This window comes from Narcine bancroftii, chromosome 3 (assembly GCF_036971445.1).
Source record: "Narcine bancroftii isolate sNarBan1 chromosome 3, sNarBan1.hap1, whole genome shotgun sequence".
NCBI lineage: Eukaryota > Metazoa > Chordata > Chondrichthyes > Torpediniformes > Narcinidae > Narcine > Narcine bancroftii.
Window position 1 is genome coordinate 233,224,291 of NC_091471.1, and position 70,182 is coordinate 233,294,472.

Sequence of the window (70,182 nt, forward strand, 5' to 3'; positions counted from 1 at the left end):
GGATGGGGGTGAGAAGTAGGGGAGGGAGGGGCATGTGGGGTGGGGAGAGAGGATGGGGGAGTGGGGTAAGGGGTGAGAGGAGAGGAGAAGGGCAAGGAGAGGAATGGGCAGTGAGGTGGGGGAAAGATATGGAGAATAGGTGAGGAGGGGCAGGTAGGGAGAGAGGGGAGAGGTGGAAGGAAGGGGCAGGGTCAGCGGGAGTGGTGGAGAGGGGAGGTGGAGGGAGGGAGTGGTGATCGGAGAGGAGGAGATGGGGCAGGTGCACATTGAACAGGATGTCACTGACAGTCAGAGCGGCGATGAAATCTCCCTGACACGGAGACAGCGTGCCTCAGTCCTGATCCCACACTAGGACCTGACTGCTCACCCCTCCCCGCCACCCACTCCTTGGGATCCCTCACTCTCCCTCACCTCACCTCGAGGAATGGCCGCCCGTGTCGAGAGAGATGGTGGCAGAATCATCGGAAACCGTGGTGGGGATTGTGTGCAGTAACAGGAAGAGAGATGGCACATGTGTGTGTGGGGGTGGGGGGGGAAGAGAGGAGAGGAGTAGAGAGAGAGGGTGAGGGAGAGAGAGGAAGATGGGCAAGAGAGAGGGGGAGAGGGGTGAAAAAAGGAAAGGGGAAGGGGCGAGAGAGGGCGAGATTAAAAAAAATTATTAAAATATTTCAAATTAGAAAAAAATTACTATAACCCCTCCCCCTCCCTCCTATAACACAAACAAACCACGAGAAATCCTAAAAAAAACCAATCCCCCTCCTCCCAAAAAACTTACAACAAAAATCAATATTCCCTGATTGGAGTGCCAAACTTATTAAAGTTAGTTCATTTCTATAGCCATATATTTCAAATATAATCCCTATATATCAATAAAGAAAGAATAATTGTTTTTCACACTGTATGTTAAATTTTCTAAATACAAACAAGACTGTAATTCATTATGCCATCTTCGTAAATTTAGTTGTACATCATTCTTCCATGTAACAGCTATACACTTTCTTGCTACTGTTACGGCTAACTTTAAGAAAGCTAAATATGGTTTAGCCATTCTTAAATTGACAAATGGGGCCTTATATCCCAACAAACATAACCTTGGATCCAACCGAATATCTATTTTAAACAAATCTCTCAAAAATTTTATAATTCCCTCCCAAAAATATTTAACTTTCTTACACAACCAAACTGAATGTTCAAAAGTACCTATCTGTTCTCTCCATCTAAAACATAAATCTGTTATACTAAATCCATATCTTTTCAATTTCTCAGGAGTTAAATATAATTGATGCAAAAAATTATAGTTAATCATGTTATATCTCACATTAATTAATTTTGTAACACTATCAACACACATTTGTAACCATTCTTCCTCTGCCAATACAATATTTCAATCTTTTTCCCATTTCTCTTTAATTTTATGCATATTTACTTTTTCCATTTTTTCCTGTAACAATCTATACATATCAGAAATAAACCCTTTTTCATTTTTTTATCTTCAATCAGTAATTCAAATTTCGTTTGACTTGGCAAATTTATTTCCTTACCATAACACTTCTTTAAAAATTCTTGGTTGATAAGCAAACAACGAATTTGACGCAATCCCATATTTCTCCTGTAATCTATTAAATCAGGGGTGTCAAACTCAAATTCACGGAGGGCCAAAATTAAAAACTTGGACTAAGTCGAGGGCCGAACTAAATATTTATTGAAAATTTTCAACAACATCTGCATGTTTTCTCTTCTTTCAACATATGTAATGTTAAACTTTTTCTTATTAAAATAAATGTTTAATAATAGTTTTGGATAAACTCTTTCCAGAAGCATTAACAAATGAGAAATAAAATATTCAATAAATAATATTTCTCTATAGAGGATTTGTCAAATGTTGCTCGTGTGCTGTCGAATAGTAAAATCTGAGGGGCTATTGAGAATGTGGGAGAATAACATGATTCCTGAAACAATCAAATGGGCATGAACTCTAGCAGGGTTATTTGCCATGCCCTTTTTCCATTGGTACAGATATCCTTTGATTTACACACTTTTCAAGTTTTATGCCTAATGAGCTTGTATCCAGGTGCAGGACCATTTTTAACCAGGAATATATTTATCACTGTGACATGAAACTATTGGAAGATCGTTTTATCCTGAGATTAAAGTTCATAATACTTACTCAGGCCTGTGTGTGGGAGGGCGGGGTTTGCGGGCGATCGGATTGGACAACGACAGTGCGGGGGCATCGGCTCTCGCTGCAGGGCGGCATCTCGGCGGATCAGCGGCCCCGTCACCGTGAGTCGCGGGTCGGCCTGCGGCAGGGAGGGGGAGTGGGCAACGGTCCTGGCGAGGTCAGGCCCAAGGCCTCCGGTTCCGGGCGCTGGGAAGTGGCCTTGGCTTCCCCTGATACCGGCCAGGCCACGCTGCAGTGGGGGGGGGGGCGGGAGGGACACGACAGTGCAGGGGCATCTCGGCGGATCAGCGGCCCCGTCACTGTGAGTCGCGGGTCGGCCTGTGGCAGGGAGGGGGAGTGGGCAACGGTCCTGGCGAGGTCAGGCCCGAGGCCTCCGGTTTCGGGCACTGGGAAGCAGCCTTGGCTTCCCCTGACACCGGCCAGGCCCCAAAACCAGAGTTCACGGTGAGACCCTGCAACGTAAACAGAGGAGGTGGGGGCGATTAGCAGGCTGACGCCAATGCATTCTGGGATTTATAGAATTAGCTGTGCATGCGCTATACTGGCGCGGCGGCCAGCGGGCCAGCTCTAATACATTTTTGAAATGATCTTGCGGGCCAAATATAATTATATTGGCCCGCGGGCCAGAGTTTGACATGTGTGTATTAAATGAACAAAACTTCCTTGCTTCAAAACAATCTATAACAGTTACTATTCCTTTATTTTTCCAATCCTTTAAATAAAGACTATTCAATGAAAAAAGGGGAAGGGAGAGGGAGATTGAGGGGGAAAGAGGGGGTACATACAGGGGAGAGAATGGGGGATGGGGAGCGAGAGAGAGGACAGATAGAGTGGTGTAGAGAAATGAAGGTAGAGAGAGAAAGGAGGAAAATGAGAAGGAGAAGAGTGGAGAGAGAGGGGTGAAAGAAATGGGAGAGGGGAGGAGGAGAGGAGGGAGGAAGAGAGGAGGGAGGAAGAGAGGTGGGAGGAAGTGGAAGGAGAGGAGAGAGGGAGGGGGAGAGAGAGGTGTAAGGTGAGGCAAGGAAAGTTTAGGGGTACTTTTTTCAGAGTGGAGGGTGCCTGGAATGCATTGCCGGGTGTGGCGGTGGTGGAGGCTGGTGCAGTAGGGACAGTTAAAAGAATCTTCGACAGGCATGTGGATGTACGGAAAATGGAGGGCTCTGGGTGTGAGGGTTGATGGGGGCTGTTTCACAGAATGAGAGTCCATGGAATTGCAGGAAGGATACTAACATAGGTTGAGAATTGGCTGATCCGCAGGGAGTGGGAATAAAGGCGTCCTCTTCTGGTTGGCTACCGGTTATACCAGGCAGCAATTTTTTAAAAATAGGTTCGCTTCCTGAAAAAACAATGGGGATTATGATAGACAACTTCAAGCTGGACACAAAGATAATTTCAGATTTGCTGTGTCACATAGGAAGTTGGAAAAACATGAACGTTTATTGAATTTACCCTCTTTAATCGCAAAATGACACTGACGCATTGAATTTTTTTTTTAAGAAGTTACCAGGAAAATTGATGAGGGTAAGGTGGTGGATGTTGTCTATGTGGACCTCAGTAAGGCCTTTGACAAGGTTAGTTATGAAGGTTCAATGGTTAGGTGTGAATATGGAAGTAGTAAAATGGATTCAGCAGTGGCTGGATGGGAGATGCCAAAGAGTGGTGGTGGAGAACTGTTTGTCGGTTTCGAGGCTGGTGGCTCATGGTGTGCCACAAGGATCTGTACTGGGTCTATTGTTGTCTGTAATATACATTTGAAGTCGCGCGCTTCTCGAAAAATAATTTCCCCGCATCTCCATCTTAAATCAACTCCCCTGAATCTTGAGGCCATGTCCTCTGGTTCTGGGTCTCACATTCCAGTGAAAACCATTTTCCTGCCTCTATCTTATCCATCCCTTTCATAATTTTATATATTTCTATAAGATCTCCTTTCGTTCTTCTGAATTTGAGTGAGGATAATCCCAGGTGATTGAGTCTCTCCTCATAGGTCAACCCCCTCATCTCTGGGATCAACCTGGTGACCCTCCTTTGGACTGCCTCCAAGGCCAGGCTATTCCTTCCCTAAGGACGGAGACCAGAACTCAGAACTGCACCCAGTTCTCCAGGCCTCACCGTGATGTGGTGCAGTTGCAGCAGGACCTCCCCGCTCTTGAATTCGATTCCTTTTGCAATGAAGGCTAACATTCTGGCCTCTTCAACCACCCGTGGCAATGCATTCCATATATTCACAACCCCTCTGTTCTGAGCGGGCACCCTTCAATCCTGAAGTTGTGCCCTCTTGTCCCAGACTCTCCCACCATGGGGAACAACCTGTCCATGCCTTTCAACAATTGAAATGTTTCAATGAGATCCCTCCCTGCCCTCCCATTCTCCTAAATTGCAATGAATACAGGCCAAGACTTGTCAAACGCTCCTCGTCCTTCATTCCCGGAACCATCCTGGTTTGGGCTCCTCTGAACCCTCTCCAACGTCAGCACACCCTCCCTTCAGAGAGGAGCCCAAAACTGCTCACAATGCTCCAAGTGAGGTTTCACCAGGGTTTTATAAAGCCTCAACCACTTTTGTAAGGTGGTTTATAGAAACGTTTGCACTGAGATGCTGCCAAATATGATGAATTTTGTGATTTGTTCATGACAATAAATCAGAGTACAGACATGACATCACCTACAACCCTGAGATTCCTTTTTCCTGCGGGCATGGCAGAATTCCCACTAATTCATCATCATCATGGCCCATCCCTTCGCAAGCGAAGATGAACACAGTGCCTTGTAGCTCTTCTGCCCTCACAGAACTTTCTATAGTTATTGGCACATTGTGATGTGCCGCTACAAATCACGGAACGTCACGCGGTGCGATATTTTTGTGAGGCCCTCCCAGTTAGTACAATTGATGTGGAGTAACTGGAGATCACGCTTGATTGCGTCTTTGTAGCGAAAACGTGGGCAGCCTACATGGTAGCCTGACATAGAGGACATCTTTGGGCAATCAGCCATCCTCCATACGGACAATGTGGCCAGCCCTCCGCAGGCAGAAAGCACGGATGATTGAGTAGAGATCCATACTTCCAGTCTTCTCCAGACCTTGGACGTTTGTGTCTCTGTCGCACCATGAGTAGTCTAGGATGGATCTGAGGCAGTGGAAATGGAATGCGTTAAGGCGGTGTTCTTGCTTTCTGTATGTGACCCAGGATTCACAGCCGTAGAGAAGAGTTCTCAGCACGCAGGCCTTGTAGACTCGGATCTTCAACTTGGTGGAGAGGTGGCAGTTATCCCACACATGGGCATGGAGCTGTCTGAAAGTAGTGGATGCTTTTCCCAGGCGCGTGTCCAGTTCTGCGTTGAATGAGTTCATTGTTGTCACGGTGGAGCCCAAGTAGCAGAATTTCTCTACGTTGGCGAGCACTGACCCATTGATGGTAATTGATGGAATGTCATGGGTTTATTGGCTAAAGACGACTTTCTTGCCCAGGCTAATTTTCAGACCAAATTCAGAGCAGGCAGATGCAAATACTTCACATAATGCTTGCAGCTCTGGCTGGGAGTGAGCCACGAAGGCAGCATCATCTGCATAGAGCAGTTCTCGAATCATAACTCTTCTGATTTTGGTCTTGGCCTGGAGCCATGACAGATTAAAAAGTTTTCTGGAGCTCCTTGGTGCAGGGCTAATATGTCACCACTAATTAGTAGTGCAAAAAATAAACGGTACACAGTGTAGACACGTGGACAAATAAAGAACTGTAAACAGATAACAAATGCAAACAAACTGACTGTGCAATACAGAGAGAACAAAAAGAAAATCAATAAAGTGCACAAGTCAGGGCCTTAAATAAGTGGTTCTCAACCTTTTCCTTCCCACTGACAGACCACTTTGAGTAATCCTGATGCCATTGGTGCTCTGTGGTCAGTAAGGAATTTCCCACCAAACCTCTCCAAACACCTGAGAAAGTAGAGGTGCTGACGTACTTTCTTCGTGATGCCATTGGTGTGTTGGGTCCAGGAAAGATCCTCTGAGATAGTGACTCCCATGAACCCAAATGTGCTCACCCTCCCCACCTCTGATGATCACTGGATTGTTCACCTCTGGCTTTCCCTTCCTGAAATCAACCATCAGCTCCTTGATTTTGGTGACATTGCGTGCAAGGTGGTTGTTGGTGCCAAATTCTGATTCTGATCAAAGTTTATGGGGAGAAGGCTGGGCAGTGGGTCTGAGTGGGAGAATGGATCATTCATGATGGAATGGCAGAACAGACTTCATGGGCTGAATGGCCTATTTCTGCTCCTATATGTTATGGTATTATAAGCAGACATTCAGGCCAATTCACTTATTTTTGGACTGCGATCGTTGTAAAATTTACATAAAATTTATGTATTTATTGTCTCCAATTTAATTCGATTATTTTGGAAAATGGAACATAGGCCCTTTAGCCCACAATGGTGTACTAGCCCATGCTACCTCGAAACTGGAGATATGCATTAGCGCCGCCCGATTGTTCCGCTCTCTTGATTGGCTGCTTCAGTTTTTCGCCGTCACTCCATTGGTTCAAAGTTTCCCAGCCCCAAGCGCGATTGGCTGACGAAGCAGTCACTCACACGGGATCCGACCCATCAGCTGCCGTGGCCGTCGGAGGAAGTGTGGACCTCCTTTAATTGGCGGAGTGATGGGTGGGCAGGGACAAAGAAAGGTACGGTGGCGTTCTATTAGACAACGCGACTGTCCGTCAGGTCGGAGGCGCTCGCGGAGCCCACCGGCACCCCCCCCATCCGAAGCTGAGATCACGTGAGAAGCGGTCGCGTGATTGGGGGTGCTGGCTGTCGATCAGAAGCGAGAGGCTCTGCGATTAGCTGGATGGGGGGGGGGGGCGGACGAGCGTGCGTCGTGCCGACAATATGCCGTTCAACTGGCGAGCGTTGGACAACGTGCCGCTCCTCTTCTATGTCCTGGCCGCTAAGACGCTACTACTGTGCCTGGCGTTCGCCGCGGTAAAGCATTACCAGGCCAAGCGGCTGGAGGCGCGGCAGCGGCGCCAACGAGACGAGGCGGTCGACAAGAAGGAACAGTAGGCAAGGGTGAGGGGAGTGACAAGGGCTCAGCCAGTGGGGAGTGTGGATTCCGAGATTGACTGGCGCGGCGGTCAATCGGGGCTAACGGACAGGCGCTTGCTCGAATCAGGGCGAGGGACGGCACGAGTGCTCGGCCAATGGAGAGTAGCGAGAGTCTGGGCCAATGAAGGAGGGAGGTGGTTTGACTAATTGGGAAGTGGAGTCTGGACCAAAGGGGGAAGGAGATTCTAGCCCAATGAGAGAAGGGGATATTGGGCCAATGGGTAAGAGGGGTCTGACCAATGGGGAAGGGAGGTCTGGGCCAATGGGGAAGGGAAGTCTGGACCAATGGGGGAAGGAGATTCGAGACCATTGAGGGAAGGAGGATCTGGGCCAATGGGGAAGGGGAGTCTGGACCAATGGGGGAAGGGGGGGTTTGGACCGATGGTAGAAGAGGGTATCCTGGGTCAATGGGGAGGGGAATGGGGAGTCTGGACAATGGTATGGTTAGCCAATGTGGGGTGGGCTAGTTAAGGGATTTGTTCCCTCTATCCCTGACCTCTACATCTCCTCTCTCCCCACAACAGCCCCATGTTGCTGATCCACGTGGCCGAGGGCCGGGCTTTGGTGTGGGACGCGGAGGGGGCCCGTCTTCTGCGGGAGCTCCATGGCATCTGTGGCTCGCCAATTGGCTCACTGACCCGCCAGCCCCGCCAGAACCACCGCCTGGGCCTCCCCCTCAGCCTGCTGCCTGAGGAGGCCCGGCTCCTGGCGGAAGGGGGCCTGGCCCAGCTGGTGGGGCCTCCAGCAGGCCCCGACATGCTGGCGACAGAGACTCCCCTTGAAGACACCCATGCCAGGCAGAGGTGCCTGGCCCTGGAGCGCAGGAGGCAGCAGCTCCAGGCGCTGGTCGTCCACATCCGGACGGAGCAGAGGAAGAAGGGACAGGCAGATGAGGAGACAGGTGGGTTGGTCGTTCAGGAGTTCTCCACTTCTTCCCTTCCCCCCTCCCCCATCGAGTCTCTCCCTCCCCCTCGATGAAATTGCACCCTTTCGTCTTAGACTCCCCTCCCACGGAAATATCCTTGCCAAATCTACTCTGTCAGCATTCGAAATACCCCCCTCATCCTTCTGTACTCCTAACAAGTGTAGTCCAAGATATGACAAACATTCCTCTAATGCCAGCATGTCTTTTCTCAATTAAGGTGCTCAAAACTGTTCACAGTACTCCAATTGTGGTCTCACCAGTGCTTTATAGTTTCAATATTACAACCCTGCTATCCCTCTAGAATTAATTTTTTTTTAGACATACAGCAGAGTAACAGGCCCACAAGCCAATGCTGTCCAATTACACCCTGTTAACCTACAACCCCCGGTACGTTTTTTTTTGATCCAAACCAAGGCTTTTATTAATTAAAAGACTGGAGCATATCACAAGTAGGTCGACCAGTCCAGAATGACCTGGTCTGGCTAGGAGCAATCCTTTAAGACCTGCCAGTAGGTGTGGCTACACTCTCAGCCAATCACAGTCATCCTACACTACCATCTGTACATATGGACATATACACATTGGTGATAGAACCTGTACTATCACATTTCTTTTTTTTCCCAATTCTTTTTTTTTTAAATTTTTTATTTTTCACACTATAAACCACATTGATCAAGATACATACATTTTCCCTCTTAAACATATACAGTGTCGTTTTCTCCCCCCCTCCTCCCCTCCCATTCATTTAAAGTTCAGAAAATAGGGATACATTAAATCCTTCAAACAATGTTGTCACTCAATAAAAACAAACAAGAAATTCCACTGAGTCAGTTCTTTTCATTCTCTTCTCCTTCTGTAATTTTAGGTGGTAGATGTCCCCGGTAGGTTTTCTCCATTATGTTTCATGTATGTCTCCCATATTTGTTCGAATATTGTAATATTATTTCTTAAATTATGTTATTTTTTATAATGGAATACATTTATTCATTTCTATATACCATTGTTGTATTCTCAAGTTATCTTCTAATTTCCAGGATGACATAATACATTTTTTTGCTACAGCTAGGGCTATCCTAACAAATCTTTTTTGTGCACCATCCAAATCAAGTCCAAATCCTTTGTTTTTTATGTTACTTAGGAGGAAGGTCTCTGGGTTTTTTGGTATATTGCTTTTTGTTATTATATTTAATATCTGGTTTAGATCTTCCCAAAACTTTTTCACTTTCTCACATGTCCATATTGCATGAATTGTTGTTCCCATTTCCTTTTTACAGCTAAAACATCTGTCAGATACTGTTGGGTCCCATTTATTTAACTTTTGAGGTGTAATATATAGCCTGTGTATCCAGTTATATTGTATCATACGTAACCTCGTGTTAATTGTATTTCTCATAGTTCCTGAGCATAACTTCTCCCATGTTTCCTTCTTTATCTTTGTTTAGATCTTGTTCCCATTTTTGTTTAGTTTTACTATTTGTTTCCTCATTCTCCTTTTCTTGTAGTTTAATAGACATGTTTGTTACAAATTTTTTGATTATCATTGCGTCTGTAATCACATATTTAAAATTACTTCCCTCTGGTAACCTCAGACTGCTTCCCATTTTGTCCTTCAAGTAGGATTTCAGTTGGTAGTATGCCAACACTGTATCGTGAGTTATATTATATTTATCCTTCATTTGTTCAAAGGATAATAATTTATTTCCCGAAAAGCAATTTTCTATTTTTTGATCCCTTTTTTCTCCCATTCTCTAAAGGAAAGGTTATCTATTGTAAAAGGGAGTAACTTATTTTGCGTCAGTATTAGTTTTGGTAGTTGGTAATTTGTTTTATTCCTTTCTACATGAATCTTCTTCCAAATATTGAGCAGATGATGTAATACTGGAGAATTCCTACGTTGTACCAATTTTTCATCCCATTTATATAATATATGTTCGGGTATCTTCTCCCCTATTTTATCTAGTTCTAATCTAGTCCAATCTGGCTTTTTCCTTGTTTGATAAAAATCTGATAGGTATCTTAATTTTGCGGCTCTATAATAATTTTTGAAGTTTGGCAGTTGTAAGCCTCCTTGTTTATACCATTCTGTTAATTTATCTAGTGTTATCCTCGGTTTCCCCCCTTTCCATAAAAATTTCCTTATTATTTTCTTTAACTCCTTGAAGAATTTCTCTGTCAAGTGTATTGGCAATGCCTGAAATAGGTATTGTATCCTTGGGAAAATGTTCATTTTAATACAGTTTATCCTTCCTATGTTAGTGTTAGTGGTAAGTCTTTCCAATGCTCTAAGTTGTCCTGTAATTTTTTCATTAGTGGATAATAATTGAGTTTATATAGATGGCCGAGGTTTTTATTTATTTGTATACCTAGGTATCGCATTGCTTGCATTTGCCATCTGAATGGTGATTCTTTTTTAAATTTTGAGAAATCCGCATTATTCATTGGCATTGCTTCACTTTTATTTACGTTAATCTTGTAACCCGACACTTCTCCATATTCCTTCAATTTCTTATGTAATTCTTTTATTGATATTTCTGGTTCTGTTAAGTAAACTATAACGTCATCTGCAAATAAACTGATTTTATATTCCTTGTCTTTTATTTTTATCCCTTTTATTTTATTTTCTGTTCTTATCAGTTCTGCTAGTGGTTCTATGGCTAACGCGAATAATAATAAGGGCGATAATGGGCATCCCTGCCTTGTTGATCTGCTTAAGTTAAATTGTTTTGATACATATCCATTTACTGTCACTTTCACAATGGCCCCTTATATAATGCTTTAATCCAATTAATATATTTCTCTGGTAAGCTGAATTTTTGTAGTACTTTGAATAAATAATTCCATTCTACTATGTCAAAGGCCTTCTCTGCGTCTAAAGCAACCGCTATTGTTGGAGCTTTATTTCCTTCTACTGCATGAATTAAGTTAATAAATTTACAAATATTGTCTGTTGTGTGTCTTTTTTTAATAAATCCAGTTTGGTCTAGATTTACCATTTTCGGTACATAATCTGCTAATCTGTTTGCTAATAGTTTAGCTATTATCTTATAATCTGTGTTAAGTAAAGATATTGGTCTATATGACACTGGTGCGAGTGGATCTTTCCCTGTCTTTGGTATTACTGTAATTATTGCTGTTTTGCATGAATTTGGTAAGCTTTGTGTTTTATCAATCTGGTTGATTACTTCCTGGAGGGGAGGAATTAATAAATCTTTAAATGTTTGATAGAATTCTATTGGGAATCCATCCTCTCCTGGTGTTTTATTATTCGGTAGTTTTTTTATTATCTCTTTTATTTCTACTATTTCAAATGGTTCTGTTAATTTATTTTGTTCCTCTGTTTGTAATTTCGGTAGTTCAATTTTAGTTAAAAATTTGTCTATTCTGTCTTCTTTCCCTTAGTTTTCAGTTTGGTATAATTGTAGTATTCTCTGAAGTTTTCATTAATCTCCGTTGGATTATATGTGATTTGTTTGTTTTTTTTTACTTGATGCCAATACCATTCTCTTAGTTTGTTCTGTCTTAAGCTGCCACGCAAGAATTTTGTGCGTTTTTTCTCCTAGTTCTGTTTTGTCTTCATTATGTTCTTCTCCACCTTGTATGTTTGTAGTGTTTCATATTTTTTTATCTGCCAATTCTCTTCTTTTAGTTGTCTTCCTTCATTGCTAATTCTTTTTCTATATTTGCTATTTCCCTTTCCAACTGCTCTGTTTCCTGATTGTAGACCTTCTTCATCTTGGTTACATAACTTATTATTTGCCCTCTGATGAACGCTTTCATTGCGTCCCATAGTATAAACTTATTTTTCACTGATTCCGTATTTATTTCAAAGTACATTTTAATTTGTCGTTCAATTAATTCTCTAAAATCCTGCCTTTTAAGTAGCATGGAGTTTAATCTCCATCTATACATTCTTGGAGGGATGTCCTCTAACTCTATTGTCAATATCAAGGTTGAATGGTCCGATAATATTCTAGCTTTATATTCTGTTTTTCTTACTCTATCTTGCATACGAGCTGATAACAAAATAGGTCTATTCTTGAGTATGTTTTATGTCTACCCAAATAATATGAATATTCCTTTTCCAAAAGTTGCATTTCTTGCATTGATTTAATTATAAATTTGGTTACTTTGTTCTTTCTGTTAATTTTTTTCCCAGTTTTATCCATGTTTGCATCCAAATTAAGGTTGAAATCCCCTCCTATTAGTATGTTCCCTTGCGTGTCTGCTATCTTCAAAAAAATATCTTGCATAAATTTTTGATCTTCTTCGTTAGGTGAATATACATTGAGTAAATTCCAAAACTCCGAATATATCTGACATTTTATCATTACATATCTCCCTGCTGGATCTATTATTTTCTCTTCTATTTTAATTGGTACATTTTTACTGATTAATATAGCTACTCCTCTAGCTTTTGAATTATATGACGCTGCTGTTACATGTCCTATCCAATCTCTCTTCAATTTCTTGTGCTCCACTTCAGTTAAGTGTGTTTCTTGCACGAATGCTATATCAATTATTTCTTTTTTCAGTAAATTTAGCAGTTTCTTCCTTTTGATTTGGTTATGTATTCCATTAATATTTAAAGTCATATAGTTCAGCGTTGTTTATCTTCCCTTTCCGTTTCTCCATCATTACCTTTCCTTCTTATCCATTTCTGCTTTCTTGTTTTGAACACTTTATAAGACAACATTTCTAAAACATCAAACATTTTCCCTATTCCCTAAAAAATCTTCAGTACCGCAGAATACCTGAATGTTGCCTTATGTCTTTTTTTTCCACAACCGTTCTTTCACAGAATTAAATTCGTGTCGTTGAAACATAATTTCTTGACTCAAATCTTGATAGAAGAAAACAGGATTATTCTGAACCATCAAAGGAGATCTATTTTGCTGGGCATTTCTAATAAGCCGTACGTAAAATTGTCTCTCTGTCACAATAGTTTAAACAACGGATCAAAACAGATCTTGGATTCTGTCCTGAAAAAGATTTTCTTCTTAAAACTCTATAAGCACGTTCCAGTATTAAACCTTCAGGGAATTTATCCTATCCTAACACTCGTGGAATCCATTCAGTAAAAAATTTTCTTGGATCTGGTCCTTCTATGCCTTCTGGCAAACCAACAATTTTCACGTTGTTCCGTCTAGATTGATTCTCCAAATAATCAACATTTTTTGCTAAATTTTTATTTTGGATCTGCAATGTTTCAATTATTCTATTTTCATCTTGCAGTTGATCCTGTGCATCGACTAAACCTTGATCACACATTTCAAATCTTTCAATGGTTTCAAGCTTAAAAGCTCCATTAATGACTTCCGCCATCGCATGAATCTTGGAAATAAACAGGTTCACAAAATTAGCTAAGTGACTCGATACAGAATATATCTTATCTTCAAGATCCTTAACAGACATTTCAACAGAAGTAGATTCAGGCATAATGGGGTCTTGCTGTTCCTTAGAGACCACGGGATCTTCTGTCCCTTCCCTTAATTTAGTATCTTTTCTAGCAGTTTGACTTCGTATAAAAATTCCTCTCAAAGTCCCCCCAGCAATGCCAGGAGACTGAAGATCAGGGTTATCTTTAAGCCAAATCTCTTTAATCATCTTCACTGAATCGATGTCTGGAAAAACCGTTGTAATTGAAGATGCATTTTGTTGTAGCAGTCGAATGACAGCTCTTTAACTCTCCAGCTGGTGGCGTCCCAGCTGATTCAACTGTCAAAGCCTCAGGAACAGCACCCACAGTGGCCGCTGTGCGAAACACTGGCACCCGTCCAGCCCCTTGTTCTGAAAGCTGTTGAGTGCGACCTTCAGAGAGCCTCACTGGCTTAAAACGGAGCTTCAATGCTAAACTCTGCACGTCCTCCTCTGGATCCATTCTACGATGAGTCCTGGTTCAAAACTTATGTCTGGATAGAAAAAAATTTTTTGACCTTTGTATTCCAGTGGTTTTTTTGTCTTCTCTTATTTTCTTCATTGCTTTCTCCAATATATGTTCTCTTGTTGTATATCTTAGGAATTTTACTAGAATGGATCTTGGTTTTTGTTGTGGTTGTGGTTTAGGGGCTAATGTTCTGTGTGCCCTTTCTATTTCCATTTCTTCCTGTAGTTCTGGTCTTCCTAGGACCCTGGGGATCCATTCTTTTATAAATTCTCTCATATTCTTGCCTTCTTAATCTTCCTTAAGGCCCACTATCTTTATATTGTTTCTTCTACTATAATTTTCCATTATATCTATCTTCTGAGCTAACAACTCTTGTGTCTCTTTAACTTTTTTATCAGATTCTTCTAATTTCTTTTTTAAGTCCTCTACTTCCATTTCTATGGCTGTTTCTTGTTCTTCCACCTTGTCCACTCTTTTTCCTATATCTGACATGACCATCTCTAATCTATTCATTTTTTCTTCTGTACTTTTTACTCTTCTTTTTATTTCACTGAATTCGTGTGACTGCCATTCTTTTACTGATTCCATATATTCTTTAATAAAAAATATCCATTGTCTTGCCCTTCCCTTCATCTTCCATTTTTCTGTGTTCTTCCTCTTCTTCTGAGTCCATTCCAGGATCTGTGTCCTTTACCTCTGTCTCTTCTGGTTTTCTTGTTGGTTTGTTTGTTTTATTTTGTTGGGTATTTTTGGTCTTCTTATTTTTATTAGAAGTGTCTTGCTGCTGGTCTTCCTCTGGGTTGGTCATCTGTTTCTTTGATTTCTTTTTACTCTCTTCTTTCTTGCTCTCGTTATTTTCTGTGTCTTCCTCTTGCTGTTTTGTTGTGGCTGTCATTCTCAGCTGTGGAGATCGACTCCTCAGCTGGTCCCCCCTCCCGTCAGTGTTATTTTTATCTTGCGCATCGCGCATGCGCGAGGAGTAGCGCATGCGCTGTTGCGCACTTTTGCTTGGCTCCGTGAGCCATTTTTGTAATCCCGAGTTCGGGACTTCAGCTGACCTTAGGGAGCAGGCTTCTCTCTCCGCGTCTGGCCTCCTCGGACAGGTAAGGCCTTCACCTTCTTCTTCCGACGTCCTTTCTTCTTCTCTTCTTCCCGTTGCTTTTGACTTTTCTTTTTTCGCTGCCTTTTTCTCCACACCTTTATTTTCACTTTATTTTGGTTTTTGTGTTTGTGCCTTTGTTTTTTCACTGTCTTTATTTTACTTTTCTGGAGAGGGCTGGAGTTCCCTGACCGGCCACTACTCCATCACGTGACTCCTCCCAACCCCCGGTACGTTTTGAACAGTAGAAGGAAACTGGATCTCCCGGGGAAAACCCCGCAGACAAGGGGAGAACGTACAAACTCCTTACTGACAGTGTGGGATTTGATCCCCACTCCTGATCGCTGGCGCTCTAAAGGCATGGCACAAACCACGAATGAAGGCTAACATTACATTTTCCTTCTTCACCTCCGACTGAACTAGAGGTCAACCTTTAGGATGTCCGGCACGAGGACTCCCAAGTTCCTTTGCACCTCCAAATTTTGAATTTTCTCCTCATTGAAATAATCATCTGCCCATCCAGTCCTCCCATCAAAGTGCACTTTCCAACATTGTATTTCATCTGCCACTTGGTTGCCCAGTCTCCTAATCTATCCAAGTCTTTCCGCAACCTTTTGGTGTCCTTAGCACCACCTCCCCTACCACCTATTGATGTCATCTATTCCCTAAAGCAAATATATATCATTTCTAGAGCAATAGCATAACGTTTATGGTCAACATCAGCAAAACCAAGAAGATGATTGTGGAGTTCAGGAGGGAGTCAGGGGAACATAATCCAGTCCTTATCGAGGGCTCAGTAGGGGAGAGTGTCAAGAACTTTAAATTCCTGGGCATCACATCTCCGAGGATCAGTCCTGGAGCCTCCACGTCAATGCAAACACAAAGAAGGCTCGCCAGTGGATATACTTTGTGAGGTGCTGGAGGAGGTTTGATATGTCACCGAAGACTCTTGTAAACTTCTACAGGTGTACCGTGGAGAGCTTTCTGGCCAGTTGCATCACCGCCTGGTACAGAGAGGCCAACTCTCAGGACAAGAATAAAGTCCAGAGGGTCGTTCACTTGGCTTGCGACATCACAGGCGCCAGACTTCACTTCATTGAGGACATCGACATGAGGTGCTGTTTTTAGAAAGCAGCCTCAATCCTCAAAGATCCTCCACCACCCAGGCCATGCCCTCTTCACTCTGCTACCATTGGGGAGAAGGTCCAGGAGCCTGAAGACGAACACTCAGTGGCACAAGGACAGCTTGTTCCCTCTGCCATCGGATTCCTGAATGATGAATGAACCAAACTCCTTGCCTTACTTTTTGTGCACTTTAAAAAAGTTTTTGTGGTAAGATGGTTATAATATGAATGCTTGCACTACGCTGCTGCCACAAAACACTGAATTTCTTGACTCGCTCGTGACAATAAATCCTGATTCTATAAAGCACTGGTGAGGCCTCACTTGGAGAACTGCATACAGTTTTGGGTGTCTTATTTGAGAAAGGACATGAGGTGGTTAAAAATATAAATGTACGCACTCTGATGCTGCCACAAAGCAACTCATTTCATGACACATGACTAAATTCTGATTCGGAGAAGATTTACCAGAAAGATAGCAGGGATGAAAGGGTTAGCATATGAGGAACGAGTGCCGGCTCTTGGACCATACTCGTTGAGAGTACAGAAGGATGATGGGGGGGGGGGGAACCTCAAACAGGCACTTTGAAAGTTGAATGGCCTGGACAGAGTAGACATGGCATGGACGTTTTCCGGAGGTAGGGGAGTCTAGGTCAAGAAGGCACAATCTCAGAGTAAAAGGGTGTTAATTTAAAACAGATGCGGAGAAATTCCCTTTAGTCTGTGGGACTCGTTGCCATGGAAGCGAGGTCGTTGGGTGTGTTTAAGGAATGAGATTGTCCGGTATTTGATAAGTCAGGGCATCAAAGGTCACGGGTAGAAGGCTGGGGAGTGGGGCTGAGTGGGAGGATGGATCAGCTCGTGATTAGAATGGTGGAGCAGACGCGATGGGGCTCTCAGCCCCAGCTTCACGGGACTCCTCTAACCCTTCTCCCCCCCCCCCTCAAGTTCCCTCAACTTGTGTATAAGGAACGCTTTAAACCCCCCCACCCCCAAATCTATGGGACCTCTCAGTTCTCTCTCCCCTCACACAAGGGATCCACTTAACTTCCCAGTTTTCTCTGCCAGGGCCAAAGAAGCCCTCTCACACCCTGTTTTCTCTCACCAGATGGACAGGACCCCAAGGCAGAGGGGGTGGACTCTCCCCTCGCCCCTCTGAAGGAGCTGGAGGGGTTGGACCGGGATTTCTCGTTCCCCCTAGCCTCCTGCTTGGTGCACCTACCCACCGCCTGCCCCCGGAGCCGGACCCTGCGGTGCCTGGACTGGAGGCATCCATCTCCCCACTGGCCTCACCCCTCAGACCCTACCTATCACCTCCGTTACGCCATCTACAGGGACCTGCGCCGGCGTGGATACTACCTCACAGCCGCCGGCAAATTCGGCGGAGACTTCCTCGTCTATCCAGGTGAGTGTTCTAGGATGTCGATTCAAACCCCAGACACTTCCCTTGGCACTGTCTCCATTAACCCTCCCCGTAACCCCCTTCTTCTAACCCTCCTCCCTGCCTCTGTTGCCCCTCCACTCCCCGTCCCCTTTTGAACCCTTCTCTGTCTTTGTAACCCCCTCCACTCCCTGTCCCCTGTTCAAACACCCCTTCATGTCTCTGTAATCCCTTCTGATCCCCGTCCCCCTGTTCAACCCCCTTCCGTCTCTGTAATCCCTTCCGATCCCCATCCCCCTGTTCAACCCCCTTCTGTCTCTATAACCCCCCCTCCACTCTCCGTCCCTGTCAATCCCCTCATCTCTATAACCCCCTCCACTCCGTCCTCCTGTTCAAAACCCCCTCCTTCTCATTAGCCCCTTCCTCTCCTCCTCCCGTGTTCAAACCCCCCTCCCTGTCTCTCTAGCCCTGTCTGCTTTCTGCTCTCCTGTTCAAACCCCCCCCTCCCTGACTGTGTGACCCCCTCTACCCCAATTCTTTTCCCCAGCCGTCCACAATCCAGGAACAACACTGCCTCACCGCCCCTCTCTCTTCTGGGCAGGTGACCCAATGAGGTTCCACGCCCACTACGTGGCTCTGTGCCTCCCATACAACAGGCAGATCCCGCTGCCAGAGCTGGTGACGGCTGGTCGACTGTGTTCAAGTGTTAAGAAGACGGTGCTGCTGTGCTCAGTAGTGGAGGGGGAGAGGGTGGTCTGCACCTCGATGAGTTGGAGTGGGATACGGTGAGTGGTGGTGTCACCCCCTGGAATAAACCTTGATAAGACTTGGCCCTTGTCTCTGGCTTGTTGATGTTGTAGGGGGGAGGTTGGACGTGGTTTCTGGACCTGTCGCATGTGCATTCTGGGATCCGACAAGGAGTAAAGGTCACCCCGGACCGTCCCAGCACAGATGGAGTGAGGACACTTTCACAGTCCCATCACATATTCGCAGGGTGAGACAGAGTGATGCTCCCTCTCCCCTGTCCCGTCACACACTCTGGGGGTGGGACACAGAGTGAAGCTCCCTCTCCCCATCCTGTCACATACTCCCAGGGTGGGACACAAGAGTGAAGCTCCCTCTTCCCCCATCCCGTCACACTCCTGGAGTGTGGCTAAGTGAAGTCACAGTCTAACACTGGGACAGTAATAATAATAATGGGTTAAAGTATCTGATTGGAAAGGAGGTTTTGTGAGAACAGTGCGGGAGCACTCTGGCAGACATTTCGCGAGTTTACCCCTGCAGCTTCGAACGACGCAGATCGAGGAATGAGCTGGCAGTTTGCATGGGTGGATTTATTCCACTGCAGAACTGCTATCCCTGGTCTAATTTGCATGATAAATTAGTGCTGCAGACTCCACTGCTGGTTCATCACTAATTAGCTGGTTCTTGACAATTATTTGGTGGTGTCCTGAAGGCCTGATAACATCAGCCTCACCTTCAAGGTGTTTGGGAGGGCTTTGGAGGATTTTCAGGCAGCCAGTTCGTGAAGCATCCCAGCGATTTCTGCTGATTATTCTTAGCTCGAAAGGAAGCCCCGCCTACCCCCCTCTGCTCACCCTGCTTCATAAAAGACACGTTCTCCCATCCATCCAACATCCTGGTCAATCTCCCCTCCCCACCTCTCCATAGCCACCACATCCTTTCTGTAATGAGATGACCAGAACCGAACACAAAAGTCCAAATGTGGTGCAACTAGTGGTACAAATTACCTCACGGCTGTTGAACTAAATCCCCTGACAAATGAAGGCAATACATCTTTGTCACTGAAAGACCGGCCGAGTTCCTCGAGCATTTTGGTGTCTTTTTACCCTGACCAATGAGGGCCAGCATACTGCCAGCCTTCCTAACTACCCTGCCAACCTGCATGGCAGCCTCCCAACATCCCTCTGTTCTTCCACACTATGCACTCCACTTGCAAGTTCTAGTTTACAGTGCGTCACCACATTTAACTGGATTGAACCCCACCTGCCATTCCTCTGCCAAACTCTGCATCCTATCCGTTTCCTACAGCATCCTTCGACATCATCTCCAACACCTTAAAACTACGTGTCATCCGCAAACTTCCTGCCCCATACACTTTTTTTCCTGTCCAGGTCTCTGATAAAACTCGCGTAGAGCGAAGTGGGACCCAGAACAGGTGATATGAAGGCTGGAGGTGTTGAGGAAAATTCCGCCCAGTTGCTTCACTGAGGCAGCCACCGCAGGGCAGAGACTTTCCACAGATTTGTCGCAGAAAGCTGCTCCTCCTTTGTGTCCGTCCCAAATTTTGAGGGGCACTGTCATAAGCAGAACTAAACACAGCGGGCAGTGGCTGAGGACATCCCAATGGCCTTAAGAGCAGTGGCCTCACCGTCCAGGAGTTCTGGAGGATTGCCAGGGAGCCTGTTCGCGAAGCACCCCATGGTGGGGTGGGGGGGGGGGGGGGATTTCTGCTCATCACTCTGTCACCTCGTCGGTCAAAAGACTGCCATCTCAGGCTCCCGCTCCGGTGCTCAGAGAGGGATCGAGTCAGAACGACTTCAAACAATGTGAAAACCTTTAATACACCCCATTGACCTACCCCCCCCCCCCCCCCCCACCACTCATTGGGAGGAAACTGGAGCCCCTGGAGAAAATCCACACAGATGCGGGGAGAAACATACAAACTCCTCACAGACTGCACAGGACTCGAACCTCCCAACACGGTCAGGGACCCTTCGGCCCAGCACCGATACCTGGTAACCACTCCAGCCAGTCTCGGGCTGGTCTCCAGGGGACCACCATTGCCAGCAGCCCAGCGCGGGTTCCTTGCCTTGAGTCGCCAAGAGCAGCTGCTGCCTGTGTGTTCTTCAGCCGCAGAGCCCCCACCCCCCGCGGGTCCCCCGCCGTGTCCCATGGGGTCCATCTCCTCAGCTGCTCCCACTCAAATGGGAGGGATGGTCTCCTCATTTTTCTGGCGCCCTGCGCCAGTCCGTTGCTTCCCCTCGAAGGCCACTACCAAACACAGGCGGCTCCATCTTGGACCCAGAGCCCGGCGGTCACAGGGTGTTAAAATAAACCACCAATTAGAGCCTGTAGGGAGCTGACGGCAGCCGGACTAGGCGGAGGAGGCCCACGAGGGAACACTGCGTCTCCTTGCTCTCCTGGTCCACACCAGCACTGCCATTACGGAAATAATTTTTGCAGCTTCCCAGACAAATGACGCTGCAGGCCTTAACCACCCTGTCAACTTATGTGGCAACCTTGAGGGAGCTGTGGATCTGAGAGGACTCTCTTTCCCTTGACTGTAAGGAGCAACATCAGGGGTAAAAGTTGAGGGTGCATGGAACACCTCAAGGCTGAAACATTGAGACACTTAATAGAGGAAAAATAGAGGGTGACGAGGCAGGGAGGGTTTAGAAGTTTTTTTTAAAGGAATATATGGGTTGGCACAACATCAAGGGCCGAAGGGTCTGTACCGTGTGGTCCTGTGTAATTACATGACATCAAAATAGGAGTGGGAGTCAGCCATCCAACCAGTCGAGCCTGCTCTGTCAATCAATGAGATCATGGCTGATCTGACGGGAGGCTCATTTTGAGGCCTGCCTTTTTCCCACATCCCTAAATTTCCAGTGTAAAAATCCATCCAACCTTGTCTCAGTATGCTTACTGAGGTGGCCTCCACTGAATTCTGTAGATCAGTGGTTCTCAACCTTTGTCTTCCCACCCACAGACCACCTGAAGCAACCCCTCACTAATCACAGAGCACCGATGGCATCGGGATTAATGAAAGTGGTCTGTGGGTGGGAAGACAAAGGTTGAGAACCACTGAATTCCTCTGGGAAAAGCAGTTCTTCCTCATCTCCGTCCTGAATCTACTACCCTGAATCTTGCAGTTCGTTCCCCAAGTTATGGTCTCCCTACGCCCACCACCACCACTGGGGACACCTTACCTACCTTTCTCCAATCGGTGCCTTTCATAATTTAAAAACAATTCTATCAGATTTGCACTCATTCTTCTAAATTCTAGTGAGTACAATCCCAGACGACTCAAGTTGCGAGGCCAACCTCTTCATGACAATAAATTTGCTGGACGTGGCCGTCTGCACAGTTGAGATGCCTGTCGTTAACCACCTAATCCAGCCTCAGGTTTAACCTTCCAAAGGGTGTCACTCACACATATCCACATTGAACTCCATCCGCCACTTCTCTGCCAACACCCCATCCCGTCTGTATCCTGTTAACCTCCCACACTGTCCATAATACTCCCGACCTTCCTGTCATCCACTGACCAACCCACTCCACCTCTCTCCCCAACTCCCCATCCCGTCTGTATCCTGTTAACCTCCCACACTGTCCGGACACCCCTGACCTTCCTGTCACCCCACCGACCTCCCCTCCACTTCTCCCCTAACTCCCCATTCTGTCTGTATCCCTTTGTAACCTACCACACTGTCCACAACACCGACCTGCCTGTCACCTCACCGACCTTCACCTCCACTTCTCCCCCAACACCCTATCCCATCTGTATCCAGTTAACCTCCCACACTGTCCACAAAAGCCCCGATCTTCCCGTAACCCCAATGACCACCCCACTTCACCCCCAACTCCTCATCCTGTCTGTATCCCGTTAACTTCCCACTGTCCACAACACCCCTGACCTGCGCGTCACCTCCCAGACCCACCCCTCCACTTCTCCAACTCCCCATCCTGTCTGTATCCCGTTAACTTCCCACACTGTCCGCCACACCCCCGACCTGCCCGTAACCTCCCCGATTCACCCCTCCACTTCTCCACCAACTCCCCATCCCGTCTGTATCCCGTTAACCTCCCACGCTGTCAACAAAACTTGACCTTCCCGTCACCCCACTGACCTCCCCTCCACTTCTCCCCCTAATACCCATCCAGTCTGTATCCCATTAACCTCCTACACTGTCCGCAACACCCCCGACCCAACACTCCATTTCTCCCCCAACTCCCCATCCTGTCTGTATCCTGTTAACCTCTCACACCATCCGCCACACCCCCGACCTGCCCGTAACCTCCCCGATTCACCCCTCCACTTCTCCCCCAAACCCCATCCAGTCTGTATCCCGTTAACCTCCCACGCGGTCCACAAAACCTGACCTTCCCGTCACCCCACTGACCTCCCCTCCACTTCTCCCGCTAATACCCATCCAGTCTGTATCCCATTAACCTCCCACTGTTCACACCCCTGACCATCCCGTCACTCCACTGACCCCCCCCCCGTCCTCTTCTCACCCATCCTGTCTATATCCCATTAACCTGCTACACTGTCCACAACACCCCCGAACTTTCCATCACCTCACTGACCCCCCGCTCCACTTCTCCCCACAACTCCCGATCCTGTCTGTATCCCTTTGTAACCTACCACACTATCCACAACACCATCGAGCTTCCCGTCACCCCACTGACTCATCCCTCCACTTCTCCAACTCCCCATCCTATCTGTATCCCATTAAACTCCCACACTGTCCACCACACCCCCGACCTACCCCTCACCCCACTGACCCACCCCTCCACTTCGCACCCAATTCCCTATCCCGTCAGTATCCCATTAACCTCCACACTGTCCACAACACAACCGACCTTTGCATCACCCCACTGACCCCTCGTCCACTTCCACAACACCCCCGACCTTCCCGTCACCTCAGAGATCCACCACTCCACTTCTCCCTCAACTCCCCATCCTGTCTGTATCCTGTTAACCTCCCACTGTCCACAACACCCCTGACCTTCCTGTAATCTCACCAAGACCCCCCATTTCTCCAACTCCCCATACCGTCAGTATACCGTTAAACTCCCACACTGTCCACAACACCCAAGACCTTACCTTCACGCCACTGACACTCCTCTCTGTCCACCACCCCACAACTCCCCATCCCGTTAACCTCCCACTGTCCACAACACCCCCGACTTTTCCGTCACTTCACTGACCCACCCATCGGCTTATCCTCCAAATCCCCATCCTGTCTGTATCCCATTAATATCCCACACTGTCTGCAACACCCCCGACCTGCCCGTCATCTCCCCGACCCACCCCTCCACTTCTGTCCAAACTCCCCATCCAGTCTGTATCCCGTTAACTTCCCAAACAGTCCACAACACCCCCGACCTTCCCATCACCCCATTGTCCCCCCCCATTTCTCCCCCAATTCCCCATCCTGTCTGTATCCCGTTGAAACATACCACACTGTCCACAACACTATCGAGCTTCCCGTCACCCCACTGACTCACACCTCACACTCTCCACAACACCCCCAAGCTTCCCGTCACCTCACTGACCCACCCCTCCACTTCTCCCTCAACTCCCCATCCCGTCTGTATCCCGTTAACCTCCCACACTATCTACAACACCCCCAACCTTCCCGTCACCTCACTCACCTACCCCTCCACTTCTCCCCCAACTCCCCATCCCGTTTGTATCCTGTTAACCTCCCAAACTGTCCACAACACTCCCGAGCTTCCAGTCACCCCACTGTCCCACCCCTCCACTTCTCCCCCAACTCCGTATCCCGTCTGTATCCCGTTAACTTCCCACACTGTCCACAACACACCCGACCTTCCCGTCACCCCAGTGACCAAGTACTTAAGTCTATGGTCTAACTAGAGCTTTATCGAGCTGGAGCATTACCTCGTTGCTCTTGTACTTGATTCCTCAACATACAAAGGCAGGTCCACCGTAAGCCCTCTCCATCACTGAAGTATCTGTGGAGGTGGCCTCTGAGAACCCCTCCCTGCACTGGTGAAGAACCCTTCATTGAACAGACCACAGCAGTGGGAGAACACTGGTCCTTTTATTGCTGTGTTGTCTGCGAAAGTCTCCAGGACAGAAAAGCTGAACCCTGGTCTCGAGGACCCGTTTGGGAGAAGGGCTGTGCATGTGCAGCAGAGAGCGGCCCTCACTCTCTCAGTGTCCCCCACCCCTCTCACTCTGGGCTACCAGAACCTCATCTCTCTCTCTGACTCAAAGCTGCTGAATAATCCCCCTCTCATCTCCCACTGTCTCCATGTGGGGAGTCTGTCTCCCTCTCTCTCCATCTTCTCATCCTGCTTGCTCTCACCCATCTCCCCATCTCTCTCTGCCCCTTCTCTATCTTCTCTCTCTCCCCCCTTCTCTCTCACCTCCTTTCTCCCACCTCTCCCCCTCCTCTCTCCCTCCCCCCTCACACGCTGATAGTCCGGAACACGTCGAAGCCGGAGTGTGCAGTGCTGACGATCAGGCCGGGACACTGGGGGTGCCAGTGGAGCTCCTTGATGTCATTCTGGCCCTGGTGGATGAAGAGGAGCTGTGGAGGGAACTGGCCGAGACCTTCCTCCCCTTCGCCGCTCCCGTCCCGCTCCACTGCCAGGTCCCACTGGGTCAGCAGGTCGTCGGCTCCGGCTGCTGCCAGGACACTGCCCTCCTGTGGGCACCACTCTATCGTGGTGATGGGGGCTGAGTGCAACTTAAACTGGGCCACGCTTTTCCCCTCCTGTTGGGGAAGTGTGTGGGGGGGAGGGGAGGGAGAGGTGGGGAGAGAGGGGGTAGGGAGGGAGAGGTGGGAATGGAGAGTGGGGGAAAGGCGGAGGGAGTGGGAGAAAATGAACAGTGGATTGTGAGCAAGTTTTGGGAAGTAAAAGCAACAGCTGAACCAGCCCCTCCCCCTTCCTGAGAAACCTCCTCCCTCCTTCCCCAGGCCCCTTCCCCCATCTTCCTCCCCCCCAACTGGAACTGAGAGTCCTCTTCCCCCGAGGCAAGGAAAGATCCTATCTCTCTCTCCCCTGTTCCCCCTCCCCTCTACCTCCTCCCTCTCCCATCTCCACTCCCCCTCACCTGGAACTGACGAAGGTCCCACACCTTCAGGACACCGTCGTCACCCCCCGAAGCGAGGAAGGGTTCCCTCCGGTTCCAGCTCAGTACGTTGACGTCAGACTGGTGGGCTGCCTCCACCCTCAGCATGCAGGCCCGGCTGGGGGCTGCCCTCGTGTCCCAGATTCTGATGGAGGCGTCTGCCGAGCACGAGGCAAAGACCTGTCCCCGGGAGAGGGAGACGTCAGCTTTATGAACGACCCAATGAAATAGTGTTCTCCGGTCCTCGGCGCAAAACACGCAGTCACACAACCAGACAGAACACACACACAGACAAACCATACACAGGCAGGACAAGTATTTATATATACAACAAATTTTGTTCCGCAAATAAGAGTCTCGGACGGTCAGTATGGGCAGTTCCTTTGGTCCTTCAGTGTCCTCTCTGCTGTGGGAAGAAGCTGTTCCTCAGCCTGGTGGGGTTGGCTCTGATACATCTGCATCTCTTCCCCGACAGGAACTGTTGAATGATGCCGTGAGCGGGGGTGGAACGGGCCCTCTTCAGACAACGATCCTGGTAGATAATGTTGATGGAGGGGAAGGACTCTAGTGATCCTCACTGCCCCTCTTATGGTCCTGTGGATTGACCTCTGATCCATTTCTCTGTCAGAACCATACTACACTGTGAAGCAGCCGGCCAGGGCACTCTCAATAGAGCTCCTGGGAGAAAGTGTTTGTCAAGGACGAGAAGGGCCAAGTTGGCCTGTTTCTATGCTGTAATGGTTATATATACTGTATGGCTGATGGTAGCCTTGCCCGCTTCAGTCTTCTCAGGAGGTGTGGTCAATGTTGCACCTTCCTGACAAGTGGAACGTCCACAACAGATCACTGGTTGACTGAACTCCAAGGACTTGGTGCTCTCCACTCTCTCTACTACAGAGTTGTTGATGTGTAGTGGAGGGCGATTGTTCCTGGTCCTCCTGAAGTCCACGATCATCTCCTTTTTTCTTGTCCACGTTGAGACTCTCGCATCATTTCATGGGATTTTCCGCCTCTGTCGTGCGACTCATTGTTGTTGCTGATGGGGCCAACGACCATTGCGTTTTTCTACAAACCTGATGACACTGTTGGAGCTGGATCTGGCGGTGCCATCGTGGGTCAGCGGGATGAGCACACAGGCCCTGAGGTATAGTGGAGGGCGGTCATTCCTGGTCCCCTGAAGACCATGATCATCTCCTTCATCTTGTCCATGTTCAGACTCAGGGCAGGGTCAAGGCCTGTCCATCATGGGGGGGGGGGTTGGGGTCACCAACATGTCAGTCAGAATTTATTCTCATGAACAGCATCATCATAGTGCAAGCATTCATATTATAATCTATTACTATTAAATAATACATTACGATTGAAAAAATTAAAAACAGTGCACAAAAAGTCAGGCAGTGCCTATGGTTCATGGATCATTCAGTTATCTAGTGGTAGCGGGGAAGAAGCCACCCTTGTGCTTGTCTTTAAGCTCCTGGACATTTTCCCCGATGGTAGCAGAGTGAAGAGGGCCTGGCCTGGGTGGTGGGGGTCTTTGAGGATAGAGGCTGCTTTTTTAGACCCCGCCTCATGTCGATGTCCTTGATGGAGTCAAGTCTGGTGCCCGTGATGTCACAGGCCGAGTGAACAACCCTCTGGGGTTTATTATTGTCCTGAGAGTTGGGACCTCTGTACCAGGCAGTGATGGAACCAGTCAGAATGCTTTCCACAGTCCACCTGTTGAGGTTTACGAGCATTTTCAGTGACGACCGATCTCCCCAGACACCTCACAGAGTACAGCCGCTGGCGAACCTTCTTTGTGATTGCTTCAATGTGGAGGCTCCAGGACAGATCCTTGGAGATGTTCACACCCAGGAATTTGAAGTTCTTGACCCTCTGCACTCCTGAGCCCTCGATGAGGGGTTGTGTTCCCCTTACTCCCTCCTGAAGTCCACCATCATCTCCTTGGTTTTGCTGACGTTGAGTGCAAAGGTTGTTGGCATGACACCACTCAAATGGCAGATCTCGAAGAAGCCTCCCCCCGCCCCTCGCCGAACCCCACCCCCCTCACCCTCCACCTCCATCTCACCGTTTTCTCACTTGGCGACCACTGGATGTCCTCCACAGAGCGGCTATGTGCCGAGTAGGGACGCTGGTCCACTCGCCAGGTCCCAGCTGGGCATGGTTCCCAAATGTGGATGTTCCTCTTACTGTCGCCTGAGGCCAGGCGACCTGCGGGGGTGCGGAGAGGGAGGGGCGGGGCAGGCAGGGAAGGGAAACACAAGCTATAAGAGCAGAAGTAGGCCAGCCGGTCCGTCAGATCTGTTCTGCCATTTAAACCATGATCCTATCATTCAACCCCACACGCAACCCTTGATGCCCTGACAAATCAAAATACCTCTCAGTCTCTGCCAACAATCTCGCTTCCACGACTGCCCACAGCAACAAGTTTCACAGACTCTGGCTAGAGAAATTTCTCTGCATCTCTCCTTTAAACTGACGCCCTTTTACCCTGAAGTTGTGCCCTCTTGTCCGAGAATCCCCTGCCATGGGAAACATCCTTGCCTCGTCGACTCTGTCCAGGCCTTTCAGTGATCGAAATGTCTCCATGAGGTTCTCCCCCTCATCCTCTGCACTCCAATGAGTACAGACCAAGAGCTGACAATCGTTCCTCATGTGTCAACCATTTCATTTCTTGTATCATTCCAGTAAAACTCTGAACCCTCTCCAAAGATAGGACATCCTTTCTCAAATATGGTGCCCAAAACTGTACAAGTGAGGACTCACCAGGTTGCTAGAGGCCCTCAATATTACAACCAATCCTCAAGAAATTAATGCCACAAAGGGACGGATGGAGGGAGGGGAGGGGAGCGAGGGAGAGGGAGTATCAGCGAGGGAGAGGAGGGGAAGGGTAGGTGGAGGAGAGAGGAGGCGTGGAAGGGGAGGTGAGGGGGGAGGATGGTTGATTGGGTGCCGGAGGTGGGGGAGAAGGGAGGAGTGAGGGGGAGAGGAGGAACAGGGTTGGGATGGAGGCAGGCGGTGGGAAGAGGGGAGATGAAGGGGACAAGGGGTGTAGGAAGGGAGGAGTGACAGAGTGGGGGTGAGGTGGAGGAGGGGAGAAGAGGATGGGGGTTTGGGAAGGAGTGGGGGAGGTGGGTGAGGGAGGTGGATGAGAGGATGGGGAGGTGGAGGAGGGGGTGGGAGGAGGGGAGGTGAGAGGGAGGAGATAGGCAGGAGATGGAAGGGAGGAGGGGAGAGGGTTTGGGAGGAGGACCAAAGAGAAGTAATGGGAGGGGGGCCAGGGGAGGTGAGAGGAGGAGAGGGGAGGAGGGACAGGTGAGGACAGGAGTGAGAGGGGAGGAGGGACAGGTGAGGACAGGAGTGAAAGGGAGGGGAGCCACAAGGGGGAGTGGGGGTGCAGTGAGGGATAGGGGAAGGGGAGAAGGACTGCAGGAAGGGAGAAGTGAGGGGGAGGCAAGTGGAGGAGGAGGAAGGGAGGAATGAGGGAATGGAAGGGGAAGAGTGAGGGTGTGGAGGGTATGGGAGGAGAGAGGGAAGGAATGTCAGGGGTGGTGAGGGTGTGGGAGGAGGAGGTGGGAGGGGAAGAGAGGGATGGGAGGTGGAGGAGGGGAGAGGGAAGGAAGGTCGGGGGTGAAGTGAGGGTATGGTAAGAGGAGAGGGGATGTGAGGGGATGGGAGAAGGGGAGAGGGAATGAGGGGGTGGGAGGATGGGAGGAGGGGGATGGGAGGAGGAGGAAAGAAATGGGGGTGGGAGGAGGAGGGGATGGGAGGGTGTGGAGAGGGAAGGAATGGGGTGGAGAGGAGAGGGAAGAAAGGTTGGGGTAGAGTGAGGGTGTGGGAAGAGGAGAGGGAATGGGAGGCGGTAGGGGGTGTGAGGGGATGGGAGAAGGGGAGAGGGGTGGGAGGAAGGGGAATGCGAGGAGGGGAGAGGGAAGGAGTGAGGGGCTGGGAGAAGGGGAGAGGGAAGGAGGGGTGGGAGGAAGAGGGGAATGCGAGGAGGGGAGAGGGAAGGAGTGAGGGGGTGGAGAGGAGGGGAGGAGTGAGGGGATGGGAGAGGAGGGGAGAGGGAAGAAAGGTCGGGGGTAGAGTGAGTGTGGGAAGAGGCAAGGTGGAGGGGGATGGTGGGAGATGGGAGGGGGAATCAGGAAGGGGAGGGGAGAGATGGACGAGGATGGAGGGAAGAAGAAATCGGGGAGAGATGTTGAAGACATCGGTGAGGCCAGTTGCCTCATGGTTCTTAAGCCTGACGCCGCAGTTAATGAAGGTCAAATTAGAGGCGTTGTGGACGGCGAGGAAGGTTCTCAAAGCTTGTGGAGAGATCTGAACCTGCTGGAAAAATGGGCTGCAAAACGGCAGGTGAAATTTAATGCAGACACGTGCGTGTGAGGTGCTGGATTTTGGAAGGGCAAACCAAGAAATGGTTGGGCACTGAGGAGTGTGGTAGAACAGAGGGACCTTGGAATACAGAGACATAATTCCCTGAAAGTGGTGTTACAGGTGGACAGGGTTGTAAAGAGAGATTTTGGTACATTAATCAAAGTACAGGTACTTCTCTACTTATGATGGGATGGCGTTGTGACAAGTTGATAAACAATACAGGTATACCTTGTATAACACCGACAGCCCTGTATCAGTCTCCACAGTGATCCCATTGCCTCGCTCTCTCCCCACAGCCCTGTATCAGTCCCCACAGTGATCTCACAGCCCTGCTCTCTCCCCACAGCTCCGTGTTGGTCTCCACACTGATTCCACAGCCCCGCTCTCTCCCCACAGCCCCATGTTGGTCCCCACACTGATCCCACTGCCCCGCTCCCCTCCCACAGCCGTGTATCAGACCCCACACTGATCCCACTGCCCCACTCCTTCCCCACAGCCCTGTATCAGACCCCACACTGATCCCACTGCCCCGCTCCCTTCCCACAGCGCTGTATCAGTCTCCACACTGATCCTACTGCCCTGCTCTCTCCCCACAGCCCCGTATCAGTCCCTGCAAGCTTTCTGACTGAATTAAGTGATTGACCAAGGGGTCACAAAGAACTCACCTTAGAGGAATTATCAACGTTTATTGTAAAAATCAACAATGTTTGTGATGACCTCACTTTAACATATTACATGAAAGTAAATAATGAGGGTCACACAACTGAACCACCGTAACTTGAAAAATCCTAACTCTGACCATCATAGGCAGGGAGCACCTGTACAGGAGTTGGGGTGTTATGGAGAAGATATTGTTGAGGCCAGACTTTGGAGTATTGTGTACAATTTATACATGGAACACTTCAGCACAGTTCAGGCCCTCCCTGTTGTGCTGACCCAGATATTCCTTAAAAATGTTCTAAACCCTCCCTACCCCATAACACTCTATTTCAATTCCATCCATATGTCTGTCTAAGTGTCTCTTAAATGCAACTAATGTTCCAGCCTCCACCACCATCCCTGGAAAGGCATTCCAGGCTCCCACAACTCTTACCCCCAACATCTCCCCTAAACATCCCTCCCTTCACTTTGTATAGATATCCTCTGATGTTTGCTGATCCTGCCCTGGGAAACAGGTGCTGACTGTCCCACCTATCAATCCCTCTCAGAATCTTGTCGACCTCTATCAAGACTCTTCTCATCCTTCAACGATCCAGAGAGAAAAGTCCCAGCTCTGCCAACCTTGCCTCATAAGACTTGTTTCCCAATCCAGGTAATATCCTGGTCAATCTCCTCTGCCCCCTCTCTAGATCTTCCATATCCTTCCTGTAATGAGGTGACCAGAACTGAACACAATACTCCAAGTGGGGTCTCAGCAGAGATTTGTAGAGTTGTAACGTGACCTCTCCACTGAACTCAATTCCCCTATTAAAGAAGCCCAACATTCCATAGGCTTTCTTAATTCTCCTATCAACCTGTGCGGCCACCTTGAGGGATGTATAGATTTGGACCCCAAGGTCCCTCTGTTCATCCACACTCGTAAGTAACCGACCATTAACCCAAGAATTAGCTTTCTGGTTTGTCCATCCAAAATGCATCAACCCACACTAATCCGGATTGATCTCCATCTGCCACTTCTCCACCCAACTCTGCATCCCGTCCATATCCTCTTGTGACCTTCGACAACCTTCAGCTCCATCCACAGCTCCTCCAACCTTCGTGTCATCTGCAAACTTACTGACCTATCCTTCCGCCTCTTTGTAAAGTTCATCCAGAGCAGGGGTCCCAGAACAGATCCCTGCAGAACTTCCCTGGTCACTGAATATTTCCCACCCATGATTACTCTGCTTTCTACAGTTAAATGAATTCTGAATCTACACAGCCAAGGTTTTACAGATTGCATGCCTCATGAGTAACTATATAACCATATAACAATTACAGCATGGAAACAGGCCAATTTGGCCTTTCTGGTCCGCACTGATCCAAGTACCCTCCTCTAATTCCACTTACCAGCACTCTGCCCGTATCCCTCCATCCCCCTCCTACCCATATACTTATCCAACTCTTTCTTAAATGACAAAATTGACCCTACCTCCAACACCTTTCCCGGAAGCCTATTCCACACTCTTTGAGTAAAGAAGTTCCCCCTCATGTTACTCCTAAATCTTTGCCCGTCAACTCTCAACCCATGACCTCTTGTATCCATCTCTCCTACTCTAAATGGGAAAAGCCTTTCCACATCAACTCTATCTATCCCTCTCATTAAGGTAATGAACACCTCTATCAAATCCCCTCTCAGCCTTCTACGTTCCAAGGAATAAAGACCTAATTTGCTCAATCTTTCCTTGTATTCCAGATGCTGAAACCCAGGCAACATTTTGTAAATCTTCTCTGCACCCTATCTTGTTAATATCCTTCCTATAAATCAGTGAGCAGAACTGCACACAGTACTCTAAATTTGGCCTCACCAATGCCTTGTACAGTTTCATCATTGCTTCCCAACTCCTATATTCTATGAACTGATTTATATAGGCAAGCATACTAAAGGCCTTCTTCACCACCTTGTCCACATGCGCTCCTACCTTCAGGGAACAATGCACCATTATTCCTAGATCTTTCTGCTCCACTGCATTCTTCAATGCCCTCCCATTTACCACATGTCTTGCTGTGATTATTCTTTCCAAAATGAAGCACCTCACACTTATCAGCATTAATCTCCATCTGCCATCTTTCTGCCCACTCCTCGAAGCAGTTTAAATCCCTCTGCAATCTTTGAAAATCCTCTTCATCATCCACAATTCCCCCTATTTTAGTATCATCTGCATATTTACTAATCCAATTTACCGCCCCATCCTCCAGATCATTAATATATATGACAAACAAAAATGGTCCCAATACCGAATTCTGAGGTACACCGCTTATCACCGGCCTCCATCCTGACAAACAATTATCTACTCCTACTCTCTGGCACCTTATTTCCAGCCACTGTTGAATCCATTTGACTATCTCCAAATTAATACCCAAGGACTTAGCCTTCCTAACTAATCTCCCATGCGGAACCTTATCAAAGGCATTATTGGTCCATATAGACAACATCCACTCATCAACATTCCTAGTCACTTCTTCAAAAAATTGTAAGATTGGTCAAACATGACCTTCCATGCACAAATCCGTGTTGAGTGTCCCTGATCAGACCCTGTCCCTCCATATGCTTATATATACTATCTCTAAGAACCCTTTCCATCAATTTACCTACCACAGACATCAAACTTACAGGCTGATAATTGCTAGACTTGCTCCTCGAACCCTTTTTAAACAAAGGAACAAAGGAACCACAGTCCTCTGGCACTATACCTGTCTCTAATGACATTTGAAAAATCACTGCCAGAGCCTCTACTAACGACAGGAAGGATATCAATAATATCAAAAAGTGCAGTAGACGATTCACTCAGATGCTACCAGGACTTGGGGAACTGGTTTACAGGGAAACCTGGAACGTAGAAGAATGAGGGGAGATTTGATTGAGGTATTTAAAATGATGAGGGGGACAGACAGAGTCAATGTAGATCAGCTTTTCCCACTGAGGGCGGGTGAGATACAAACCAGAGGACACGGGTTAAGGGTGAAAGGGGATACATTTAAGGGGTACGTCCTCACAGAGAGTGGTGGAAGTTTGGAACAAGCTAAAGTGGTGAATGCAGGCTCAATTTTCATATTTAACGTTACATTAAAACATCACAGCACTGTACAGGTCATTCGGCCCTCCATGTTGTGCCAAACCGTATAAAAGGGCTAAACTCTCCCTACCCTATAACCCTCTCCTTTTGTCCATGTGCCTGCCTAATAGTTTTTTAAAGGCCCCTAATGTTTCAGCCTCTACCACCACTCCTGGCCAGGCATTCCCGGCCTCAACAACTCTGTGTAAAATCGTACCCCTGATGTCTCCCCTCCCTTAATCTTATACATGTGTCCTCTAGGGGTTGTATTCCCAACCTGGGAAACAGGTGCTGGCTGTCCAACCTATCTATGCCTCTCATAATTTTGTAGACCTCGATCAAGTCCCCTACCATTCACTGTGCCCCACTCTCAGACCCAGAGGTCCCTCTGTCCACTCCCACCGTTCACCATGTCCCACTCTCATACCCCGAGATCCCTTGACCCTCACCCCTTCCCCACCGAGGGAGGGTTCTCACCAGGGACGGTGGGTGACCAATCAAGGGCGAACCCCTCGGCCATATGACCTCCGAAGGCGAAGAGGGGCTCAAGTTTGGCTTGGCGCTCCGACAGGAAGGTCCGCATTCCACTAGCGCTAGCCAGTGCTTCCAGCTGGGGCCGGAGGTCCCACACCTCAACCTGGCCCTTCTCCGACCAGAGGGCAGCGAGTGGGGTGCCTGAGGAACGGTCCACCTGGGGAGAGAGAGGGTAGAGGGTCAGGTGGGTCCAGTTTGATCCACCTGGGTGGGGTGGGGGGGGGGGGGAGACGAGAGTCAGGGAGGGTCCAGTCTGGTCCTTTTGGGAGGGAGAGAGTCGGGGAAGGTCCCAGTCCTGTCTACCTGGGTGGGAGAGAGTCTGGGAGGGACCCAGTCTGGTCTACCTGAGGGGTTGAAGAGTCAGTGGGGTCCCAGTCCAATCCATCTGTGGGGAGGGGGAGTGTGGGGTCCCAGACCAGTCAGTGGATTGGTGGGGGTTTTACAGGATGTCGGGGGGGTCAGGGGAATGGTCGCTCTCTCACTCGCATTCGGTTGATCCCCCCATAGTGCGGCACCAGGGCGATCTCCAGCCGTGGGCCCTCCTCCTCCTCCTCCTCGCTATCACTGCTGCCTGAATCCGAGTCTGAGCCCGACTTGGGCTTTTCCACGGTCCCACGGAGGTTGTGCATCTTCATCACCACCATCCTGTGGGGGGAGGGGGGGGTCAGTGAGAGAAAGAGGGTGGGAGAGAGGAGAGAGAGGGTGAGGTGAGAGGGTGAGAGGGCAAGTGAAGGGGGATGAAAGTAGGGAAGAGGGAGGGATGGGCGGGGAGAGAGGGGCAGGGGGTGAGGGCCGGGGAGAGAGTGCAGGGGGCAACATCCAGACGCTGAACACACAGCTGGCACACCAATCCCCAACCCCACCCCCCACCACCACACTTCCCAGGTGCATCAAAAGCCTCTCTGAACTGCTCAACGGCAAACAAGATCAAGGAACAGAAGCTGGCCACTAGGCCCATCGAGTCTGTTCTGTAAATCTACATTAAGCTACTCTACACTAGTCCCAATTTCCATTCTTTTCCCCATATCCCTTGATGCCCTCACTAATGAGATACTTATTAATTTCCTGTTTAAATACTCCTTGTATGTGGCAGCGAGTTCCACAGATCCACAACCCTCTGGCTAAAGAAGTTCTCCCTCCTCTCTGTTTTAATTGGATAACTTCTAATTTTCAGACTATGACCCCTTGTCCTCGATTCCAAGGGAATCTTATGTCAAAACTTTACAAAATACGAAATGCCTCTGAGATCCCTCCCTCGTTCTCCTATACTCCAACGAATACAACCCAAGAGCTGCCAAACGATCCTCGTACGTTAGCCCCTTGTAAATATCCTCTCCAACAACATCACATCCTTTCTAAGATAGGGGTCCCAAAACTGTACACAATTCTCCAAATGAGGCCTCCAATGGCCCATAGAGCCTCATTAACACCTCTCTACTCTTATACACGATTTCTCTTGAAATGAATGCCAACGTAGCATTCGCCTTCTTCACTCCCAATCCCTCCTGGGCATGAACTTTTAGGTTTCTTTGCATGAGGACGCTCAGGTCTCTTTGCACCTCCAAGAATTGAAGTTTCTCCCCATCCAAACAGTCCTCTGCCTGTTTATTTCCACTATTAAACTGCATAGAATATAGGAGCTGGGAGGTGATGTCGAGACTATTCAAGGCATTGGTGAAGCCAAGTTTGGAGTATTGTGTGCAGTTCTGGTCCCCAAATTATAAGAAAGATATCAATAAGGTAGAGAGGGTGCAGAAAAGATTTACTCAAATGTTGCCTGGATTTCAGTATCTAGAATACGGAGAAAGATTGAGTCGACTGGGTCTTTATTCATTGGAGCGTAGAAGGTTGAGTGGGGATTTAATAGAGGTGTTTAAAATTATGAGGGGAATAGATAGTGTAGATGTGAATAGGCTCTTCGCCTTGAGGGTAGGGGAGATTGGAATGAGGGGGCAAAAGTTTAGGAGTAATATAAGAGGATGCTTCTTCACTCAGAGAGGGGTGGCTGAGTGGAATGACCTTCTGGGAGGTGGTTGCAGCAGGGTCAATTCTGTCATTTAAGAGGAGGTTGAATGAGTACATGGATGTGAGGGGGTTGGAGGGTTATGGACAGGGAGCGGGTAGGTGGGACGAGAGGAGTTCACTTAGATCGGTGCGGACCAGAGGGGCTGAGGTGGCCTGTTTCCGTACTGTAATTGTTTTATGGTTATATGGTACAACCGAACACTTCTCAACATTGTGCTTCATCTGCCATATTTTTGCCCAGTCTCCTAATCTGTCTCTATCCCTCTGCAACTTTACAGTTTCTTCCTACTGGCTACTTTATCTTGGTGTCATCTGCAAATTTGGACACAAAACCATTCATTCCACAATCCAAAGTGTTAATATAAATTGTAAACAGCAGTGGCCCTAACACCAACCTCTGTGGAACACCACTAGTTTACAGGCAGCCATCCAGAACGAGATCTCTTAATTTCAACCCTTTGCTTCCTGCCTATCAGCCGCTTTTCTATCCAGTCTAATAGTGTCCATGGGCCCTCATCTTATTTAGCAGCCTAACATCGAAAGCTTTTTGAAAATCCAAATATACAACATCCAAAGCCTCTCCTATGTCTATCCTACTTGAGATTTCTTCAAAAAACTCAAATAGGTTGGTCAGGCAGGATCTACCCTTTAAAAGACCATGTTGACTTGGACCAATCTCGTCATACATTTCCAGGTATTTCATAACTTCATCCTTGAGGATTGACTCTAATATCTTTCCAACCACTGATGTCAGACTAATCGGCCTATAGTTTCCTTTTTTCTGTCTCCCACCTTTCTTGTATAGCGGAACCATATTCGCAACCTTCCAATCCCCTGGAATCTCTCCAGAATCAATTGATTTCTGGAAGATCATCGCCAATGGATCTACAATCTCCAAAGCCACCTCTTTCAAAACCTGCAGGTGCATCTTGTCCGGTCCGGGAGATTTACCTATCCATTCAATTAGCCTAGCACAATTTCTCTAGTAATCTTAACTGTATCTAACTCTACTTCCTGAAGCCTCTGTCTGTCAGGGACATTACTCATGTCTTCCACCATGAAGATTGAGGTAAAATATTGTTTTAATTCTTCTGCTATTTCTTTATAACTCATTATAATTTCCCCAGCATAATTTTAAATCAGCCCTATGTCTCTCTTTTATACTTTATATATTTAAACAGTATATTTTTCTATATTGTTAGCCAATCTCCTTTCATAGCTCATCTTTTCTTCCCAAATGACTTTTGTTGTCTCTTTCTGTAAGTGTCAAAAGGAATCACTGTCCTCTGATTTCCCACTAATTTTAGCTTCCTTGTTTGCCCTCTCCTTTGCTTTGATCTTAGCCTTCACCTCTTTTGTTAGCCATAATGATACCACCTTTCCTTGGACAAATTTCTTTTTCCTTGAAATATATCTATCCTGAATGCCTTTTATTACTTGCAAAAATATCTCCAGTCCTGCTCTGATCCTCTGAATAGTTTGGTTTACCACTCAACTTCCTTCCTTGTACCACCATAATTTCCTTCATTCCACTGAAAAATTGATACATCTGATAACATTTTTACCTTTTCAAATTTGATGTTGAATTCGACCACTGCTTCCTGGAGGTTCTAAGACCTTTAACTCCCAAACATCCTACCTCGCAGTGATCCTTCAGTCCTGACTCCTTTCACCCCCTGACCTTGCCTTGTGATCCTTCACCCCGACCCAGACTGCGATCCTTCACCACCTGTCCCTGCCCTGTGACCCTTCACCCGCCCTACCCCGTGACCCCTTTACCCTCAGACACGGCCCTGTGACTTCACCTCTGACCCTGCCATGACCCATTTACTCCCTGACTCTGTGCCTCTTCACCCTGCCTGTGACTCCTTCACTCCCTGACCCTGGCTTGTGACTCCCTTCACTACCTAACCCTGCCAGGACCCCTGCAACCCTTGACCCTGCCTTGTGAACCTTCATTCTCTGACCTTGCCTTGCAACCCTTCACCCCCTGACCCTGCCCTGTAATGCTTCACCCCCTGAATGAGTGCAGAGAACCCCGCCCTCTGACCTACGAACTCTACCCCACCTGTTGCTCTGGGCTGTGTCCGCCTGGGTCCCAGCACACAGGAACACTGTTAGTGGGAACTGCGTTCGATCATCCCCTAGTTCATCCCTCAGCACGTCAAAGCTCAGGCACGGAGCCCCTAGGGAGGGGAGAGTGGAGAAGAGGTCACCAATGCCCACATCCCTCCCTACTGCTTCCTCCTTCCCTCATCCACTTCCAATTGCTTCCTCCTCCTCTCCTCTTCCTCATCTCTCCCTCTTAAATTCTTCCCCTCCCCTTCCTCCACTTCTTCTGCCCCCTCCTCCTTGCTCCCCTCCCCCACTTCTAATACCCCTCCCTCCACCACTTCTAATACCTCTCCCTCCACCTCCTTCCCGACCTACCTCACACTCTCCTGCCCCTCCCAAATTCCTCCCCCTCCTTCCTCACCCTCTCCTAAATTCCACTCCCTCACCCTCTCCTCCCTCCACTTCTCCTGCTCCCGCCTCCTCCTCACTCCCCTTCCCCACTTCTAATACCCCTCCCTCTACCTCCTTCCTACCTTCCTCTCCCCACACTCCTCTCCCCTGCCCCCTCCCCTCCTTCCTTGCTCCCTCTCCCCTCCCTCCACTCCCCCTCTCCCCTCCCTCCGCTCCCCCTCTCCGCTCCCCCTCTCCCCTCCCTCCGCTCCCCCTCTCCCCTCCCTCCGCTCCCCTCCCACCTCCCTCCATCCATCCTGTAGTTGTTAGCTATGCTTTGGCTAGAATTTGAAGAGCATTGTGGAATACTTGACTAAAGTTCTCGTGGCTAAGACCAGTTAAAAATTGTTCTGCTGATGCTGCTATGCCGTGGAGGAAGTAAGGGCAGCTGGAACTGGTCTGGAACCGTGTGTCAAAGTTTCTGTCTGCCGTTATGCTAGCAGTTGTGAAGAACAAACTCTAAATGGAATTGTTTTAGTTGACAAAGCCCCTGCATGAACTGTATAAATGTGTGCCTTCTTATTTTCTACTTCGAGACCTTGCAGTGTATGCACGTACACTGTGAGCTGTAATCTGACCTCTCTAACCATGGGTTTCAGTGCGTAGTAAAGAAACCGTTTACTGAGGCTCTATTGTGATCCGTTGTTCATTGGAAGCAGTTGGTGTTCCCTGTTCACAGTTTTATCTGACAGCGGGATCCTTTTCCTCCTCCCCTCCCCTTTCTTTCCACTCCTCTATTCCTTCCTCCATGTGGGAACCTCCACTCTCAGTCCTCTCTCCCGACCAATGGGAAGGCCCAGCCCCCCCTCTCCCCCGACCAATGGGAAGGCCCAGCTCCCCTCTCCCCCGACCAATGGGAAGGCCCAGCTCCCCTCTCCCCCGACCAATGGGAAGGCCCAGCTCCCCTCTCCCCCGACCAATGGGAAGGCCCAGCTCCCCTCTCCCCCGACCAATGGGAAGGCCCAGCTCCCCTCTCCCCCGACCAATGGGAAGGCCCAGCTCCCCTCTCCCCCACCAATAAGAAAGCCCAGCTCCCCTCTCCCCAGACCAATGGGAAGGCCCAGCTCCCCTCTCCCCCACCAATAAGAAAGCCCAGCTCCCCTCTCCCCCGACCAATGGGAAGGCCCAGGCTCCCAGCACCCACTCTTCCCGTTTCCCGTTGCGGCCCCTCACCACTCTGCGCCTGGTGGTAGAGCCGATAGGCAGCCTCATCGCGCACTAGCTCCTCGCCCTTGGCCAATGGCTGCCCCGGGAGATAGACCAGCGCCTCCCCGACCTTCTCCTCGCCTCCTTCGCCCTCAGCCTCCTCCTCCTCCATGCTGCTCTCGCTGGCGCTCCGCAACGTGCTTCGCTCCTCCTCCGCCATTTTTCATAAAGGCCGCTCACCAGAAGTAGCGGCAGCTCATCCCCGATCGATGGGTCTAGGGCGCCGCCATATTTCATCAAGGCAACCGTCGGCCTGTCCCGCTCTTAAAGGGGCAGCGGACAGCCGTTCAGCCCTTGCCGAGAGCGATGCACAGCAGGGAAACGTTCAAAGCCTCTCGTTCGTGCTCGGGGCCGAGCTGATAAGTTCGGCCCGTCTGGTCTGTCCCGAAGAACAAATCCTATAAAGAGACGCTACAGTTTATCTGGTTCAACGAAAACCAAGTTGTCCACCCAAACTGGCGCTAGCGCTGCTATCCCGACCACTGCCTGTCTTCAGAAACCTTTGGCCCAAATTGCCCGTGCTCACCAAACGAATCCGATTTGCCTGCACTATTCAGATTTATTGACATGACAACTGTTGGAATATAGGGGTTAATTAATCATAGAAAATATGTAGAATATATGCTTATGTACTATTCTGCGTTCTCGCACCAACCGTCTTTTCAATAATCTTCAGCATGATGCTGAACCAAGCCATGAAAGACCAAAACAATGAAGACGCTGTTTACATCCGGTACCGCACAGATGGCAGTCTCTTCAATCTGAGGCGCCTGCAAGCTCACACCAAGACACAAGAGCAACTTGTCCATGAACTACTCTTTGCAGACGATGCCGCTTTAGTTGCCCATTCAGAGCCAGCTCTGCAGCGCTTGACGTCCTGTTTTGCGGAAACTGCCAGAACAGAACAAAAGATGGCTTTCTTTTATACAGAGCTGTTGTCATACCCACACTCCTGTTCAGCTCCGAATCATGGGTCCTCTACCGGCATCACCTACGGCTCCTAGAACGCTTCCACCAGCGTTGTCACCGCTCCATCCTCAACATTCATTGGAGCGACTTCATCCCTAACATCGAAGTACTCGAGATGGCAGAGGACGACAGCATCGAATCCAAGCTGTTGAAAATCCAACTGCGCTGGGTAGGTCACGTCTCCAGAATGGAGGACCATCGCCTTCCCAAGATCGTGTTATATGGCAAGCTCTCCACTGGCCATCGTGTCAGAGGTGCACCAAAGAAGAGGTACAAGGACTGCCTAAAGAAATCTCTTGGTGCCTGCCACATTGACCACCGCCATTGGGCTGATATTGCCTCAAACTGTGCATCTTGGCGCCTCACAGTTCGGCGGGCAGCAACCTCCTTTGAAGACCACAGAGCCCACCTCACTGACAAAAGACAAAGGAGGAAAAACCCAACACCCAACCAACAAATTTTCCCCTGCAACTGCTGCAACCGTGTCTGCCTGTCCCACATCGGACTTGTCAGCCACAAACGAGCCTGCAGCTGACGTGAACATTTACCCCTCCGTAAATCTTCGTCCGCGAAGCCAAGCCAAATAAACTATTCATTTTGTATACATGAATCCAGTACTATGTAACAATTTAATATTTACCTCATGGTGAAGGGAAAGAGTAATGTCTTGAGAGAGAAAGAGAATTGCCTGCTCCCAAAATACAAAAGAGAGAATATGTATGAAACAATTCAGTAGGAATGTTAAGGCAAAAGGAGGTGTTGATGGCTAGACAAGAACAAAGAGAATCCTGACAGAGACTGTCAGAAACAAAGAGGATGGAAACTAACTCAGTAAGAAGGCAGAAGGACGTGTTGAGTAGAACAGAAGAAGAATATGGTCAGATGAGAACAAAGAAATAATTAGAAATATCTGGGGTATGAATTGATTTCTGATCAAAACATCAGGATATTCTGGCCTTGAGGATTAAGATGGGAGCTCTACACCCCAGATATCTGCAGAGCAGTAAACTACTTGTGATAAATCTTACGCAAGAAATCTAGCAAAGAAAGCCAACTTTTGTTCTGTATAAGGTTGAGCTATATAAACTGTAGAGACTGGACCGTAGAGGTCAGTCTTAGGGAATAGCTCACTGTGCAGGTGACCTATAAACTAATGACTGAACCAGAGCTCTGTTAAGCTTTATTCTTGTGCTGTGCAATAAACTGATTGTTGAACCAAATACCTTCTTCTTTCACTTCATTTAACGAACACGCTGGACTAAATTAAGGGTAGGGTAAAGCCATAGTCCGACACAACACGTACAACCCTGAAATTCCTTTTCCTGCGGGCCAGGCAAAAGAAATTGTGACTCAGGAAAGGAAACCCAGAGTATTCAATCCAGTGATTTTTGATGAAATCAGAGGTGGAGAGGAAAAGCAAATTTAAGTTCTTCGGAATCATAATCTCAGAGGATCTTTCCTGGACTCAACACACCAAATGGTATCGTGAAGAAAGCGCGTCATGCTCTGACTTCCTCAGGATTTTGCAGAGCTTTTGTTATGACACCAGAAACTCTGGTAAGTTTCCATAATGCGATAAATCAGGTCGACAAGTTAGCACAAGACTCAGATCTGGGCAGCTGGAAAATTGGGCTGCCAAATGGCAGATGGAATTTAATGCAGGTGTTGGATTTTGGAAGGACAAACCAAGAAAGGACAGGCACAGTAAATGGTCGGGCACTGAGGATTGGAGTGGAACAGAGGGATCTGGAATAGGGATACATAATTTCCAGAAAATGGTGTCTCAGGTAGATAGGGTCGCAAAGAGAGCTTTTGGCCTTCATAAATCAAAGTATTGAGTATAGGAGTTGGGATGTTATGACAAAGTTGTATAAGAAATTGGTGAGGCAAAATTAGTATTGCATGCAGTTTTGTCACCTAACTATAGGTAAGAGAGTGCAGAGAAGATTTACAAGGATGTTGCCCAGACTTCAGGAACTAAATAACAGGGAGAGGTTAAACAGGTTAGGACTTTATTTCCTAGAGTATAAAAAAATGAGGGGAGATTTAATAGAGGAAGTTACCCGCACTCCAGGAACTGAGTTACTGGGAAAGGTAAAACAGGTTGGGACTTTATTCCCTGGAACGTAGAAAAATGAGGGGAGAGAGGAAGTTACCTGGACTCCAGGAACTGAGTTCCAGGGAAAGGTTAAACAGGTTGGGACTTTATTCCCCGGAGTGCAGAATTAGGGGAGATTTGACTGAAGGAGAGACAAGTGACGTGAGACTATCCATTGCGGCTGCGCGATGGACGGAACACCGGCTGCGCAGAGCAAAGGGAGCCCTCTGTCCACCGAGGTTGCGCGGCCAAGGGCGTTCCGGGTCCCGATTTACTGTGGCTGCGCGGCGGAAGGGGAGTGCCCGACTCCGATCCACTGCGTCTGCACAGGATGACAGTACTGCCGACCGCCCAGCCCACTGCGGCTGAGCAGGTCGGAAGAAGCGCCGGCACCCGACCCACTGCGACTGCGCGGCGCAGAAGGCGACCCGATCGAAGGTGGCGCTGCCAGTCACCTCATCGCATCATCTCTCAGCGGCCGACGGAGGAGGAGTGAACGGACGTGTTCCCGGTCTTAGCGAGGGGTTGTGGGGCGGGGGGTGGGAAGGAAAGGAGGCCCGACCGCCATGACAGAACAACCAGCCCGTCCACTGTACCACGAGCGCCAACGGCTGGAGCTGTGCGCCGCGCATGCGCTGAACAATATACTTCAGCGCCACGCCTTCGGCAAGGAGGAGATGGACAGCCTGTGCCGCCGGTAACCTGGCAACAGCGTGGTGGGTGACAATGGGAGGTGGGAGGAGGGCCAATAGTAAGTGGCAACCAATGACACAAGAGAAAGGTGGAGAGATAGGGTCAGCGGGAGTGGATGGTCTCCTCCCCCTCTCTCCCCCCCTCCCTCTCTCTCCCTTCCCCTTTTCCCCCCTCTCTCTCCCCTCCCCTTTTCCCCCTCTCTCTCCCCTCCTCTTCCGTTTCCCTTTCCCCCTCTCTCCCCTCCCGTTTCCCCCTCCCCCTTCCCCCCCTCTCTACCCCCTTTCCTCCTTTCTCTCCTCCTCCCCCTTTCCCCTCCTTTCTCTCGCCTCACATCCAGGAGATTTTTGATGGCGCTCAGCTGAAGTATAATTCCAGTTAAGAGCAAGGACACTAAAAGTTAGGGACAGCCGGCCTGGGATAACTCAGGATGTCAAGGAAGGCAATAAACCAAAAGCTCGAGCAGACAAAGTCACCAAGAGCAGTGGGGAACTAGAAGATTGGGAAAACTTTAAAAAGCAATAATGAGCCTCGAAATGAACCATAAGGTGAGGAAAGGTAGAAGATGAAAAAGATTAGCACACAGTCTAAAAAGTTTCTATAATTATAGAAACATAGAAGATAGGAGCAGGAGTAGGTCATTCGGCCCTTCGAGCCTGCTCCGCCATTCAATGAGATCATGGCTGATCTTAAAGTTCAGTACCCCGTCCCTGCCTTCTCTCTGTAACCCCTAATTCCCTTATACTGAAGAAATAGATCTAATTCCCTCTTAAATATATTCAATGAACCTGCCTCTACTGCCCTCTGTGGCAATGAATTCCACAGATTCACCACTATCTGGGTAAAGAAATTCCTCCTCATCTCAGTCCTAAATGGTTTGCCTATTATCCTCAAACCATGGCCCCGGGTTCTGGACTCCCCCACCATTGGAAACATCCCTTCTGCATCCATTCTGTCCAGTCCTGCCGGAATTTTATATGTCTCTGAGATCCCCTCTCAATTTTCTAAACTCCAGTGAGTACAATCCCAAATTGCACAATCTTTCCTCATAAGTCATTCCTGCCATTCCAGGTATCAGCCTGGTGAATCGCCTCTGCACTCCCTCCATTGCAAGAACATCCTTCCTCAGATAAGGTGACCAAAACTGCACACAATACTCCAGGTGTGGTCTGACCAAGGCTCTGTACAGCTGCAGTAAGGTATCCTTGTTCCTATACTCAAACCCTCTTGAAATGAAGGCCAACCTACCATTTGCCTTTTTAACCGCCTGCTGTACCTGCATGCTTGCCTTCAGTGACTGGTGCACAAGAACCCCTAGGTCTCTCTGCACTTCCCCATCTCCCAATCTAATGCCATTCAAATAGTAATGTGCCCTCCGGTTTGTATTACTAAAGTGGATAACCTCACATTTATCCACATTGTAGTGCATTTGCCATGTATCTGCCCAGGCTGAAGTGAAGACTGGCCTGAGGAAGATGAGAAGGGGCAATTGATATTAGGTATTGAGGAAATGGCTGAGGGTTTGAATGACTATTATGTGTCAGTCTTCACAGTGGAGCACTCGTCAAACATGCCAAAGACAGATGAGGACGTGGATGCATTAACTATCACTGAAGATGTTGTACTGAGCAAATCTGAGGGTTTAAGGACAGATAAATCCCCTGTTCCTGATGGAATGCATCCCAGGGCGCTGAAAGAATGGTTTGACATCATCAACTCGTTGATCTATCTCCCTCCTGAACGCTTCCTCATTGCCATCTGTGATTCTGCTGGCAATGCTGGTGTCATTGGTGAACTTGTAGATAGCATTGGAATTGTGCTGGTGTATAATGAGTAGAACAGTGGGTTAAGCACACATCTTGGGGTGTGCCTGTGTTGATAGTGAGGAGGAGATGTTGCTTCCAATTCATACTGACTGTGGTCTTCAATTTAAAATTTTAAAATTGAAATACAGCCATTATGGCCTGTGGGCCCTTGCTGCCCAAGGACACCCAATTAGCCTCCAACCCCCCCCCCACCCGTTGAGCTTTGAAAAGCGGGAGGAAACCGGTGCCCCTTGTGGGGGCCCTTGCAGCTAGGAAACTGGGCCAGTAAATGGCTGGTAGAGTTTAATGCAGATCAGTGTGAGGTGCTGCACTTTGGAAGAGTGAATCAGGGTAGGACGTACACAATAAATGGCACGTCATTGAAGAGTGCAGAGGTGCAGGGAGATCTGGGAATACAGATACATTGTTCCCTGAAGGTGGTGTCGCTGGTAGTCAGGGAGTCTAGGAGACATGGGGAGAGCGTACTGGCTCCTTACCGACAGTGTGGTATTGGAACCCCTCCCCCCCGGTCCCGATCGGTCACCTGCCACACCACGCCCACCGTGCAGCCCCCATCGTCCAATGAGGAGGTCATGGGCCCAGTTGCAGAGAGGGTGTGCGGAGGCCCAGGGTTTGGAGCTTCTTGACCAGCACTGACAGAATAATGGAGTTGAAGTCCGAGCAGTAGGCAGGTGAAGATCAGCAGTAGGTGTGAGCTGCTGTTTTTCACAGCTGGGTGGAGAATTAATGATGCTGCGTCTGCTGGTGACCAATTTTGACAATAGGTAATTTGCAGTCAGTCCAGATCTTGGCTTGGGTAATTTTAAAAAAAAATTGTTTTCTTATATAAATATACATAATAAATATCAAATTAAAGAACATAAAAAAACAAAACAACCCTACCCCCCTCCGTCCCTTTTCAAAATTTAGATCCACACAGACCATCAGGGCTCACATTTATGTTGACCATAAAAATTCTCAATGGGAAAGTCACATGCATTTTTTACTACAGCAGCATCTATTATTGTCCTTTTTATTATATTAGTTATAATTCAACCCCAAAGAACATTACAGCATAGAAAAATAGGCCATTCAACCCTTCTGGTCTGTGCTGACCAATAAAACTAGCTTGTCCCACTGACCTGCGCTTATTCCATAACCCTCCAGACCTCTCATCTCTATTTGATCCCATTTGTTTTTAAAACACAAGACTGAATCTGCATTTACTACATCAGATGGCAGCTCATTCCACACTCCCACTACTCTCTGAGTGAAAAACCTTCCCCTAATATTCCTCTATACCTCTCCCCTTCAGCCTAAAGCTCTTTAGTATTGATCTCTCCCCCTCCCTCTCTCCCCACCTTTTCCCTCCCCCTCTTTCTCCCCTCCCTCTCCCCCACCCTCTTTCTCCTCCACTCACCCTTTCCCCTTCCTCCCTCCATCTAAGTTGAAACATTCTACTCACATCTACTCAGCCTACATCCCTCATAATCTTATAAACCTCCATCATCTTCCCTCATCCTTTGTTCCAAAAGGAGTATAGTCCCACCCTGTTTAATCTTTCCCGGTAACTCAACTCCTGAAGACCTGGCAACATCTTCGTAAATCTTCTCTGCACTCTTTCAATCTTATTGACATCTTTCCTCCTGCTGGGTGACCAGAACTGCACATAATATTCTAATTGTGACCTCACCAATGACTTGAATAACTTCAACATAACATTCCAACTCCTAGACTCCCTGACTACCAGTGACGCCACCTTCAGGGAACAATGTATCTGTATTCCCAGATCTCCCTGCACCTCCGCACTCCTCAATGGCGAGCCATTTATTGTGTACGTCCTACCCTGATTCACTCTTCCAAAGTGCAGCACCTCACACTGATCGGCATTAAACTCTACCAGCCATTTACTGGCCCAGTTTCCTAGCTGGTCCAGGTCCGTCTGCAAGCTTCCTCACAGTCCACGACCGCCTCCTATCTCTGTGAAATCAGCATCAGCACATTATCATCTAGGTCATTTACATAGATAACAAACAATAATGGTCCCAACACCAATCCCTGAGGCATTCCACTTAACACAGACCTCCAGTCTGAGAAGCAACCACTCTCTGTTTTCTTCCACCAAGCCAATTTCGAATCCAGTTTGCAACCTCTCTATGTATACCTAGTGTCCTAATTTTCTGAACCAACCTCTCATGTGGAACCTTATAAAAGGCCTTACCAAAGTCCATATAGACAACATCCATAGCCTTTCCCTCATCAACCTTCTTGGTAACTTCTTCAAAAAACTCTACAAGGTTTGTTAAACATGACCTATCCCCTGCACAAATCCATGCTGACTGTCCTTAATCATCTGATGACAGTCCAAACATCTGTATATCCTATCTCTCAGAACTCCTTCAAATAATTTACATACTACCTGTGCTGACATCAGGCTCACTGGCCTATAATTCCCTGATTTACTCTTGGAGCCCTTCTGAAACAGTGACAACATGAGCCATCCTCCAATCCTCCGGAGCTCTCTAGGGGATCCTACCTCTCACACCTCCTTAGGGTGCTGATATCACCCAGAGAGAGAGAGAGGTATTAGGTGAGGATCACTCTGATTTGCATTGGATTTGAATATGCTGATTTGCCTTTGAACTGTGCATATACATCACACACTATTTGAATATTCACGAATATCCAAAAACTGCATAAAATTGCCTAGATTATTTTTATTCCAAAGCCGTTGCATGGCAGCGTCCAATAAATGACTCCCTTTGGACACCAGATGATGCCACAATTTGCATATGATTTAAATTGTCATATTCTCAGGAGCCAGGGCAGGTCACTGGCTAATCTTTCTCAATGCCAGTTTACCCAAATTAGTGAGATTATCGTTCTTTGCAAATCTTCTCGCCTTCTGCAGTGCAGACAGAAAATAAAAGCTTTCTCGCATGCAAGTTCTCCGAAAAAACTTTATCTGAAATAGTCCAGGTCCCGACCATTTCAGATAATCAGAGTTGCACTGTATGTCATATTTGTTCTTTAAGTTACGTGTAATTTTTTTTCCATAGGTATGTAACTAATCATCTCAGCAGTCCATCGTGCTATCCGTAGAGGGGAGTCGGATTTCCAAAACCTTTCTTAGCCACTGCTAAGGCTATTTTAAACAAATGAAATTTAGTTCATTTATAGCTTACTTCAATGAAGTGGCCCAAAAGATAAAGCTCCAGCTTGCGCGGGAAGGCCACCCCTGTTATCCTTGTTAGTATTTCAGAAATATCCTGCCAGAAAGGTCTCACCTTCACACATGGCCGCGTAGCATGTAAAAAAAAATTCCTATTTCTGTCCCACACCTAAAACGCATCTCCGATTTTGATTTATGTGGCATGAGATATAATTGATGTAGAAAATTACATTACATGAATCCATATCTTATAATTGATGTCATGGTATCCTAACACCAATCAGACCAACATCTTTCCATTATCGCAACACTTGGATCCCCACCCATCTCTCTCTCTCGCGATCTCTGGTTTCGCAATTTCATTCTGGAGAGCATAGTATCTCTTGGTTGTAAATTTAAATGTGTTCCCCAGCCAAATCATGCATTCCCTCTCACTAATTTCAGATGGGGCCAAACTTGGACCCCCCCATCTTTCTCTTAGAACAAAATCTCCACCCTGCTACTACTTTTCCCAAGTTTTCATTCTTTCCTGAGCTTTCCGTGAACATTTCAATAAAATTTCCTTTTCTGAAATAAATACAAGATGGTTTTTTAAAAAAAACACAACTTTTACCTCGTTCCATTGTAAACATTCTTCATAGTCTTTGGCAGCCTAAGCCTCGCAGGAAGTCTTCCACCCCACTCTTAGTCTCGAAAAATCACCGATTACCTTCTGCTACTTTGACCCTCAGAGTCACGGGGTAGATCGTCGAATATTTCAAGTTTTTTACATCGTCAAACCTCCTTTGCTTAATCAAAGTTGGGCTAAAAGCTTGGAAAAGAGCACTTTTTCATGGTCAGTCTTGGGCAGGCCATTACTTTGCTCAGGGTGTTCTAGTGCTGCTCCCAGAATGGTCTCCTGTTCCTGGTAACTCAGAAGTCTTACCAGGACTGTTCGTGGTCACTGATTGCCGGCTTTCCTGGGTCTGGTGAGCCCTTTCAATATGCAATTTTTGTCTGAATTTGTATTCTCCCATCACTTGCGGGATCCATGTTTCAAAGGAATTCACCGGATCTCTTCCCTTGATTTCTTCTTTCAGTCCGATAATTTAGGCATTGTTCCGTCTGCTAAAATTCTCCATGTGGTCGACCTTGTCTGGCCGACTTCCATTGCTTCCTTTGGCAAAGCTTTTTAGCTTATCTTGTGTTTTTACCAAGTCCTCCTCTGCTGGGGTCATTCTTTCTCTTTAAGTCTTCAATGATCCCTTTAATTTCAGTCATCCTGTCAGCCTCATCTCTCATTACATTTTTGCCGCCGCAGATCGGTTGCTCGACTTTTCCATCTTCTCCAGGATAACATTCAGTTCTTGTCCCGACTCCCCAGCTCTGCCGGGGTCCAGTGATCCCGGGGCTACTCTTGCCCTGCTCCCTTTCGGGGTTTCACTCAACGTTCCTGGCTGAGTAGAAAACTTCCTCGATTTTTGTTCTCGGCTGTCTTGGCTTCTTAGTAGTAATTTTGTCCATCTTTTTGTGAAAAAAAATCTTAATTTTAAGATTTTAATCATCTTTCCCCCCCCCCCCCCCATCATTCAAAATAGGTAGAGTAATTTGAGATAAAAATGTATCAATCTTATTTTCACCATGTACTGATTCGGATTGATATAATTCAAAATAAAATTCCCTGAATACATCATTTATATCTTGTGGTTTATATGTAATAGTCCCTGAAGATTTTCTAACTGCATTAGCGACTCCATATCAATGGTCCTCAACCTTTTTCTTTCCACACACAGGAATCCCTCTACCATCGGTCCTCTGTGATTAGTAAGGGATTCCTTAAGGTGGTCTGTGGGTGGGAAGAAAATGTTTGAAAACCACAGTTTTAATTGTCCCTCATTGACTCGTGATGTGCCCAGTGTCATAACTCCAAAGGAAATGGGTCAATGACCATTTTTCTCAAGCAAAATATTTCAGTCACAATTGGGTCCAGAGCAGTGGCTCTCAAAGTCCCCTTCCCACCCACAGACCACCTTAAGCAACCCCTTACTAATCACAGAGCACCTATGGCAGAGGGATTACTGAAAGTGGTCTGTGAGTGGGAAGGAAAAGGTTGAGAATCACTGTTCTAGATGTTGGTTCAGCTTTCAATCGCCATGCTAACACTTTATGAGCTCTTTCTTTCAATTCATACCTGTTTAGTTCTTTGAATTTATTTTTCTGTTCTATAAGTCTGGATAGTATTATATTGAATTTTTTATTAATTTTTTTTTCAGAAGGATTATTTTGTCGATCTTTTTCTAATTTACTTATGCCCTGTTCTAATTGATTTGTCTCTATTATTAGATTCCTTTGTAGCTGGCTGCTACAAGCTATGGGCCTACAGAGCCTATAGCACAGGAGACGTTAGAGCTACATGCACGTTAGCTCAGAAAGAACACACTGTTCCCAGAAAGAATGACACAAACTCCAGTTGGGTGTAGTTAACACACTCAGCTCTACTAAGTGCTTTTATTCTCAAGCTGAGGGGCGTGGTCAAAGCCCTCATAGCACTGATTGGGGTGTTTGTGATCCGCTTTCCCTGGTAGGACAGTTAAGGTCTTTTTGTCTGTGGCCAATTGGAGGGCAGTGCTGTGGGCCTCGTGCAACCTGCTGGATCATTGCATTCCTTCATCTTCTGAGGCCCTGTGGGGGAGCTGCGAAGGGCCGCCACACCTTTTTAAGTTTGACCTCTTATATATGCTTTTAATGCATTCCATATTTATTATCTATTGAATTAAAATGAACTTTTAAAATAATTGAATTTGCTTTCTTATAAAATCACAAAAATCTGCTCTTTTTAATAATGCAGTATTAAATCTACATTTATAGGGTATATTTCCTTCCTCTAAAGTTGAACATATCAATAAATGTGTCGAATGATCAGAAACTATTCCTGCTTTATACTCAACTTTTAGTAATCCTTCCTTGTAACTGTGCCGAGAATTTTTTTAAATATCTATTCTCGAATAAGAATTATGTCTATGCAAATAAAGAGAATATTCTCTTTTTCTAGGATTCAACTTTCGCCAAAAAGCAACTAAATTTAATTAAACTTAACATTGCCTTCGCCGCTTTAGCTCTTATTACCATTTTAGTTGATTTATCCAATAATGGATCAAGACAACCATCTTTTTGATACTCTTCACGGACAGCTCAATCAAAACACGTCTGTAAGTCCTACAGACATCCATGCCCTGCTTAGGTACATGTTTAGGTACATGCCTCTCAAAGAATTTCCTCACAGTAGATGTTAGTCCTATGGGGCAATATTCATTGAGGCAGCTCACCGCTCTTCTTGAGCACCGAGATGATACCCGTTTGAAGCAGGTGAGAACCTCTGACAGAAGCAAATAGTTGGGAATGCTTGCGCATGAATCACAAAGGGTTGGTGTGCAGGTGCTGCAGGTCAAGAAGGCAAATGGGATGCTGACCTTCATTGCCAGAAGGATTGAGCTTAGAGCAGGGAGGTTGTGCTGTAACAGTGCAAGGTACTGGTGAGGCCATATCTGGAGTGCCGTGGGCACTTCTGGTCTGAGGAAGGACATACTGGCTTTGGAGGCGATGCTTAGGGGGTTCACCAGTTTGATTCTAGCGATAAAGGGGTTAGCCTATGAGGAGAGATCGAGTCGTCTGGGGCTGTACTCACTGGAATTTAGAAAAACGAGAAATTTATAAAATTATGAAAGGCATCAATAAGATGGAGGTAGTTAAGTTGTTCCCATTGGTCGGGGGGGGGGGGGTGGGGAGACCAGAACTAGGGGGTGCAGCCTCAAGATCCAAGGTCATAGATTCAGGACAGAGATGAGGAGGAACTACTTTTCCCAGAGGGTGGTGAAGCAGTGGAGGCGATCTCAGTAAATAGATTTAAGACAAATTTGGATAGATTTTTACATAATTTGGGGAATTAAGGGATGTGGGGAAAAGGCAGGTAGGTGGAGATGAGCCGATCATCAGATCAGCCATGATCTCATTGAGTGAAAGAGCAGGCTCGACGGGCCAGATGGCCTACTATTCCTATTCCTGATGTTCTTATGTTCTGATATTCTCTCTCCCCCTCCCCTCTCTCCCCATCTTTTTCTCCGCTCTCTCTCTCTCTCTCTCCTCTCTTTCTCTCTGCCCACCTCCCCCCTCTCTCCTCCCCACCCACAGACTGTCCCCAGACACCTTCGTCAACCCCCACCGTAGCCTCCTGGGCACGGGTAACTATGATGTGAACGTGCTGATGGCCGCACTCCTGACCGAAGGCCTCACTGCCGTGTGGTGGGACAAACGCAGGTATCCCAACCACCCCCCCCCAAACCTCCCCCTCAAGGAATTCCCCTCGTCCCCAGGGGCAACTTGCCTGTGCTCTTCAATGGCCCTGCTTCAGCGAGCAATCCCTTGTCCCACTGAACCCCATGCCAGCCACACTCCACTGAACCCTCGACCCCACCCCCCTAAGGAACACCTACGCTCCCCTTCTCGCCCAGGAATGCCCTTTTCTAACAGGCCCTCTCTCTTTTTATTCCCTTCTCCCAACCCTGACCCCTTCCCACATGATGAATGATACCCAACCTCTCCCTCTCTCCCCCATTCTTTTCACCTCTCTCTCTCACCCCTTCCCCTTTCTTGCCCTCCCCCCCTCTCTCACCTTCCTCTCCCCTCTACATTTCCACCCTTCCCCTTTTCTCCCCCTTTCTCTCTTCCCCCTCCACCCCCCCTCCTTGTCCGTCCTGCAGGTCCCTGGAGAGACTGGCCCTGAGCAGGGTTGAGGGCTTCATCATGAACATCCCATCCAACGTCAACCTGGGGCCACTCAGCTTGCCCCTGCGCCGTCAACATTGGGTGGCCATTCGGGCCGTCGATGGCATCTACTACAATCTTGACTCCAAGCTCAAAGCTCCGAAGGGGATTGGGGGAGAGGCAGAACTCTGGTGAGCAGGGGGTGGGAGGGAGTGATGACCTTGGGGAGGTGGGCAGGGGCTGAAGACACCTCCCTGACTCTGTAACCCCCCTTTTGCTCCCAATCCCTCTGTTCAAACCCCCCCTCCCTGTCTCTGTAACTCCCTCTGCTCCCCGTCCTCCTGTTCAAATCCCCCTCCTTCTCTGTAACCCCTCCACTCCCTATCCCCTGTTCAAACCCCCCTCCATCTCTGTAAGACCCATTCACTCCCTGTCCCCTGTTCAAACCCCCCTCCATCTCTGTAAGCCCTATTCACTCCCTGTCCCCTGTTCAAACCCCCCTCCCTGTCTCTGTAACCCCCTTTTGCTCCCCATCCCCTTGTTCAAACCCCCCTCCCTGTCTCTGTAACTCCCTCTGCTCCCCGTCCTCCTGTTCAAATCCCCCTCCGTCTCTGTAAACTCCTCCACTCCCCGTCCCCTGTTCAAACCCCCCTCCCTGTCCCTGTCACCCCCTCCACTCCCCGTCCCCCTGTTCAAACCCCCCCCCTCCGTTCAATCCCCCCTCCCTGTCTCTGTAAGCCCCTCTGCCCCTCTTCCTCCTGTGTGAACTCCCTCCCTGTCTCTGTAACCCCTTCCTATCCCCCTTCTGTTCACACCCCTTCTCGCTACCTCCCCCTCCCTTTGCGTGTGCTCTCTTGTATGTGTTTCTGCAGTTTGTTCAAATGTCTGCCATTGGCCTGCTCTGGGTCCTCTCCTCGTTACGTCTCAGTGACCGTGACGTGTTCCTTGTCCCAGCAGGACATTTCTCACTGAGCACCTCTTGCAGTCGTCCTGCCAGCTGCTGTTGGTGGTGCAAAGGGATGTGGAGGCGGACGGGAGCTGGCTGACCTCTGCCTGAAGATCAGGATCGCTCCGGGGCACAATGGGGTGAGGGAATGATGGAGGAGAGAGGGGTGGTAAGGAGAGAGAGGGAGGAGAGAAGAAGAGAGAGGGGCAGGAGAGGGAGGGAGGAGGGAGAAGCAGGAGAGAGGGAGGGGAGAGGGGGATGTGAGGAAGGGAGGAGGGGGAGGGATGGAGGAAGAGGGAGGGATTGGGGAGAGAATGAGGTTGAGGGAAGGAGTGAGTGGAGGAAGTTACGAAGGAGAGTGGGAGAGGAGGAATAAGAAAGAAGGATGAGGGATAGAGGAGGAAGATGGGAGAGAGGAGAAAGGGAGGGGGAGTGCTAGATAGGAGTGAATATGAGGGGAAAAGGGACTGAGTTAACGAGGGAAAGGGCAGAAGAGGAAATGAGAGAAAGATTGTGGAAGGATGTAACAGTGTGAGAGGGTTTGTATGGGGGAAGAGGAGTGAGGGTGGGTAGTGAGTGGGTGAGAGAGAGTCATTAGAATGGGTGAGAGAGGGAGGAGAGAGAAAGAGAGAGAATGGGTGGGTGGGAGAGAGGGAATATGAGACTGGACATGAGAGAGGGAATGAGAGGTAGGAGAGAGGGGAAGTGAGCAAGGTGGATGGGAGAGGAGAGGGGGAGGAAAGGGAGTAGAGTGAGGGGAGGAGGGGGAGAGAGTGAGGGGGGTGTGGGGAGGAGGAGAGTGGGAGGAGAGGGGATGAAGGAGGAGAGTGGTGGAGAAGGGGTGGACAGAGAGGTAGGTGAGGGAGGTGGGAGAAAGTGAGGGGGAAGGGTGGCCCAGGGGCAGGTGAGGGAGATGGGAGAGAATGAGGGAGTGGAGGAGGAAAGGGGGAGGGGTGGCAGAGGGGCAGATGAGAGAGAGAGGGGAGGAGAGTGGGTGGAGGAAAGGAGAGGGGGTGGAGAGGGGCAGGTGAGGAAGGTGGGAGAGAGTGAGCAGGGTGAGGGGAGATGGGTAGGACAGGGGAAGGAGTGGCAGGTCGGGGGGAGAAGGAGAAAGATGGGAGCGAGTAAGGGAAGGGAGAGAAAAGGGACAGACCAGGGGATAGAGTGATGTGGAGCTTTCCCAGCCCACCATGGGCACGGGAAGTATTCAGGCCACAAGAGTCAGGAGAGCTCTATGGGATCCTCCCTTTCACACCTCCTTAAGGTGCTGGTGCCAACCAGAGAGAGAGGTATTGGGTGAGGATCACTTTAATTTGCATTGGATTTGAATATGGTGATTAGCCTTTGAACTGTGCATATACATTACACATTATTTGAATATTCATGAATATCCAAAAAAAAAGCTGCATAAAATTGCCTATATTATTTTTATTCCAAAGCCATTGCATGTCAGCATCCAATAAACTGACTCCCTTTGGACACCATGTGATGCTACAATTTGCATATAATTTAAATAGTCAAATTCTCAGGAGCCAGGGCAGGTTACTGGCTAATCTTTCTCAATGCCAGTTTACCCAAATTAGTGAGATTATCGTTCTTTGAAAATCTTATTGCCTTCTGCAGTGCAGACAGAAAATAAAAGCTTTATCGCATGTAAGTCTGTCGGTGGATTTTGTCGGCGGTGGCAGGTCCAGAGGGAAGAGAGGGTTGACGGCTCACTGTCTACAGAGGTGGTCATCCTTCCTTGGGGGGGGGGGGGGGGGAAGGAGAATCGTGAGGGGGGAGGATGAGGGGAAGGGGGGCATTTGGGGGAAGGACATAGGCTCTTCTCCATCGACCTGCCTTTTCCCCAGATCCCTTAATTCCCCTACTGTGTAGAAATCTATCCAACCTTGTCTTAAATCTATTTACTAAGGTCGTTTCCATGGCTTCAATGGGCAGCGAATTCCACAGATCCATGGCCCTCTGGGAAAAGCAGTTCCTCCTCATCTCTGTCCTAAATCTACTGCCCTGAATCTTGAGGCTTTATTCCCCAAGTTCTGGTTTCCCCTTCCACTGGAAACAACTTACCTACCTCTATCTTATCTAGGGCTTTCATAATTTTTATGTTTCTATAAGATCCCCTCTAATTCTTCTAAATTCTAGTGAGTACAGCCCTGGATGACTCAATCTCTCTTCATTGGCTAACCATAGGGTTGGCTTAGTGTTTAGCACAATGCCTTTATAGCGCCAGTGATCGGGACCAGACCGGGGTTCAAATCCCAAGCTGTCTGTCAGGTGTTTGTATGTCTCCTTGTGTCTGCGTGGGCTTTCTCCGGTGGTGGGGGATCCGGTTTCCTCCCATCCTTCAAGTTTAGGTTAATGAGGTGTAAATTGGGTGGCATGGACTTGTAGGGCTGAATTCCTGTTACACTGCTCTATGACTAAATTTTTAAAATTGTCATTATCCTTAAATGAGCCCCTGATTGAGTTTGTTGAAGAGGAGTCTGATGGTGGAGTGGTAGCAGCTGTTCCTGAACCTGGTGGGACGAGTCTTGTGGCGCCTATACCTCTTTCCTGAAGACAGCAGCGAGAACAGAGCATGTGCTTGAAAGTGGGGGTCCTCGATGATCGCTGCTGCTCTCTGACAGCAGCGTTCCCCGTAGATGTTCTTGATGGTGAAGAGGGGTTTTGCTTGTGCTGAGTCCACTACCTTTTGCAGTTGAGGGGATTATTGGTATCCCCATGATGCACCTGGTCAGCACACTTTCCGCCACAGAATCCGAATTTATTGTCGGGAACAAGACACAAAATTCTTCATTTTGTGGCAGGATCACAGGGCAAACATTCATCTAAACCACCTGACAAAATAAATAAAAATAGTTGCAAGAAAAAGTCAATGTCAAGCAGTGTCTTTGGTTCATGGATCATTCAGGAATCTGATGGCAGCGGGGAAGAAGCTGTCCTTGTGCCGCTGAGTGCTCGTCTTCAGGCTCCTGGACCTTTCCCCCGATGGTTGCAGAGTGAAGCGGGCCTGGCCTGGGGGGGTGGAAGGGTCTTTGAGGATAGAGGCTGCTTTTTTAAGACCCCGTCTCATGTCGGCGTCCTCGATGGAGTAAAGTCTGGTGCCCGAGATATCGCAGGCTGAGTGAACGACCCTCTGGAGTTTATTCTTGTCCTGAGAGTTGGCGCCTCCATACCAGGCAGCGATCCAACCAGCCAGAATGCTCAATGTGGTTCACCTGTTGACGTTTACGAGAGTCTTTGGTGATGGACCGAATCTGTAGAAATTGGCCGGGGTTCTGGTGTCATAGCAAACTCCTGAGGAATCTTTCCTAGACCCAACACACTATCTTGGGAGATAGTGACTCTCAGGTACTTAAATTTTCTAAGCCTCTCCAGACCAAAGGGCCTACTTCTGTGTTGTAGCATTCGCTGGTTGCAATGAGGAGGAACTTCTCCCCCAAGCCAGTGACTTGTGAGGAACACAAACACTTTTAATAGCTTACAATCGATGATCGATAGACATAATGGTCTTCAGGTGAATCTGAGGTATGGCAGGGAAACCAGGATTTATATTGGGGTGGGTGGGGGAGAAGCCGGGCATCAGAACAATACATAGACAGTGAATTCTAGTTCTCTGCATTCACCCCTTCCTTCAGATTTGAGCCCGTAGGTGATAAACAGAGACCATTCACTAAAAGAACTAAACTTTACAAATATTTACAAGTCTGTCAGGAGGTCTGGTAATTCTGGTTGAGCGCTTCAGTACCTGAAGACTTTGGGCTTCCTGAACTTCCTGTACCTGCTGTGGTAGAGGGTCAGTGGGTCTTGAAGGCTCCGGCTCTGGTCGTGGGATGGATTGAACCACTTCCTGAGTAGTGTCCTCCGGGGACCCTGAGTGGGGTACTTGGTAGTTCCTGGCTCGTTTGAGGCATCAGACCCTCAGCTCTGGCGGGTGCCAGGTCTCTGATCAGGACGGTGTCAGGGTTCGCCACATAGGCACATGTTGGGTTGGCGTGCAGGAGGTGCACCCTCTCGATCAGGGGGTCTATCTTGCTCCTCCTCACATGCTTTTTCAGCAGGAGCGGCCCCGGTGCCCTTAGCCAAGCATGGAGGGTGGTCCCGGACGTGGATTTCCTCTGGAATGTAAACATGAGCTTGTGAGAAGTTGCATTGGTCGCTGTACAGAGGAGTAACCCTATGGAGTGGAGTGCCATGGGTAGAACTTCTTGCCACCGTGAGTCTGGAAGGACTTTGGACTGGAGAGCCAATTTCATGGAGAGCCAATTTCATGGCCTTCCTACCGTCACATTCTCTTTTTCAACTTGTCCATTCCCCCGGGGATTGTAGCTAGTCGTCCTGCTTGAGGCAATGCCTCTTACGAGCAGGTACTGGTGTAGCTCTTCGCTCATAAATGATGAGCCCTGGTCGCTATGGATATAGCTGGGATACCTGAACATGGTTGAAATAGAGTGCAAGGCCCTGATGACTGTAGTGGTGGTCATGTCTGGGCAGGGGATGGCGAACGGAAACGTGAGTACTCGTCAATGACATTGAGAAATGACACCTTTCCATTGCTGGAAGGGAGGAGACCCTTGAAATCGTCACTGAGTCGTTCGAAGGGATGAGGTGCTTTTATCAGGTGCGCTTTGTTGGAGCGGTAGAAGTATGGCTTGCACTCCACGCAGACCTGACAGGACCTGATCATGTCCCTGATGTCCTCAATGGAGTAGGGCCAGTTGTGTGCCTTGATGAAATGAGCCATGTGGGTGATGCCCAGGTGGCAAAGCTCATTGTGCAGTGACTGCAACTGGCCAGTGTGTACAGGGGCACAGCTTCCTCTTGACGGCATCTGGGGATTCATTGAGAGTATCTGGTCTGTCTACTATGTCGTAATTATAGGTGGAGTGTTCGATCTTTCACCTGGCCATCTTATCATTGTTTATTTTACCCCTTTTTGCATTATGAAACATAACTGCCACCAATTGCTGGTCGGTGAGCAGTGTATATTTTCTGCTGGCCAGGCAATGCCTCCAGTGCCTGATGGGCTCTACAATGGCTTGATCCTCTTTCTCCACAGATGGGTTCTGAAGCTTGCGCCTTGAAGGGTGTGGGAGAAAAAGACAATTGGCCTGCCTGCCTGGTTAAGGATAGTGGCCAGAGCTACATCAGAGGCATTCCTTTCCACCTGGAAGGGTGCGTTCTCATCCACCGTGGCCTTTGCGATGTAGCTCCGAACATAGTCGAAAGCTGCCTGGGTTTCGGCCGATAATGGGAAGAAGGTGGACTTTAAGGTGGTGAGCGGACCTTATCTGTGTAGTGAGGGATCCACTGGGCGTAGTAGGAGAAGCCAAGGCCTTCATGGCCTTCAGGATGGGAGGTCAAACGGGGTGCATATGATCAGGGTCAGGGCCAATGACACCATTCTCCACCACATAGCCCAGGATCGCCAGACATTTCATCCAGAACTTGCATTTACTGGAATTGAATGTGTGGTTCAGAGCCTCGAGGTTGGTGTCATGGTCTTCCAAAATGTCCACAAATGTTGATATTGTCGAGGTCAGGGAAGGTGGCCTTCAACCCGTACTCATCGACCACTTTGTCCATCTGTCTCTGGAAGACCGAGACCCCATTGGTGATACCAAAAGGGACCCTCCAGAACTGATAGAGCCACCTGTCTGCCTCAAATGCTGTGTAGGGATGGTCCTCAGAAAGGCTCGGTAAATGATGATATGCAGGTTTCAGGTCGATGGTTGAATAGACCCGGTACTGTGCAATTTCATTTACCATGTCCGAAATTCGAGGGAGGGGGTACACATCCTGGAGTGTGAAATGATTAATTATTTGGCTGTAGCCAATCACTAGCCTGGACTTTTCTTCCCCTTTCACGACTCCCACCTGGGCTCTCCATGGGCTGTGGCTGAGCTCAATTATCTTTTCTCTGAACAGTCGCTGTGTCTCGGCTTTGATAAATTCCCGAGCCCCCGCACTGTATCATCTGCTCTTGGTGGCTATCGGTTTGCAATCAGGAGTCAGGTTCAGAAACAGTGCAGGAGGGGGAGAAATCAATATTTTGGGTGGAGAGACCGCTTGTGGCGTCCTCACCGTAATTGGACCAGAGAACTCCATGGTTACACTTTTAAGGTGACACAGGAAGTCCAGGCCCAGCCACACAGGAGCCCACAAATCCTTCAGTACATACAATCGGAACTTACAAAACTCCCCCCCGCCCCTTTACAGTTAGTTGGACTATACAATACCTCTGGATCATCACAGAGTGTGAGTGCGATGGTAGGTAAATATGATAGTCCGTCGGGTACACTCTTAAATTGTACTACAGAGTTATTGCCGAGTTTATAAAGCTCTCCATGGAGTCAAGTTCTACCAAGCATTAGTCAACTGTCTGCTTATCCCTCACCTCCACTGTCGAGTTATTCAACGTGAGGTATTGCCTGATTCAGGATGGCCGATGCCAGTGCCCTCTTTGGGTTCCTCTTGGCCCTGCAGACCTTCACCCAGTACCCTCACTTATTGCATCCTGCGCACATGGAGTCCTTTGCAGGGCATCGGGTGTGGGGTTGCTGTGCCTGTCCACAGAAGTATCATCCCCGGTCATGTGTAGCTGCAGCGGTCGGTGCTGGGACTGCGGGGGTCACTGGCGCCCCAACAACCTGGTCTTCTGATAGGGCGCTGCTTTCGCCCGTGAGGTCGACACCTCCCATTTGGGCCTGTTCGAGTGCTTTTGCCAGCTTCAGGATGTTGGCCAAGTCTTTCTTCCCCAACTCCAGCAGTCGTTGCCTCACGTACCTCGACCTCACTCCTGCCACAAGGGTGTCCCGGATCTGTTCCTCCTCTCTCACCCGGGCCGTGACCATTTCGTAGTGGCACTTTCTAGTCAGGGCCCACAGTCCAAGGACATAGTCGTCCAGCGACTCACCCCGATGCTGCCGACGTTGAGAGAGCCAGTATCTCGCCAGGACCTCATTCTGGGGCCTCATGTAGTGGGCCTTCAAGCCTTCTGTGGCTGACTCGTAGGTAGCACAGTCTCTGATGACAGCAAACCCTTTGGGGCCGATAAGATAGAAGTCCCAATCTCCAGAGACCATCTGAGTTGAAGATGTGGGGCCATCAGGTAGGACTGGAAGTACTCCAGCCAGGAGGTGAATTCCTCCAGGGTTCAGGGGACAGAGGGTCGACCTGGAGCATGCCTGGCTTCACAGGGCTTCCATCCTGTTTCAAAGTTAAGCTATTAAAATTGTTACGTGACTGACTGCACTCAGAGACAAGTGTGAAGTACCACATTTTTAATAGCTTACAATCAATGGCCGGTAGACACAATGGTCCTCAGGTGAATCTGAGGTAAGGTGGGAAAACCAAGGTTTATATTGGGGTAGGTGAGGGTGGAGCCAGCCATCAGAACCATACATTGACAGTGAATTTCAGTTTCATAATTGTTGCATAAAATTGTATGGTACCAATCTATATCTGACATTGATAAATGAATCCATATTTTCAGAGCACAATTTTGACCAATATTGTTCTTCCCCAGGTCTATCTGTGACCTTTCCCTTGATTTATGCAAGCTCGGTTTCGGGCTCTCCCTTATAACTGTATAACCATTACAGCACAGAAACAGGCCAGTTTGACCCTTCTCGTCCACGCCGAACATCTCCCACCTAATCCCATTGATCTGCACCCGGCCCATCACCCTCTTCCGTCCATTGGCCGATCCAACTTTTCCTTACATGTTAAAATCGAGCCCGCGTCGACGTCTTTGGTCGGAAGCTCATTCCCCACTCCCATTGCCCTCGGAGTGAAGAAGTTCCCCCTGGAGCTTCCCCCAAAACCAGTGGTTCTCAACCTTTCTCTTTCCACTCACAGTCCACTTTAAGTCATCCCGACGCCATTGGTGCTCTGTGGTCAGTAAAGGATTGCTTAAGGTGGGATGTGAGTGGGCAGGGAAGGTCAAGAACCACTGCTCTAGACCCAATTGTTACTGAAATATTTGGCTTGAGAAAAATTGTCATTGGCGCATTTCCTTTGGAGTTCTGAAATCGGACACATTACGGGTCAATGAGGGTCGATTAAAACAGGGTTTTGAAACTTTCTTTCCACCCACAGACCACCTTAAGCAATCCCTTACGGCATAGGGAATATTTAAAGTGGTCTGTGAGTGGAAAGAAAAAAGGTTGAGAACCACTGTCTTAGATCTAAATTTACTTGTGATCCCCTTTCGAAGACCAGACTTTAGGTATTTTCATGCAGTCAAAAAGCCTGACTGTGAAGGTGGAGATTCACCTCCCTTACGTTGGGAGACTTACCTTCTTGAATGCGCAGTGGCTGGCTTCAAGGCTCCTCTCAAGGATCATTTCTACCACCCCACATGGATATACGGTTAGGGGGTGGGCTGATGACGCTGTCAGCCCACGACCCCTCTCCCCTGTCACTCCATGACCCCCTCAAGGCAGGGGCAGCCGGCGTGGGCTGTGACAGTCTCACTGGGCCACTTCGGCCTTCGGGAGCCACTCTCTGTGGTTCAAAATTGTTTTGAGAACCACAGAGCAGTTCCAGCTGCTTGGGGGATTATGGGTAGGGAAGATGGCCATTGCTCCGCTGCGTATTTATGACAAGTAGCCCTACGGCACCAGTTGCGCCACGTCCATTGGCTCCAGAGGGTGGTAGGAGGTTCCGCTCGATGTGAATGGGATGCTGGAGGTAAGTTTTATGTTTTCTCTCCGCATTTGCAGCCAGCCCCCATTGGCATGAAACGGCCAATTGACAGAACCACAGAACATTACAGCACAGAAACAGGCCCTTCAGCCCTTCTAGTCTGTGCCAAACCATGTCTTTTTTCGTCACTGACCTGCACCCAGCCCATCACCCGCTGCATCCCTCCCAGCCATATATCTGGCCAAATTCCTCTTAAATATTAAAAACTGACCCCCTCCCCATTGGCCACCTCAGCTCGTTCCGCACCCCCACCGCTCACTGTGTGAAGAAGTTCCCCTAAACTTTTCCCTTTCACTGTTAACCCATGTCCTCCAGTTTGTATTTCACCCACCATCAGTGGAAAAAGCCGACCTACATTTACCCTGTCGGTCCCTCTCATAATTTTAAACACCTCGATCAAATCTCCCCTCATTCTTCTACACTCCAGTGAATAAAGTCCCAACCTGTTCAACCTTTCCCTGTAGCACAGTTCCTAAAGACCTGGCAACATCCTCGATCAAACCTCCCCTCATTCTACGCTCCAGGGAATAAAATCCCAACCTAGAAAAGTACAGGCCCTTCGGCCCTCTATGTTGTGCTGACCCATATATTCCTTCCTATTTAAAAAAAAAACTTTACCATCCCGTAACTCAATTTTTCTTTCATCTACGTGTCTGCCTAAGAATGTCTTCAATGCCCCCAATGTCCTATCTGCCCACCCCCCCGCCGGCAAGGTATTCCAGGCCCACACAACTCTCTGTACCCCTGAACTTCCCTCCCTGTTTTTTTAAAAAAAGGTTGCCCACCCATTGAGTAGGTCAGCACAGCATCGTGGGCCGAAAGGCCTGGGCTGCGCTGCTTTGCTCGCTCTCCATTCAAGGCACAGCCGGGATCGTGTCCAAGTGCCGAGGACTGGCTTCTGTCATCGCCGCCCCGACGTGATCTTATCACTGCTCGCCTTGCCCTGACCCCTCGCCCCGACAGCAGTCGATCAGGGACACATTCCTGCGGTAAAGGGGTGGAGCCGAGGAAGGAGGCATGTTTGCCTTTTAAGGGAAGTGGGTTATTTATACCCGGCCCGCCGGCTGCTCTCTGAGTGAGGCAGGGCGGCACTCTCTCCGCAGGGAGCCGGACGGAGGTGGGTCGTCCGTGCGATTGGAAATGCGGACGGTTCCAAATCTCAGTCACCGACCGGTGTTCCCACCTGCCCCAACGCCCAGTGATCTCACCAGCTAGCTGCTTCCCGCTCCCGTTATACTCCCCGGGACCACGTTTCCTCCTCCCCAACCCCCGTACACTCCCCAACCCCTGTACACTCCCTAGGACCCCGTCTCTACCTTTACACTTCCCAACCCCCCCCCCACCCCCGTACACTTCCTGGGACCCCATCCCCTCCCTGTACATTCCTCAGGACCCTGTCTTCCCCCGTACATTCCTCAGGACCCCTCGACCCTCCCCGGGTCCCTGTCTCCTCTGTGTACACTCCCCGGGAACCTGGTGTACTGTCTTTCCTCCCCCCCCCCTCCTGTACACGCCCTGGGACCCCATCTCCCCCACCCCCCACCCCCTACACTCTCTGGGACTCTTTCTCCTCCCCATATACTCACCGGGACCCCGACTCCACCCTGTACACTCTCCAGGACCCCATCTCTCCCCTGTACACTCCCCTGTACAATGGGGAGATGGGATCCTGGGGAGTGTGCAGTGCGGAGATGGGGTCCCGGGGAGTGTACAGTGCAGAGATGGAGTCCCGGGGGGTGTACAGAACCAATGTTTCAGGCTTGAGTCCTTCATCAAGGTATAACCTTCTCCTTGATGAAGGTTTTCAATCGGACACATTGGTAACTTTGGAATATAAAGTACACAGTTTATCCTGCTGAGTTTCTCCAGAATTGTGTTTTTACTGGCCATTGATGCATTCCTTTTTTACCCCATCACCTCTCTGCTCTTTTCTCTGCTACCCTCTCACCTGTGTTGACCTCTGAACCTGTACTCCTCTGCCTCCTCTCCTCCTCTCATTCCCCTCTTCCATCATCTCCTCCCCTGCCCCTTCCTCCCTCTCCTCCCCCTGCCCCTCTCCAACTCCACATATCCATCCAATTTATTCTCAGATTTTAAGAGTGAGTCCGCATTGGCCATGTCAGATGGCAGCTCGTTCCACACTCCCACCACTCTCCCCCTGAATGTTCCCTCTAAACCTTTCCCTTTAATCCTAAAGCCATGTCCTCTCATATTTATCTCTCCTAATCTCAGTGGAAAGAGCCTACTCTGTCCACCCCCCTTATAATTATGTAAACCTCTATCAAATCTCCCCACATTCTTCTTTGCTCCAAGGAATAAGGTCCTAACCTGTTTAATCTTTCCCTGTAACTCAGTTACTGAAGATCTGGCAACATCCTAGTAAATCTTCACTCCCTCCTGTAATTTGGTGACCAGAACTGCACACAATACTCCAAATTTGAACTCACCAATGTCTTAAACAACCTCACATAACATCCCAACTCCTGTACTCAATACTATGATTTATAAAGGCCAAGATGCCAAAAGCTTTCTTTAAAACCCCATCCACCTGTGACGGCACTTTCAGGGAATTATGTATCTGTATTCCCAGATCCCTCTGCTCCTCCGTATTCCTTAGTGCCCTACCATGTCCTACCTTGGTTTGTCCTTCCAAAATGCAACACCTCACACTTATCTGCATTAAACTCCATCGGCCATTTTCTGGCCCATTTACCCAGCTGGTCCAAATCTCTCTGTGAACTGAAAACCTTCCTCACTGTCCAAACTTGCTGATCCAATGGACCACATTATCATCCAAATCATTGATATAGGCAACAAACAACGATGGTCCCATCACTGATCCCTGAGGCCCACCACTCGTCACGGGCCTCCAGTCTGAGAAGCAACCATCCACTACCACTCTCTGTCATCTCCCATTCAGCCAAATTCAAATCCAATTTACAATCTTTCCTTGGATACCGAGTGTCTGAACTAACCTCCCATGTGGGACCTTGTCAAAGACTTTGTGGACCCATCCACAGCTTTTCCTTCTTGGTGACCTCCTCGAAAAACTCTACAAGATTCATTAAATATGACCAACCACGCACAAAGTCATGCTGACTGTCCTTAATTAGCCCTTGGCTGTCCAAATACTTGTATGCCTGATCCCTCAGGACACCTTCCAATAACATACCCACTACTGACGTCAGGCTCACAAGATATAGGAGCCCATCGAGTTTGCCCCACCTTTCTAATCACGACCTGATCCATCCTCCCACTCAACCCCACTCCCTGGCCTTCTCCCTGTAACCCTTGATCCCCTGACTCATCAAATACCTGACAATATCATGCCTCGCTTCCATGGCCACCTGTGGCAACAAGTCCTATACATTCACGACCCTCTGACTGAAGAAATTTTCCCGCATCTCTGCTTCAAATTGATGCCCTTTTACCCTGAAGTTGTGCCCTCTTGTCCGAGAATCCCCTACCATGGGAAACGTCCTTGCCACATCAACTCTGTCCAGGCCTTTCAGTGATCAAAATGTCTCCGTGAGGTTCACCCCCCTCATCCTTCTGCAGTCCAATGGGTTCAGTCTGTGGTGCACACAATAATCACGTTGACATGATGGCTTTAATGACCAAAACCCTGAGCATTACTGATACACGACTTGGCCAGGTTCCAGGTACAGGAGCAAGAGGGGGCACGTCTGGGCATACCAGCCTTTATTGGGAAATCCAGGGAGGAGTTAGGGAAGGTCGGGTAGGTTCAGGCTGGCCAGTCCATACATTATTACATATCCCTTTCACCACATTCACCCCTTCTTTGAGATAAAACCTGAATGGGGGGTGGGGGGGGGGTGATGTTGCGACGTACTGTACTTTATTACATATATACATAGTTCATAGTGATAATCATATATATATTATATATATGATACAAAAACAAGGCGAGAAATCAGACTGCTCAAACTACAGGGGAATCACGCTGCTCTCCATTGCAGGCAAAATCTTCATTAGGATTTTCCTTAATAGACTAATACCTAATGTCGCCGAAAATGTCCTCCCAGAATCACAGTGTGGCTTTCGCGCAAACAGAGGAACTACTGACATGGTCTTTGCCCTCAGACAGCTCCAAGAAAAGTGCAGAGAACAATACAAAGAACTCTACATCACCTTTGTTGACCTCACCAAAGCCTTTGACACCATGAGCAGGAAAGGGCTTTGGCAAATACTAGAGCGCCTTGGATGCCCCCCCAAGTTCCTCAACATGGTTATCCAACTGCACGAAAACCAACAAGGTCGGGTCAGATACAGCAATGAGCTCTCCGAACCCTTCTCCATTGACAACGGCGTGAAGCAAGGCTGCGTCCTCACACCAACCCTCTTTACTATCTTCTTCAGCATGATGCTGAAACAAGCCATGAAAGACCTCAACAATGAAGACGCTGTGGTCATATAGACCAATATCATTACTTAACACAGATTATAAGATTATAGCTAAACTATTAGCAAACAGATTAGCAGAGTATGTACATAAAATGGTAAATCTAGACCAAACTGGATTTATTAAAAAAAGACACACAACAGACAATATTTGTAAATTTATTAACTTAATTCATGCAGTAGAAGGGAGTAAAGCGCCAACAGTAGCAGTTGCTTTAGACGCAGAGAAGGCCTTTGACAGAGTAGAATGGAATTATTTATTCAAAGTATTGCAAAAATTCAGTTTACCAGAGAAGTATATTAATTGGATTAAAGCATTATATAAGGGGCCATTGGCGAAAGTGACAGTAAATGGATATATATCAAAGCAATTTAACTTAAGCAGGTCAACACGGCAGGGATGCCCACTATAACCCTTATTGTTTGTGTTAGCTATAGAACCACTAGCAGAATTGATAAGAACAGAAAATAATATAAAAGGGATAAAAATAAAAGACACGGAATATAAAATCAGTTTATTTGCGGATGATGTTATAGTATACTTAACAGAACCAGAACTATCAATAAAAGAATTATATAAGAAATTGAAGGAATATGGAGAAGTGTCGGGTTACAAGATTAACGTAAATAAAAGTGAAGCAATGCCAATGAATAAGGCGGATTTCTCAAAATTTGAGAAGAAATCACCATTCGGATGGCAAATGCAAGCAATAGATACCTAGGTATACAAATAAATAAAAATCTCAGCCATCTATATAAACTCAATTATTATCCACTAATGAAAAAATTACAGGATGATTTAGAGCATTGGAAAGATTTACCATTAACACTAATAGGAAGGATAAACTGTATTAAAATGAACATTTTCCCAAGGATATTATACCTATTTCAGGCATTGCCAATACACTTGACAGAGAAATTCTTCAAGGAGTTAAAGAAAATAATAAGGAATTTTTTATGGAAAGGGGGGAAACCGAGGATAGCACTAGATAAATTAACAGAATGGTATAAACAAGGAGGCTTGCAACTGCCAAACTTTAAAAATTATTATAGAGCCGTACAATTAAGATACCTATCAGATTTTTATCAAACAAGGGAAAAGCCAGATTGGACTAGATTAGAATTAGATAAAATAGGGGAAAAGATATCTGAACACATATTATATAAATGGGATGAAAAATTGGTACAACGTAGGAGTTCTCCAGTATTACATCATCTACTCAATATTTGGAAAAAGATTCATGTAGAAAGGAATAAAACAAATTATCAATTACCAAAACTAATATTGACGCAAAATAAGTTACTCCCTTTTACAATAGATAACCTTTCCTTTAGAGAATGGGAGAAAAAAGGGATCAAAAGAATAGAAAATTGTTTTTCAGGAAATAGATTATTATCCTTTGAACAAGTGAAAGATAAATACAATATAACTCAAGATACAGTGCTGGCATATTACCAATTGAGATTCTACTTGAAGGACAAATTAGGAAGCAGTCTGAATTTACCAGAGGGAAGTAACTTTGAATATGTGATTACAGATACAATGATAATCAAAAGATTTATAACAAATATGTATATTAAACTGCAAGAAAAGGAGAATGAGGAAACAAATGGTAAAACTAAACAAAAATGGGAACAAGATTTAAATATAAAGATAAAAAAGGAAACATGGGAGAAGTTATGTTCTGGAACGATGAGAAATACAATAAATACGAGGTTACGTATGATACAATATAACTGGATACACAGGCTATACATTACACCTCAAAAGTTAAATAAATGGGACCCAACAGTATCTGACAGATGTTTTCGATGTAAAAAAGAAATGGGAACAACAATTCATGCAATCTGGACATGTGAGAAAGTAGAAAAATTTTGGGAAGATCTAAACCAAATATTAAATAAAATTACAGAAAACAATATACCAAAAAATCCAGAGATCTTCCTCCTAAGTAACATAAAAAACAAAGAATTTGGAATTGATTTGGATGGTGTACAAAAAAGATTTGTTAAGATAGCTCTAGCCGTAGCAAAAAAATGTATTATGTCAACCTGGAAATTGGAAGATAATTTGAAAATACAACAATGGTATATAGAAATGAATAAATGTATTACATTAGAAAAAATAACATATAGTTTAGGAAATAATATTGAAATATTTCAACAAATATGGGAGCCTTACATGAAACACAATAGAGAAAACCTACCAGGGACATTCACTACCTAAATTAACAAAAGGAGAAGGAAATGAAAAGAATTGACTCAGTGGAATTTCTTGCTTATTTTTATTGAATGACAACATTGTTTGACTGGTTTAATGTATCTTAGATTTTGTACTTTAAATGGATGGGAGGGGGAGAGGTAGGGAGGGTGGGGTGGGAGGAGGGAGATGGGGAGAAAATGGCATTGTATATATTTGAAAAGGAAAATGTATGTATCATGGTCAATGTGGTTTATGGTGTGAAAAATTAAAAATTAAAAAAAAAACAATGAAGACGCTGTTTACATCCGGTACCACACGGATGGCAGTCTCTTCAATCTGAGGCGCCTGCAAGCTCACACCAAGACACAAGAGCAACTTGTCCGTGAACTACTCTTTGCAGACGATGCCGCTTTAGTTGCCCATTCAGAGCCAGCTCTCCAGCGCATGACGTCCTGTTTTGCGGAAACTGCCAAAATA

General features: G+C 47.9%; 5 protein-coding genes across 12 annotated transcripts in view; 3 read left to right on the top strand and 2 right to left on the bottom strand.

Moving 5' to 3' along the window:
* cdc42ep5 (CDC42 effector protein (Rho GTPase binding) 5) overlaps positions 1-518 on the bottom strand; it is a 6,562-nt gene extending 6,044 nt beyond the window's left edge. The window contains exon 1 of one of the 5 annotated variants that reach the window (XM_069926975.1): positions 417-518. The gene's annotated coding sequence lies outside the window, so the exon portion shown is untranslated. Of the gene's footprint in view, positions 1-411 lie in introns of all 5 variants that reach the window. The other 4 variants (XM_069926978.1, XM_069926980.1, XM_069926974.1 and 1 more) reach the window with 4 other exon arrangements.
* Positions 519-7,155: 6,637 nt separating this feature from the next.
* tsen34 (TSEN34 tRNA splicing endonuclease subunit) lies at positions 7,156-42,137 on the top strand. Of its 3 annotated transcripts, none has more exons than XM_069926956.1 (5): positions 7,156-7,245; positions 7,806-8,182; positions 17,419-17,715; positions 18,239-18,476; positions 40,625-42,137. In XM_069926956.1, the coding sequence occupies exons 2-5, from the start codon at positions 7,810-7,812 to the stop codon at positions 40,950-40,952; spliced, it is 1,236 nt and encodes a 411-aa protein (XP_069783057.1). In that variant the 5' UTR covers positions 7,156-7,245; positions 7,806-7,809; the 3' UTR covers positions 40,953-42,137. The 3 variants fall into 3 exon arrangements, with proteins under 3 accessions (XP_069783057.1, XP_069783059.1, XP_069783060.1); XM_069926958.1 differs by lacking the exon at positions 40,625-42,137 and adding an exon at positions 26,022-26,777; XM_069926959.1 differs by lacking the exon at positions 40,625-42,137 and having other exon boundaries at positions 18,293-18,521.
* On the bottom strand, positions 24,491-40,346 carry grwd1 (glutamate-rich WD repeat containing 1). The gene is made up of 7 exons (XM_069926955.1): positions 39,916-40,346; positions 38,306-38,423; positions 34,695-34,857; positions 34,156-34,369; positions 27,615-27,757; positions 25,529-25,726; positions 24,491-25,187 (listed from the first exon to the last, which is right to left on the bottom strand). Exons 1-7 carry the CDS (start codon positions 40,106-40,108, stop codon positions 24,879-24,881), a joined length of 1,338 nt encoding a protein of 445 aa, XP_069783056.1. The 5' UTR covers positions 40,109-40,346; the 3' UTR covers positions 24,491-24,878.
* A 1,219-nt stretch (positions 42,138-43,356) lies between the features above and the next one.
* On the top strand, positions 43,357-55,852 carry josd2 (Josephin domain containing 2). 2 transcript variants are annotated; one of them, XM_069926981.1, is made up of 4 exons: positions 43,357-43,712; positions 52,850-52,975; positions 53,419-53,613; positions 54,377-55,852. In XM_069926981.1, the coding sequence occupies exons 1-4, from the start codon at positions 43,582-43,584 to the stop codon at positions 54,477-54,479; spliced, it is 555 nt and encodes a 184-aa protein (XP_069783082.1). In that variant the 5' UTR covers positions 43,357-43,581; the 3' UTR covers positions 54,480-55,852. The 2 variants fall into 2 exon arrangements, with proteins under 2 accessions (XP_069783082.1, XP_069783083.1); XM_069926982.1 differs by having other exon boundaries at positions 43,361-43,712; positions 54,380-55,852.
* A 6,934-nt stretch (positions 55,853-62,786) lies between these two features.
* Positions 62,787-67,729, top strand: LOC138758280 (uncharacterized). The gene is made up of 2 exons (XM_069926986.1): positions 62,787-63,065; positions 67,185-67,729. Exons 1-2 carry the CDS (start codon positions 63,052-63,054, stop codon positions 67,516-67,518), a joined length of 348 nt encoding a protein of 115 aa, XP_069783087.1. The 5' UTR covers positions 62,787-63,051; the 3' UTR covers positions 67,519-67,729.
* Positions 67,730-70,182: the final 2,453 nt, after the last annotated feature.

Coding starts and splice junctions, on each gene's coding strand:
- tsen34 (XM_069926956.1), top strand. CDS start 7,810: ATGTTGCTGATCCACGTGGCCGAGGGCCGGGCTTTGGTGTGGGACGCG. Junction 17,716..18,238: donor AGACTTCCTCGTCTATCCAG/GTGAGTGTTCTA, acceptor TCTTTTCCCCAG/CCGTCCACAATCCAGGAACA. Junction 18,477..40,624: donor ATGAGTTGGAGTGGGATACG/GTGAGTGGTGGT, acceptor AATAATCTTCAG/CATGATGCTGAACCAAGCCA.
- josd2 (XM_069926981.1), top strand. CDS start 43,582: ATGACAGAACAACCAGCCCGTCCACTGTACCACGAGCGCCAACGGCTG. Junction 43,713..52,849: donor ATGGACAGCCTGTGCCGCCG/GTAACCTGGCAA, acceptor CCCCACCCACAG/ACTGTCCCCAGACACCTTCG. Junction 52,976..53,418: donor GTGTGGTGGGACAAACGCAG/GTATCCCAACCA, acceptor TCCGTCCTGCAG/GTCCCTGGAGAGACTGGCCC.
- grwd1 (XM_069926955.1), bottom strand. CDS start 40,108: ATGGCGGAGGAGGAGCGAAGCACGTTGCGGAGCGCCAGCGAGAGCAGC. Junction 34,370..34,694: donor GGGGGATCAACCGAATGCGA/GTGAGAGAGCGA, acceptor CTCTCTCCCCAG/GTGGACCGTTCCTCAGGCAC. Junction 25,727..27,614: donor GGTCGCCAAGTGAGAAAACG/GTGAGATGGAGG, acceptor TCCCGGGGACAG/GTCTTTGCCTCGTGCTCGGC.